The sequence below is a fragment of the Quercus lobata genome, chromosome 4, assembly GCF_001633185.2.
Source record: "Quercus lobata isolate SW786 chromosome 4, ValleyOak3.0 Primary Assembly, whole genome shotgun sequence".
NCBI lineage: Eukaryota > Viridiplantae > Streptophyta > Magnoliopsida > Fagales > Fagaceae > Quercus > Quercus lobata.
In genome coordinates, this window is record NC_044907.1 from 74812514 (window position 1) to 74867493 (window position 54980).

Here is a 54980-nt window from a genome sequence, read left to right on the forward strand (position 1 = left end):
TTCTGGATCATCGGTAACAGCTACCTTCTCCAAATCTTCACACTCTACCCCATTGGCTGGCACGTCTAAACCTGATACTGGGGACTTTAATTGCTATAACTCATTGTCGGCCATAGCCGAGGTTTCTGCTTCTGGCCGATGCTGTATAGCCGCTACTAGGCACTGCCGAGCAGCCGCCTGACTCCCTACTATTTCCAGCACTTGGTCTCCGGATGGGTACTTCACATTCTAATGTAGAGTGGACGAAACCACTTTAAGGGTGTGAAGCCAAGGTCTGCCCACAATAGCCATGTATGGAGAAAAGACATCTACGACAATAAAGTCCACCTCCACCACATCCGTACCTGACTGCACGGGCAATTTGATTAGCCCCATGGGGGTGACCAACCTTCCCTCAAAACTTACTAGAGGGGAATTATAGGTTGTTAAGTCCTCTGGTTTCAAACCTAGCCCCTTGTACAAATCTGGATACATCACATCCACAGCACTTCCCTGATCAACCATCACTCTTTGGACATCGTACCCGCTAATCCTTAATGTTACCACCAAAGCATCCTCATGGGGCTGTATGGTCCTAACCAGATCCTCATCTGAAAAACCCAAAATCAAGGGGACACGCCTCTTGGCTCTCTTCAATGCTTGAGAATGATCCTCGGCCAGGGATCGGGACACCGACAACACTCTGGAGGGGCAAGATCCAGTCATTCCCGGGGCCGCAAAGAAACGTTAATCATACCCAGGGGGAGCCTTGATGAAGCGTCCCCACGCACCTCGGAACCTGCTTGGCTCGCCCTTCCGCTGGAGTGATGCAAGAGTTGTTTTAATTTCCCTTCACGGACCAACTGTTCCAAGTGGTCCCATAAATTCCTGCAGTTGTCTGTCGTGTGCCTATGATCCTGATGGTAATGGCAATACAAACTCGGGTTGCGTTTTCTAGGCTCTCCCGCCATCTTGTTCGGCCATTTGAAGAATGGCTCGTTCTTTATCTTCTCCAAAAAATGCTGAACAGGCTCCCGAAATACTGCATTAACAACCTGGGCGTCCGCCGAGCCTGACTGCCCAACAAAGTCCCTTCTTGGTCGGCTGTTATTATAACGATCCGACCTGAAATCCCTCCTCTCCTGAAGGATCATCTTGGCCTTTCCTTTCCCCTGAAATTGATCTTCCTTTACCCTTTTGTACTTATCTATTCTGTCCATCAGCTGGCGCACACTAGTGACAAGTTTACCCGTCAAGGACTTCCTCAAATCGTGATCAGCTGGGAGACCAGCTTTGAAAGTGGTTATAGCCACGGGATCATTCTTTCCCTCTATTTCGTTAAACATTTCCCAGTACCTATCCAAGTAACTCTTGAGAGTCTCGCCCTTTCGCATAGACAAAGTCAATAAGGATCCCAAAGGCCGAGGAGTCCGGCTGCATGTAATAAAGCGAGCACCAAAAGCCCGAGTCAGTGTTTTGAAAGATCCAACAGAATTGGCCCTTAAGCCATGGAACCACCTCACCCCGCAGCGGGACCACATCAGGATGATGTCAACCTGCATCAGGCGGAGTCGAGGGGCTCTCAGCATGGTGGTCCTCGAAGGAGTCCCGAACGGAGAGAAGTCCGAGAGGGGAGTGTACATACAACTCATACCACCAGGAGCCACTCACGGGGGAAGAGTCATGTCTCCCACGCGAAGCATGATGGGAATCTGCAACGCGAGATTGCAGACTTGAAGAGGGAGTTGCGCCATGCATGGCGGGAACGTTCCCCACCTTGCTCTAAACCATCATCTGGGGAGTCGGATGGAACTAGTTACAGGCGGAGGTCGAGAACTCCGCAAAGCGAGACTTTCTCCTATGAAGAGGAGCATCGCCATCGGCGTAGGCGTAGAAGTCCAACTAGCAGGGGCTTGGGAAACGATGCCATGAACAAAGCCTTGAGTCAAATTTCCAAGTCACCCTTTACGAGAAGCATAGACGATGCTACCCATCCTTGGCGGTTCCATCAACCTACGTTCTCTCTGTATGATGGCCATTCAGATCCGGTGGAACATGTAAGCTATTACAGCCAGAAGATGGCTATTCACTCCAAGGATGATGCTTTGATTTGTAAGGACGCGATTCGTAACGACCCGTAACAGTGTTGGGTTCGTATGTAAAAAGGCCCAAACAATATGATTTGTAAAGCGTGGGTGTAAAGAACTGGGTTAACTTTTGTATATAATAAAAAGAAAATACAATCTCTCGTATATTGAAAGCTTAAGGTTGGCACAACGATCGTTTTTCCTAGGTCATCGGTGTCGTTATGTTTACTCTCTTTTTTGCTCTTTTTCTTTGTCTTTGTTTTTCTTTTTCTTCTTTTTTTTTTGTTCGATCCTTTTTGCATATTCTTCTTTCGGTTTATATACCACCCTTTGCCTTTCATCCTCACCACACACGTGTAGGTTGGGTTAGGAGGATTTCTTTCTGTCCCATCCAGCACCTCCTGGAACTTCCTATGGGCAGCTGTAAGGCTGCCTCCTTACTGTTCAGGTATCACCTCCACATTAATGCGGCCAGAGAGTTGGTTAAGAAGTCATTAATGCGGAGGTAGCTGTGGTTACAGATATTTGTTTATCTTTTCCCTTTTACCCTTGGTCTGTGATCCTATCTGTATTGGTGACATAATTCCGAAGCCCGGCTGCCACAAGACCGCACCCTGCTCGTCCTCGGACGCACAGTGCCGAGGAGTATGGCGTCCTCGGATGAATACAGCACCTCACCCTCGTGATATTGACTACCACCCCCTTCAGCAATTACCTTATGATCGGACTTGGCCTCCTCGGACGGATATGCATCCTCGGATGGGCCACAGGCCCAACAATCCTGACCTTAATAGACCTATTGATCGAAGGGCCTCCCACACCACTATAGGTCTTTTTTCTCCTCTAGCTCTTATTTTTTTAAAAAAACTAAAATAAAAAGTGCCTGTAGTGGTGTTTGTTAAACACCACTATAGGTCTTTTTTCTCCTCTAACTCTTATTTTTTAAAATAAAACTAAAATAAAAAGTGCCTGTAGTGGCGTTTGTCAAACGCCACTATAGGTCTTTTTTCTCCTCTGGCTCTTAAAAAAAATAAAATAAAATAAAATAAAAAGGAAAAAAAAATTAAAATAAAAAGTGCTTATAGTGGTGTTTGACAAATGCTACTATAGGCCCTTGGAAACACTGCTATAGACCCTTTTTTTTTTTCAAAAGCCACTATAAGATTCCTCGAACATAGCTATAGATATGCCTATAGCAGCGTTTATAGAAAACGCCACTATAGGTCCAGTTTTTTGTAGTGTATCCTTCGGCGTACCTCAAGGTCCTATTGAATGTGACCGATTCAACTATAAGAGACGAAATAAAATGAGCTTTATATATCCTTGCATGTGATGTGACAAACAAAGCATTTATAAATACAAACAAATGCACATTATGTAATTCCAATAATAGCACGAACGCTCAAGGATAGTGTTGAGTTCTTCTCCATTGGGTTGAACGCCAAGTTGCCTAAAGCCAAATCTATAGTTGCCATGGGTTAGGAGAAGCCTCCAGTGGGTTGGGCAAAACTTAATTCTGATGGGTCTGCCCTTGGTAATCCTGGACTTGCAGGGGGGGGGGGGCGGTGTGATCAGGGACCATGATGGACAATGGTTAAAAGGCTATGCTAGGCCCCTTTGTTGCACCAATAGCTGTGCGGCAGAGCTGTGGGCACTCAAAGATGGTCTCCTTTTAGCAAAGGAAATGAGGCTGAACAACCTCATCATTGAATTGGATGCATTAAGTGTTGTCTTGCTCATGAACAATAATTCTACTAATTTGTTAATGGAGCCACTTCTGATTGATTGCAGGAACCTGGTAAGAGAGATTCCCAACAAGCAGATAACCCACATCTATACGGAGGCCAACCAATGTGCTGATGCAATGGCCAAGCTAGGTGCAAGTAGCTTAGCATCTTTTGTTGTCTTTTTGTACCCACCGCCTGTGGTGGAAAGAATTTTTAGCTTTTGACAAAGCTAACTTGCGTGGTAACAGACTGATTAATTCCTAGTTTTATGATATTTCCATGGTTGACCAAAAAAAATAATAATAATAATAGCACGAACACAACTTTGCACTGCACATTACAGACACACACACACACACACATATATATATATATATATATATATTCAACAAATATTTAACATTTTTTTGGTTCGACTCGTGTTACCAAATCGTAGCACTAGTACAAACTAATTTTCTTTTCATTATAATATTTTTTGGCCGAATCATTGTTTAGAACTAAAATCATCAAATATTATTAATAAATATACAAAAATTTTAATTAGAATTTAGGACAGAATCCAATCATCAGTTCACTTAAAAGTTTTTTGGGCATATGTGTGTGAATTAAAGTTTGGAAGGCATGGCCCCTTGCTACTATGGTGGCTCCGCCACTGAAGCTTGCTCAATCCGCCGAGACTAAATCGGGCAGAATATCAATTAAGTCAAGATTTAAGCCAATCCAACTCCGACAAGACCGGTTGATTTCGACTGTTCTAATCTCTCGCATGTTGTGTGTTGTGTAAGGCCGTGTATGGCCAACCTGTGACTCGTCTAAATGTCACTGCGCTGTACATGTGCAAATATGAACCAAAATGCAAAGCTACTGCTCTATTAATCAAATTCCATCTATATATGCAACCCAAATCCCATTCATTCACTCAAAAAATAAAGAACAGAGTTGCACCACACTATGAAAGCTTAGATAAGATGGCCTAACTACTCTGATCAACAGTTTAACACCATCAAAAATCACAATCAAACACAAACGCAAAGTAATACATATAGATATTGGAAACTCAAATCTCATAGGTATTTAAGAGCTACGTCTATATATATATATATATATATATATATATGATCTGAGAAATCGACAAATAAAGTGCTGTGAAAGGCCGTACATGCGTATTTACGCAACCATTAGTCGTAAAGACAATCTGATCCTCGTCATGGTGTCACAAAACAAAAATTTAGAAACAGAAACGAAGTGCAAAGAAAGCAAAATAAAAACTCATAGATCGATTAAAAATTTGTGAGATATCAAGAAACAAAGATGGGCTAACTCTGATAAACACGAATCTTATTTTCCAAATAAAAATAAAGAAAGAAAACAAAGAAGAGAGAGATGGCTCAGTGTTTCTCCTTTTCCAACGACGGATAATCGCTTATAGACAGGGTCGGCCCAACATAATTTAGAGCCTAAGGCGAAAAATTTATACGGGGCCTTTAATATGTAAATATTAATTAAACAAAATTATTTAATACTAATCAAATTAAGGTTAATTTGATACATTAAATACATAAATAATACCAACTACACTAATGTTAATTTCATATAGAGTATTGAATATCATAGTTGAATTATAAATATTAATAAAAAGAAATAAAAATATATTATGATTGAAAAAGATATTTTTTTTGATATAAGACGATGCATAGTTAAATAAAGTTGTAATCTAAATTTTAATTTTATATTTTGATTTTAAGAGAGAGAGAGATAGATATTATTTGGTGTATGGTTTTATAGGATATTAATTTACAAAAATCAAAGTCTCAAACTCTTAGGGGAGATTAATCTATAATTGATGATTTAACACATTTGCAACATCTTTTTGAAATATTTTAGGGTTTCAATTGAGTTAAGGTTCTATTGGTCTCGTACTTTGAGAGTCTTACTAAAAATGAAAAAGAAAAATGTGCTAATTAAAAGCACTATAAAATGTTCAAAATATAATGTGATATTATCTCTCATTGATAAACTTCATCAATTTAACTAATGAATGTTTATATTACGTTTTTTGTGATTAATAACATAGCAATTTGTAAGCCAATAGTAAAATTTGTATATCACTAATTAAAAAAATATACAACATTTAGAAAATATATATGATTATATAAAAATTTGGGTTTTTAACTATAAAAAATGAGGCCTTTTTTTCTTAAGGAATTTTTTTGTTTTTGGTGCGGCCTTAGGCCTAGGCCTAACTTGCCTAGGCCTTGAGCCGGCCCTGCTTATAGGTTCACAGAGAGAGAAGAGAGAGAGAGAGAGAGAGATGAATGATAAATGTGATCATGACGTGAATTTAAAGAACTCTCTCTCTCTCAATAATGAGAACACTGTATATCACCCTTGAGAGAGAGACATGAATGATAAATGTGATCATGACGTGAATTTAAAGAACTCTCTCTCTCTCTCTCTCAATAATGAGAACACTGTATATCACCCTTCTCTGACACTCTCACCCTCACTCATTACGGAAAGCAGCAAAGCTAGCCAAGGACAAGAACTGGGGTAGGTGATGCGTGGCGAGTTGGCTGTGAATCACGCCTCCTCCTTGCCCCTTATCTTTGGTCTTTTTGGTAGTTTTGCATTGGAACCTGTTACGAGGAAGATGGGACAACCAATTTTTTTTTAAGTGAAGGCTTGGACACGTGTTCGTATTTTTTTAAATGAAGACTTGAACACGTGTCTGTATTCTAATGTATCCAGTATCTATCGGTCATTAGACACAAGCCATATCCTAAAGGTTAAACTGTTAAAGTTAGTTTGTTATTTTGCTGACTCTGGAGCAGAGTCCTAGGAGGACAGTATCCCTTATTTTGTGGTTAATGTCGCTTAAATTTCATTTGTATTGTTGGTTTGATTTGTATAAATCCCCCACTATAGAATTAAATAAAGGCACCAGAATTATCTTCTAAAGAGTTATCTTTTAAGGAGGCCTAGATTACCTCTAATTAATCCAAACTTATCTTTTGTTCTCTATTTAATTTCCTCCATTAAGCCACCATAGATGGCGATAAAAAAGAGAATACACCAAAATCAGACATAATTAACAAATACCAAACAACTATGTTCAATGTATGTACATATATTAATAATTAACAAATATCAAACAACAACATAATCTCATGATCCAAAAACGATTTAAACTCTTTTAGGGAAAAAAATTACAATTTACATTAACAAGTTTAATGAATTGTCATTTTTTTTTTCCTTTAAGTTTAAATTTTGTTATTTTAGTTTATTACCTTTGACAACATTGTCCTTTCCGAAAGAAAAAAGAAAAAGAAAAAAAAAACACTCCTTAACAACGGTGTTATATTATTTAGAGTTATATCTGATTTTGCTGTTTTTATAATGCAGAGAGTCTTAGGAATGAGTTTCTTGGCTAAAATAATTTTGTCTTTTAATTTGAAGAAAATTCAATTAGGCTTTACGTGAAGGGTCATGCTAATGAGTGCCCTAAGGCATTCGTTACCAATCTATCTTAAAAAAGTTTTGACATCACTTTTATGAGAAATGAAAAAAACTGTCAAAACATTAATTGTTTTTTTTTTTCTCATAAAAACTTTCTTTAACCGAATTCTTAACTAGTACCCTAAGAGCACTCGTTAGCATTTCCCTTATGTGAATTGCAAAAGCAGTTGAGATTTATTGTTTGATTTTATGGTATTTTGTTATGTATCGTCCCCAAATAAAGCCAAAATGCCGCAAACAAAGTGGAATTATTTTTCGAGAATGAAAAAAAAAGAAGTAGAATTACATTTTGCAAGTTGCATTGATTATACACGGTAAATGCTAACGAGTGTCCTTTAATCATTTTACAATTTAAAAAAAAAATTGACAAAACATTTATGAAAAATAGAAAAAAAAATTAAAACATTAATTTCTTTTTCATTTTTTCCTATTTAAATTTTCTTAAAATGGTTTACTAATAAATACACTTAAGGCATCCTTTAACATATATATATATTATATATATTAATACAAGATAGAAATTCTACCATAATTTAATATGGGTCATGCTAATGAATGCCCGAGTTAAAAATTTATTTTAAGAAAGTTTTGATATCATTTTTATGGGAAATGAAAAAAATTGTAAAAATATTAATTGTTTTTTTTCTTTTCTCATAATTTTTTTTAAGTGAATTATTAATCAATGTCTTAAGGACATTCATTAATATTCTCCTTTATTTTTTAAGTTTTATAAATTGTTGGGAAGATAATTTATCAATTCCTAGAAAGATTATTGTGAACGAATCCTAAGAAGCTCTATTAGTCTTATTGATTACACTAATTTGATCGTAGTTAGCCAAATATTATAATAACTTTCCACATTGGCCAATCATGTCAGTTTCCATTTACAACTTCTATGATGCCATGTTAAAGATTGTTTCAATACCGTTTATTTTACTAAAATTAAAAATTTATTACTGAAAATATTATAAATAAAAGTAAAAATTAGTTGAAATAGTATAGTGTGGCTCATAAATAGTATTAAAAAGTGCAGTAAAGCCTATAAATAGTACCAAAAATAAACTGAATAGTAAAATAATTTTAATTTTTCATCTCAATCATACTAAAAGAAAAGGTTTTTTTTTTTTTTTTTTTTTTTTTTTTTTTTTTATTGACAAAAAAGAAAAAGGTTTTTGAAAGTCTGCAAATAATGAATATCAACGCACACTGCTAACACTAGCTCAAGAATAACGTACATTGGGACCCATTAGTTTTATATAAGAGTTGTGGGCAGGGTGAAGGTCTACTAGCCTTAGGGGTAAGAATAGTTGTTATGAATTAAAAAAAAAAAAAAAGTCAAACAAATTAGTATATATATAATACAAGTTTTTTTGATGAATATATATAATACAAGTTACCCCTACTCATCCACAACCTATTATTTAAATAAGTCAACAAAGAAGAGAATAAAATTATCAAGGAAAAACCAAGTTACCCAGTTACCCACAGTGAATGTTTATTATTAAATATTTAATATACAATTTTCAAAATAAAAAGCAATGGTGAAATAATTAACAGGAAAAGGCAGTGGTGAGAGAGGATGACCGTGATATAATCATTTAATATTATTTAAAAATAATAATTATAAATATCTCATTTTATGATTAGACTAAGATTTAAATTTCTCAAAAACCTTGGTCTGGGGGTAATTAATATTGTCATTTCACAAATTTCAAGGGTAAAAATTGAAAAGAATGTCACTTCATGCAATCACAAGGCTTGAGAACTTCACCCCATGGACAATCAGAATTTCCAAAGATATAAAAACAATCACTTTTCATATAGGAAATCGAAACTCTATACTGAAAATACTGAAGAATAAAATATTATTAATTGAAAAATATCCTTGAAATGGACTAGAATGCAGATGATTAAAGGGTAATTGATTTTAATTGGTCTTTTAAATAAAAAGAAAATAATCAATCACCTAAAATTCTCATTGGTCCAATCAAATAAAGGATGAACATATATGCATGGAATGAGAATTTAGAACATAATTGAGAGTTTAAATTTATAAATTAATCATTCCTTTTCACAAATGAATAATTAATTTGATAATTTGAAAGCCAAGTCTCTTTTAATTGGGATCATCACCCTACTCATATGATGGGTTAATTTAATTAGGATAAAAATAATAAAATTATACCTTAAAAATATTTAATAAATACTAAAATAAAATAGTTAAAAATGAAATGTCAAACTATCAAAATGTCGATTGGCATTTTGACCACAAGTTAAAGTGTTGAATGATTTTTTATTTATTTAATCCCGATTGGCAGAAAATTAGAAAGCCCATTTCAACATTTTGATGACAGGGCATCTCATGTTCTTTTTTGCTTGATTTATCATGTAGTCTCGTCACTTTTTTTTTTTTTTTTTGGTTTAAATAGGCCAAACTTAGGTTTTAGTTATGTTAATTAAAAATAAATGCATAATTGCATTGACTAATAAAATACAAACAATATTATCATTTAATTTTAATGAACCTACATGTTTAATTTTGATTGTAGAACCTAATATTAAGATCCTCTAGAGTTTCATTACAGATTCAGATCCTCTAGAGTACCATAGGAATTCTAGAGGATTTGAATCCATTCGAGATATTGCAGAGCTTACCTTTCTAATTCTTACCTTTCTAATTCTTATCAATAGGCAATCAAATTTTAACAAGGTAGATGGATGGACATTAGTTTTTCTTAAACAATTTCTTTTTTTCCCTAATAGTAAATAATGTAAACCCTTTAATATTAATATACCATTGTAATATATAAAAATCAAGTGTGTTTGTGTTTTAAGGTTTGTCAAGTTTACAAAATACGTTATCGGTATATAGTCTGATATAAATACCAACAAATAAAATGATGTAGAGAATTGTATCGCAAAAAAAAAAAAAAAAAAGATTTAGAGAATCTATAAACACGTAGCTCTATAATATGCATGTGAGGTGTGTGACACTCTTGGATAAGTGGCAGTGTGGCACGTACACGCGTGATCAAGATCAGATAATGATTTCCCATCAAAAAAAAAAAAAAGATGAGATAATGATTTTTATTTTATTAACATAATATGGGATTAATTAGATCATAACCCGTAAAAGATTTTATCTAATACAAAATAATTGATTTTTAAAAGATAATTTTTTTATGGGCCTATATCATACACAATTTTGGTAAGAAATTCTGTTAAAATGAAACTGATGCTGGGAAGGAATCTGAGAGTGTTGGGGTGAGATTTAACTATTTAAGCCATCTGTTCATAAAGGGGCTATTCTGGATGTTCATATGCATATTGAACAAGGCTCAGATGGGATTTGGAAGGTTTTATGGGTCAATACAGGTGAAGATTCTGGTCTTCAGCTCAAGAAAACTTAAAGAAAAAAATTGGTTTGGAAGCCCAATCATTCTAATATTCTTAACCTCAAGCCCATATCATTTTCAAAACCCAACATCACCCAAAACCAAACCCACACACAAAACCCAACTCCTTATCTTACACAAAACTCACATCCTTCAAGCCCAACTCCTCTTAAGTCTCAACCCACACCTTCATTCACTAAAGCTAACTCATCAGCCTTTCCTAACCACCTTCATTCATGGATCACAGTACCTTATGACGCAAAACAACTCAAGTATGAGGAACAACGATCCAACACAACCGCATCGATCAGACTCGACACTTTCCAATGCTTTAAATGAGATCATGGTGGCACATGTTGGGTTAGAACCCACCGAAAATAATGAGGCCATTCGATAGGAACTCCAAAAGATCTTATTCGAGCACAGCGGTGACACGATCAAAAAAATGGGGAAATTCAGAGACGTGGGTTCTTGAACTGCGAGATGGGAGAAGGGTTGTACCACTGACCTTTCTGATGAGAAGTTGCAGTTGTCCTTGGTGCCGGTAACTGATACAGAGTTGATTGAAGGGTAGGAGATATGGGATAGAAGACTGGGCTTCAGATTCTTTTTCTGAAGGGTATGATGTAGCTATCAAGACTACCCAATCAGATGGACCTTTAGAACCTATGCCATTTTCTAAGCCATTGGCGGACACAGTAAGTTCTTTTGACAGGCCAGAAGAGTTAGAAACTAATAGAAATAATGGACATACTTCTGAATGGTCCAAGAGAAGATTTCACAGTTTTGATGTTTTTTACTTTTCTCAAAGGATTAGAAGCACAAGCATAGAAGTTTTTGTCAGCTATTGAAGGTGTGATACAGGAGAGGGCTTTTGAAGCTAATAAACAGAAAAATGGGATGAAGGCAGGAGGCAAAGGGATAAAGGGAGTTGAGGGGTTTATTCAACTCCAATAATTATGGTGAATCATCAACAAAACGGTTAGGGTTTTGACTATTTCCCAATTAATTTGAAGATGTTATCATGGAATGTAAGAGATTTGAATGGGAAAGATAAAAGACTTCAAATTAAAAAGTTGTTGCGCACATAGTGGGGGGATATTGTTTTCTTGCAGGAAACAAAATTGGAGTGGATTACAAGAGGATTGGTATTTAGGGTTGTCCTTATGTAGATTGGTTATATTTGGGCTCTGAAGGTGTCTCAAGTGGAATGTTGATTATGTGGGATCGTAGGTGGTAGAAAAAGTGGAAGAAGTAGTCAATCAGTATTTGGTGTCTTGTAGATTTAGAAATGTAGGTGATTAGCTTAAGTGAGCTTTTACTAGTGTTTATGGTCCAAACTTAGATAGGACGCGACACTTGATGTGGGAGGAATTGACGGGCATTTTTAGTTGGTGGAATCTGCCATGGGTGGTGGGTGGAGATTTTAATGTAGTCCAATTTCCTTTAGAGAGATTGGGAGCTGATAATTTCACCTAGGCTATGCATAATTTCTCTGATTTCATTTCATTTCATGGTTGTTAGGCACATCCTTGGAGGGTGGCCTTTATATGTCTTCTTTGCCTTTGTGCTTCTACAAAAACATGTGGATAGAAAAAGTTATTTAGAATGCATGAGGCTCTAGAAGTTGAGTTTCATCTATTTTTTGTATACCAACTTAACAATTATAATTATCTAAAATCTAGAATAGATTACTGTGTTTAAACAAATGAACCATAATGATGATGCTCAAAATCGTTAGTAAGTCTATCTCCCAAACTTGCTGTCTTCAATGAAAGATGAAGAGTAGTGAACTTGCAAAAATGAAAATACCTTCAAAAAGCACTGGTGTGGTGCCGGCTTAAGACCCTCCAAAGGTTAAGTTAGAAACTCACAATGATCTCTTTGAATTTTAAAGGAGTTTTTGAATAGTATTTTTTGCGTTCCTTAAGATTGGAGTGTCTCAGTGTTGGTATAGGGGCTTGTGGATGATCATCTTAACTGAATTGTAGGGACATGAGATTATCCCTTAACTATTTGGAAGGAGATAAGAGTTATCCCTTAGTTAATTTGTAGGAGATGAGAGTTATCCTTTAGCTGATTTGTAGGAGATGTGAGTTATCCCTTTGCCGGCAGTTGTGTGAATATAGGAGAGTCTTAGGTGATGCAAGCATTGTAATGTAGGCTTAGTGTGCGCCTCTTTTCTCGTCTGTCCCTATGGGTGACGGTTGCATATGAAGGTTAGGCTGGCAAATACTTACTCGTTAGCTTTTGTGCTTGACGTGCATCTTGTTGGAGTAGTTGTGATAACATGCATTAGTTACATCTAATCTTCCATTTGTGATTGGTAGGCATTTTTGGGAAGAGTAATCCATTCGGGAAGAGTAACCCAGTTGGGAAGTGTAGCTCTTTTGGGAAGACTAGCTATGGAGTAGGTTAAAAAGTTTCTCATCAATTGCCTCCCATTTTGTGTTTGTCAATTTTTTTGGGCGAGCCATAGGATTTTTTTTTTTTTTTTTGGTTCTTTGCTTTTTATTTATTTATTTATTATTTATGGTGACATGTGGTGGCCTATGATAGGCCAATAGTCACATCATTTGGTATTCCCAAATTTTTTGCCTATAGATAGGTGAATTTTCCCTTCGAACCTTACTCATTTCCAAGATCTTCGTATGAACCATCTTCAGAGCCCTCTTAGTCGTTTGCTTCATACTCGTCAGCTTTTTTACGCATCCAAATTTTCAAGTTCAAGTACTCATGGTCGTTAGCTTTTCTACTCGTCCAAATTTTCAAGCTCAAATTCTCTTGGTTGTTAACTTTGCTACTCGTCCAAATTTTCAAGCTCAAGTGCTCTTGGTCGTCAGCTTTGCTACTTGTCCGGACTGCATTCGAACTTCATCGGTAAGTCTTTTTAACATTTCTTTATCGTCTTTGTTGGATAGGGTCTGTGAAATCAAACAAGTAGAGTGGACTTAGCTTTATTTTGTCATTGTAGGTGTAAGAATGAGTGAGTTCAAGACCACCGATAGCCCCTCGTTTTCCAAACATAGAAAACTAGACGATAGAGGGTTGCCTCCCAATGTGAGCATGGATTCTTCTAAGTCAAGTTCTGAAGTTGGGTTGTCAGGCACTGCATCAATTAGTGGAGATGGTGACTCTTCTCCATTTGAGGGCCCTGACTGTCCCTTTATCTTGCCTGATGCGTGGGAGGTGAACAATCAGTGTTCCTCCCTTTCTAAGAAAAGGCTACTCAAGATACAGTCCGAGTTTCAGATCCCTTATAATGTGACTACTAGGTTAGCTAAGGCTTAAGAAAAATGTCACTCTCATGATGGCAAAGGCGTTGGGTTTTATGAAGCTTCTTTTGTAAGTGGGTTGAGGCTTCCATTGAATCACCTCACTAGGAGGTTATTAAGGAGATTGGGAATAGCTATTTCTAAACTAGCACCTAACTCTTGGCGTGCCTTCGTGAGGGCTTAAGTGCTATGGAGGATCATAAGTAAGGGTTAAGAGACTTTTTCCTTGAATAAGTCTCTGTATTGTTATAAACCTACACAAATCCCTACGGTTAAGGGTATGTATTACTTTAAGTGTAGGAAGGGAAAGTATAAGTAAATTACTGAGATTCCATATTCCAATAGGGATTGGAAGGAAAAGTTTTTCTTTGGTACTAACTGGGTATGTGTGGCCCTAAGTAAGTTAGTATTGTAAAAGTCAGTGGACTATACTTTGGGAGTATTGCCAAAGTCTAGTGAGTCATCTGGCTAGCTTCTCTCGTTCGCTTTTCTTCTTAAAATGTTATCTAACTTTTTAATTGTTGATTCTCAGCTCAAATTTTACTGAAGTTGTCTGCAGATCAATTAGCTAGAGTGAAAAGGGCTACAAGCTTCTCTACTTCTGAATGCAACTAGAGAGCCTTAGTCAGTCACAGTAGATAATATTCACAAGTACAATTTTGGACGTATCCCTTTTGCTGCTGCTCATCACCATGAAAGAATCTCTTGTATATGTAAGTATTTCTTACTTTGCTCGTCTGTTTCTTTTTTAACTGCCTTAGTTGATGAGTACTTTGCAAAGATGAAGGCTAGTGCTGCTAAAAAGAACAAGAATGTCCAGAAGGTAGCTGCTCTTGCTACATCCGCAATTAGAGAGGGGAAGCTGCAACTTCCCACACCTGGTGAGAAAAGGAAATTCATTGTGGACACTTCTCCTAAAACCTTTGGGACTATTACTCGTCCGAAAGAGACTCCCAACCACCCTTCTTCGACTCCTGCCTGTTCGGCTTCTGTTGATCGTCTAAGGGTTCACGATAAGGGAAAGGGTCCTTTTACCCCTCCCAAGCCTCCTCTACTCGTTCAAGATGCTTCTTATGCTGTGGAGCAAGCCTTGTTTATCATTAAGAATGAGGACATAGACGATTGTGATGAGTATGCTACTAGTTCTATTATTGTGTCTGAGCTGCATGACCTCATCAAGGTATTATCCTTCTCTTATCCATTCACCCGTTTGTCTACTATTTGTCTTTTTTCCTAATCAACTCTTTGCTTTCCTTTCAGGCAATGGTAAGAATGAAAATCCTTGAGTTAAGGTGTAAGGACTATGAGGATCAAGTAGTTGCCCTTCGAAAGCGTTTGGAGAACAACATTGAGGTCATCAAAGGGTTGTCAGAATTTGTGTCCCCACTAATAGAGAAGGTAGCTATCTTGGAGACTAAGGTGAAGGAGTTGGAGGTGCAATGCGCTTCCCATGTAGACCTCTTCATCTTTCCAGAGGACGAGAAAATACACCTCTCGAAGGAGCTGGGAAAGCTTCAGGAAGAGCTGAGTAATGCTAAGATGAGAGTTGTTGTGAAGTACTCCACTTCGTAGGAGTACCATAATGACTTGGGCCTCTATTATGTGTGGGGGTTTGAACATTTTTGTACTCAAGCTTTGGCGGCTTTCAAAGACTTAGATTTCTCTAATTTTGAGATTAATCTTGAGGAGGGCTCTTCTACAACTATGGTGGGTGACGGTGCTGAGCAAGGTGGGGACAACGTTATTGACGAGGAAACCAAGGGAGACAACCAAACTAGGCGTCAGACTCAGTTAATTTTCTTTGTATTTTCATTTACATACATTCATGTTTAATACTTTTATTTCAGACAATAGGTCCTTTGTTTTTGGACATGTATGATCTTTTATTGAATGTATGGATATTTATCATTACTCTTTAACTCGTCTCTTTTTGCACTCGTCGAGTTCCACCTCTCATCAGGTCTTCGGAACTTAGGGCTTTACTTGCTCCTTCATAGTCGTCCAAGTTGAGGTAGAATAGCTTGGCTTGCTCATGTTAAGATCTAGGAGTAGTTTAACCTCTATTCGTCTGCTTTAAGGCACCCTTATGCCATTCATAAGGTTTTATTCATTGAGTTTTGTGGGACTTAAGAGTAGATGAGTTACTACTTATATGCTTTTAGGGTACTCTTTTGTGGGACTTAGGAGTAGTTTGAGTTTTCTACTTATCCACTTTTAGGGTACCTTTGTGCTACTCGTCGAGTTTTACTTGTCGGGTTTCGTGGGACTTAGGAGTAGTTTGAGTTTTCTACTCGTCCACATTTAAGGTGCCTTCATACCACTCGTCGAGTTTTACTCATCAAGTTTTGTGGGACCTAGGAGTACTTTGAGTTTTCTATTTGTCCACTTTTAAGGTACTTTCGTGCTACTCTTTGGGTTTTACTCATCGAGTTTTGTGGGACTTAGGAGTAGTTTAAGTTTTCTAGTCATCCGCTTTTAGGGTACCTTCGTGCTACTCGTTAGGTTTTACTCGTCAAGTTTTGTGGGACTTAAGAGTAGGTTGGTTTCTACTTGTCCGCTTTTAAGGTACCTTTATGCTACTCATCAAGTTTTACTTGCCGAGTTTCGTGGGACTTAAGGGTAGTTTGAGTTTTCTACTCGTCCGCATTTAAGGTACCTTCATACTACTCATTGGGTTTTACTCATCGAGTTTTTTAGGACTTTAGAGTAGTTTGGTTTCTACTCGTACGCATTTAGAGTACCTTCATGCTACTCATCGGGTTTTACTTGTCGAGTTTTGTGGGACTTAGGAGTAGTTGGGTTTCTACTCGTCTGCTCTTAGGGTACTCCTATGCTACTCATCTAGTTGAGTCAAGGTAGATTGTCTTGCACCTTATCACTTGCCCAAATTAGGTCTTAAAGGTAGCTTCTGAATCTTCTTTGGTGCAACTTGTGCTCTGGATGTCTTGATGTGTCGAAATGCCTTAGGAAGGCTTCTATTTATAAGAGTTTGGGGGTAGGTGAGTGACATGTTGTGGAGTCTGATTGGTGATACATGTCACAGCCTGATTGGAGGATCTTTAAGACTTTTCTTCCAAGACACATGGCATTGTTTGGTTGGCCGAAATGTCTTAATTTTCAAGATGACATATGTCAGCACCCAATTGGATTGCTTATGTCATTGCTTACACCCGCCGATATGTGATTGGGGATTTTTTTTGCAAAATAACACAAATTTTTAAACAATTTTGTTAGTTAGTAACGTTTCCAAACTATTTAGGAAACTAACATCTCGAGACTTTTAGGCTTGAGATTACTGTAGCAACTACAATTGTCTCAAGCCTAAAAGACTCGAGTTCAATTAAAATTCATGGAACTCGAGCATATATGACTCAAGTTCCTTTTTCTTTTTTTTATTTTTTTTTATTGTCCCACTTTCCTCTTCCAAGCCTCCCAAAACCCAAGACAGTTCTCCATAAGGATGTTTCCTTCTTTTTTTTTTTTTTTTTTTTTTTTTGGCTTTAATTGCAAGCCTTTTTGCTAGTCGAGATGTACAAGTAAAGCCATGAGTAAATGATATGTCTTATAGAAGAACCTAGAAGTTTGATGTCATTCAGAATGTGGCCAATTCGTAAATTAATGGGGACCATTTGCACATAGGTCCTTTAATCTCACACTCCACCACTAAATCTTGAAGCCCCAGCTTCAATGCATATTGCATTGCACTAGATAATCCTAAAACCTGTACTTTAACTCGATCATTTCCTGGTTCTATTCTTGCACACATAGCCCAAATACAATGACACCCACTATCACGATTTCGACAACGGAGCAAAAACCCATACCCAAAAATCATGATCTCGGCAATGGAGTGGCTTGGGTTTGTTGATCTTAGTACCAAAGGTCTGTTTTCTGTGTTTTTTGGGTTGGTTTGTCTCCAATGTGGTCTATTTTCTGGGTTGGTTTGTCTCCAGCGGAATGTTTTCTGGATTGGTTCGTCTGGGTTCTAGATTTGAGGGAACTTGAGTCTTACAGACTTAAGTTTCACATGTAACTTGATTCTTTAAGACTCGAGTTGCTATGTTGAACTCATGTCTAACAGACTCGAGATGCTAGTTTTCTAAATAGTTTGGAAACGTTGCTAACTAACGAAATTATTGACAAAATGGTGCTATTTTGCAAAAAAAAATCTTGTGATTGGCATTTTGCATGCTTTTTATGTTTTTATTTCATAACACTTGGTTTCTAAATGGTGATGGTAGAAACTAGTAGCAGTACTTGACGTTTTGTAATTGACCATACTTTGTGGACTTGGTAGTATGATGTGTTAGCTTGTGATAGGTCGAAAATTTTCCCTCTCTAAAATGTGGTTTACTCAATGGCAGGAAAAATATATTTTCAAGAATAAAAAACAAAAAGCTCTTAATTCTTAAAAGGAGCAGACTAGAGTAAGGAAAACTTCCTTCAGCAGTTCAGCTTTCCCCTCAAACACCCTAACAACCATCTTTTTATATTTGAATTAAAATAAAATGAAATAAAACAACAAAAACGAAACCAAAAAAATTGACAAACTTCATGTGATACTATTTTGCCCAATACACAACCCAAAATGTCAACTGTATAAACTAAAATATATGTATATGAACATAACTTCATAGCTAGTTATGGCAAGTTACTATGTCCTTTTTTGTTGTAAAAAACACTAAAATAGATAAGCTCATTAAGGGTTTGTTTGGGTCAGTTTATTTTGCTAAAAGTACTATAAATAAAGGTAAATATTAGTTGATATAGTATAGTGGGACCCGTGAATAGTTTCAAAAAGAGTAGTGAGACCCATGAATAGTAGCAAAAATAAGCTGAATAGTAAAATAAGTTAGCAAAAAATAAGCTAGTCAAATAGACACTAAGAAAAACGGGGGAATCAATTATAGACTTTGCATTTAGTGCTGAATTTTTAATGAGCGTTGATGATTACTATCCTTTGTTAAAGGAATGGTGCCAATAAGATCAGGGCTGACCCAAGATAGTTTGAGACCAAAGGTAGAAATTTTAAAGGAGCCTTTTACATCTAAATATCACTTAAATAGTATTTGGTTTTTTTTCATTATATTTTTTTTTATTTCAAATCAATTATTAATTCATACTTACTAATTTGACTAATTCACCCAAAGTGAACTAATGATACTTACTATATAAGTTTTATAAACTAGCATGTCACCAATAAAAAAAAAAGTTATTAAAACATTCATTTATTATATTATTTAAGTGACACCGATTATATTACTGTCACATTAGTTTATAAGTTTCTTGTTAAGATTTGTATTAGTTTTAGCATTTTTCATTCACTTAATAGAGATTAGGTTGCATTTCTATTAATTCATATATATATATATATATTTTTTTTTTTTTTGGTTGAGAAAATGCTAAAGTTGCTATAAATTTTATTACAAAAAGCTTACAAATTGATGTGGCAATGAGGTGACACTTCAATAAAAGAATAAATGAGTGTTGAATTACTTCATTTGATTAGTGACATATCAATTTATAGGACTTACATTCTCAAAAAAAAAAAAAAAAAAAAAATAATAATTATAGGACTTATGTAATAAAACTTGTAATATACTACCACAACCTTAATATTTTAGGCCTTGGGAAAAAATGTACACCTAACTCACATTTTTTTCTTTAGTTAAAAAAAAAAAAAAAAACCTTACAACCCCCATATTTAGGGGCCTTTCCATGTTGGGGGTCTTAGGCCATGGCTTAAATGGCCTAGGCCTAGGGGCGGCCTTGAAGAAGATGAGAAAAGAATGACACAAGATTCCTCACCTTCCCAAAATATGAGCTGAAAGTGTAGACCCAGTGCTCATCCCCTGTTTTTTTCATTCACACGGCCACAATATTATATTTTCAGTCAGGTATGAACTTGCTCTACAGAAGCCAGTTCAAGTTGATTTAGTAATTAGTAGCATTTTTTCTATTGGATAATTAAATTTTTGGAGAGGGCAATAAAAATGACTGACTACTCACCCTGATACACACCTCAAAATGTCAACTAAATAAACTAAAATATATGTATATGAACATAACAACACCCTAAAACATTCTATTTTAGCCTTCATTGATGTAAAATAGAAAGTACAGGCCTTCTTAGAGCAGCAAGGGCACCAGAAGTCACGACACAAGATCAAAGGGGTGCCAATAGAGGCCACCGGGGTGACAATGTTGGAATTGTACGAAATTTGGCAGGTTGAAAGGAAATGGCATTCTGATCCAAACTCGAGTATCAAGCGTCACCTAAATTTAGGCAAATTCTTTCGTTAAGGCCCAAAAAATAGTGTTTTTGCTATTTATAGCAATATTTATTTTTCCTTAATAACTTTTAGTTTAAAAGTCAAAAAAAGTTTCCGTCTGTTTTGGGATGACCCTTAAGGTCAATAGTTTATGATTTTGCATTTAACTTAATTTTACTATTTTTGGTAAAATTCGGTATTTTGCCATCTAATTTCATGATTAGTGCGAATTAGGGTTTCTGGGCATTTTCCTAGCCGCCTTAGGAATTCTTTTACTATTTAAACATATTGTAGCCTCCAAGGTAATTCAGTTTTCAACTTTATAAATATATAGACTTTGTCTATTTTTCTATAGTGGATTCTAGAACCATATCATCTTATAGTAGTAATAACAAAGAAATAAGGTTGGTTTATTGGTAAACTATGTTTTTGATCCCTATCCTATACACCATATTTCAATTTGATCCATAACTTTTCAATTGTGTTAATTTGGTCCCTAACCTTTTAGTACTGTGTCAATTTAATCCTTGTTATTATCTTTTGGATGAAAATTAATGATGCATCTAATGGCCAAAATAAAAATTAGCTTTCATTGATGTGAGAATAAACTAAAATTTTATTTTGGTCGTTTGCTATGTTAGCAATTTTCATCTAAGATATAACAGCAAATACTAAATTGACATAACATTGAAATGTTAGGGACCCAATTGACACACTTGAAAAGTTAGGGATAAAATTAAAATATAGTGCAAATGATAGGGTCCAAATTTACAGTTTATCCTTATTTAATTTATATATTTTTTGAGAAATATTAAAAAACAACTTTTACCACCAAAACATATCATAACATGAATCAAAAGGCTAGGGTTTGAATTTTTTCGAAAAATGTAAATGAACATTACATACAAAATTCCAAACATTTACAAGTCAAATTGTTTGGAAGAGCTTAGGCTGGAAAATTGAATTTACTATTTGGAAGATCTCCTTGACATGGTAGAAAATGGCATACTTGGAGATGTTGTTGAAGAAAAAGAAGTGGGAAGGAATGCTTAAAAAATTGAAAGAAACAAAGACACGAATATCTTTAAAAACACTTGAAGCTACAATTCATTTGCCGAAGCAAGTGACACAAAAGTTCAAAATATAATTGGAAAGGATTTTAAACCACATAGCTATTGGTATTGAACGAAATCCATCTCCTTTCTTTGGTTCATCAATTTTTCCTTTTTCCAATAGAGTTAATCTTGTAAATCTTTGAGTGAAAATTTGAAACTTTCAACATTTTTTGCCCATTGTTCTTTTCCCAGACATCATAAACACGAAATCAAAAATCAAACAAGAAAACATAATCTCAACTTCAATTGCTTATCACATTCAAAACCCCCAAATCTCATCCTCTCACCATTGTCCCTCTCTCTCTCTCTCTCGTCCACCTACAGCCAATGCAACCATCATCAAAACCTACTATCACCACCAGATGCCCCACAATCCACAATCACTGCTAGCCATAGGCCACAATACCACCAAAATTAGATCAACCACCACTAGCGAACCAAAATCATATCAAACCCACAACCCAAAAGCAAAAACCAAAAAAAAAAAAAAAAAAAAAACCCACGAAGTGGCCCGATTGGCTTCCTCAACTATAGGTGTTGTTGGGTTTTCATTTGATCAACCTCCTTATGGCTGGGTTAGCTAGGTTTTCACTATGGTGCCAAATTGGTCTCCCTAATGCCACGGAGAGAGAAGAGATGAGAGAGAGTAAAATCAAAGATCTAAGTTTGAGAGAAAGAGAGACAATGGGATAGGAGTTTGAGAGACAATGAGAGTTTGAGAGAGAGGATGAAGCAAATGAAAATTGATACTCAGCTCTATCTATTTAGTTTCTTTACAAAATCCCCCATTTGATTTTGTTTCTTTGTATATTTTTGTTATTTTTTATGTTTTTGGAGGAGAGAGATATAATAAAACATAAGCAAAAAGACTTATTTACCAATGTTTTTAATAGAGGTGGATAACGAAGACCAAACAGAGCTAAACACAAGTGGGCAAAGTGTTAAATTGTAAACCACAAGTAGGAATGGTAAAAACTGGCCAAACTACAAGTGAGTTTACTGTAATTTGCCCTAATTCTGGTGTTGTAATGTTGTGGTTATCTAGGTCTAGGAAGTAGAAAGAAAAAAGTAGTTATTAATAATTAGACACTCCCCTATTAAATATCACACCTACCCCACCTAACCCCAATAATCTAAACTTCATATTTCTCCTTTTATTCCTAAGTCTCCATAGTTCAAACTGCTTCACTATGCTCCAGTCTTAAGTTTATCTCTCAGTTTCTCTCATTGTAGCAAAACTCATGACAAAAAATTAGTGAGTTGAAGAAGCTGAAGGTTATCCACCTCAAGAAATAATCATGGATTACACACACTCTCTCTCTTTGTAAAACACGTATCATGGTTTTAAATTTCTTTTACCTATATTTCACTTTTTTTTTTCAATACTATAGTGTTTCGGTTTATCAAACATTCTAAAACTAGTTTAATTGCATTGATTTCTGGTATTTTTGATTGAATCGGGGGTTTTAGGTTTTTCATACTTTTTTCTTAATTTCTAGTTTTTAATGATAACTAGATAGGGTTGGTGTCTGGTTCCCGGTTGAACCAACCAGTCTTGTCCTATTTTTAAAACCATGCATCCAACCCTATATTCCTTGTCTCTCCAAACTCAATCAGTGGAACTTGATTATGGGTTACAGATGTGTAAACCTTTGTGACTATTGATAGTAATTGGCAAGAGGAAAACATGAAAGTATAAAAAAAAAAATTTGAGTTTGGCTATTGCAAAATACTGCATCCTTTTGTGTGGGGGAAAGGGATTAAGATATTTCAAATGGTGGAGGACAAAGGGGGTGGGAGGGGGAGATGAAGATGAGGAGTAACAAAGGAATGGCTAGGATTGAGTTTGGAGGAGTAACTAGATCTGTTAACTTTTCTAACGCGAACATAATTTGGATTTTTTGTTGATGTGGTTGGTCTTGGTTGGGCCAAACTTGTCATATTATAGGTCATATAAGCTTCTCAGTTCACATTGTTTGCCACATTGGCGTTTCTCGTTAGTGAGTTAACAGTAGAGACTAAATTGATTGTAGGTTGAAAATAACAGGAACCGAATTGATTGCTATCAAAATATAAGGACCAAAATAATTGTGACCACAAAATATCGGGTTTTCACCTAATGTTTTTAGTAGGAGTTTAAATTGTTTATGTACAACCTATAAAGCAAAATGACATTTGAATAATAATAAAAAAAGGACAAAATTTAGCCACAAATTGGTTGTGAGGCTACAACTTTACTCAATATATTTTTATTGATGTGAATTTTGACAAATTCACCATTGGATTACATCTTTTTCTTATATCCTCCATGCAAGCAAAATTTTTAGAAAATTGAAAATCAATAACTATGTCATCAATAAATTGTTTAGATTGTAAATTTTTATAGTTTAAAATTATGTATAAAATATAAGTTTATAAATTATATAGAAAATAATATTCTATTGACACAAAATTTAACATATGTATTGAGAGCATATAAAATTAAGTAAAATTATAATCTTTAAGTACAACTAATTTTATAACTAATTTTGTAAAAAATTTTTTTTTACAAGGCGTTTCATGTATAGCTGTTCACCACCGTCATGAAATTACTGTCTTTCTATTTGGTGTTAAAAAAAATTTACGCCCATGAAACAGACAAAGGAAACTTGGGTTTGATTGTTGTGTACAGATAGGTTTACATTTTTATCCTTTAAATTTTTTATTTTGAACAGTTACAGAGCGTGGGCCTTTTTGGACTTTTGGCTCTATCTTATGTGATTTTTTTTTTTGGCTAACCAATCTTATGTGATCTTATTCTTATATATTTGTTAACTTTTTGGGTCAGCCATGACATGAGCATGGCATGGGACACGCTGTGTGGGATAGAGACTGTAAGAGAAAATTAAAAAAAAAAAAAAAAAGCAAAAAAAAAAAAGTCAGCCATGAGCCAGCTGAAGATAAAGGTCCGTGATTTTCATTTGGAGAAGAAAAATTCTAGAGAAATTGTTGCGTGATATTAGAGAGAAACGAGAAGAAAAGTAAGCTATCTCTCTCTCTCTCTTTCAATTAGGTTCTCTTTCCTTTGAATGGGTTTGGATTTTGATGCTCTGATTTCTATTCATTTTACTAAAAACCAATTACTTTCTAATAGGAACTGAATCCGGCCTTTTTTCAAGATGAATATCGACGACGGCGACGATGACCGGGTTTTCAAGAGGATTATCCCCCCTGAGTTAGTTCTCATTTCTCACTCTTTAATTTCTTTCCTTTCACTTCCTCCCTGAAATAAAAAGATCTACATATGAAATCGTTTTCTTCTTCCTAATATTTTCTCCAGTTTGAATTTTTTTTTTTTTTTTTTTGAGAAACAAGTTTGAATTGAATTTGAATATATTTTTTAACTTTTTTTTTTGGCTTCACATGTTTTCTAAAAATTGAGTTTTTTTTTTTTTTTTTTTTTTTTTTTTTTTAAAGTATTTTCAATAAAATCATTTTATTTCGTTATACTTGGTAGCAAACAAGAACAATTTCCTAAATTTTCTTATTCAGCTTGTTGTTTGTTTTCCCCAAAAAAAAAAAAAAAAAAAAAAATGAAAAATAAGCCTTTTTTTTTTTACTCTTTTTTTCTGACACTATCAAACAGTTCTTATTTTAGTTTTGAACTCCCCATGAGCGTTACAATTCCAAGTCCAATGAATTCCATGAGCCCTCAAGGATTGTCAACGTCATCTTCTTCAACACCTTGGTGGAAATATGATGTCTTTCTTAGTTTTAGAGGGGATGACACGCGTAGAAGTTTTACGGGCCATCTATATGATGCTTTGAAAAGGAAGGGTGTTTTGACTTTTAGGGACGATGAAAATCTTGAAAGAGGAAAATCAATTTCACAAGAGCTCTTGAATGCCATAGAAGAATCCAGAGTTGCTATTATTATTTTTTCAAAAAACTATGCATCTTCGACATGGTGCTTAAATGAGCTTGAAAAGATCGTTAGATCCATGAAAGAGATGGGATTGACAATTCTGCCGGTTTTTTATGATATGGATGCATCTGATGTACGAAATCAGACAGGACCTTTTCAAAATGCTTTTGATGATCTCGAAGATCAATTTAAGGAAAATTTGGAGAAAGTTGAAACATGGAGAGTTGCTTTGAGAGAAGTGGCCAATCTCGCTAGTTGGCCTTTACAAAATAGGTAATTTTCATAACAAAATTATTTCTTTTGATATATAAAGTTATAAATGACAATAATTCTTTTAAATTCAATGAAGTATATTAATAGCTGTTGGAATGTATCATAAAATGCTTGATTGAAATATTACATATGGTAGTTAAAATCCTGTTGTATTTTGGAAGCCTGTGCTTCAGTTATTTTTCATTCTTCCCTTTCGTTGTTGTTGTTTTTATTATTTTAAATCAAGAGGAACAGAATGCAGTGCAAATTAAAGCATGGAAAATTATGAATGCATATACAAAAACTAAACGTGTATGCGCATACGATGTTTAAATTTTACAATTTCATATGTAAAACCCCCTTTTCTTTCCCCATTAGTTTTCTTCAACCACCAAAGTCATCAAAGAAATCAAAATACAATATCTTATTACATATGACCATAGTTATTAAACCTAGACCTGATGTTGACTCGGTGTATGAGTTGGATCATTGGTTTAACTAGTGGGTCACCAGTCGAACTGCAAGGTCAAATAAATTTTTTTTTCAAAATTATACATTTGCCTAAATTGAACTCACAATTATGATTCAAAATCAATGTTTCACAAGCAATAGCATTAGAAATTCTATAAAATTCATAAGCCAAATAAACGAATGTCATAAGATTGCAACAAAGTCTTTACTAAATAAAATCTTGTTATATATCTTAAACTTTTGTATATTAAAATAAAGGCAAATCTCAAACTCTAATGCGTATTACTTTTGGTCTTTCACTAGTTGGTCCAATGACTCAATTCACATGGATTACGATTTGGGCTTAAACTTGAAGCTCCATCTTAATTGAAAACTCCAACATCAACCTCGTTATTAGATCCTCTTTCTCATTAGGCTCCTCACTCCTAGCTTCATATTGGTTACTAGGATCTCCATCATCATTGTCATCATCTTCAACCAACTCTTCCAAGTTTAAGTTATCTACTTACATTTAAACTCTTGTATAAGGCCACAAATGAAATAAAAGAAAATACATGCACCAGCATAAGTAAATTTAATGTAACAAACTAACCAATATCATTTTGGTTATCTTGGATTGTACAAGCTGCTAATTCATTTTGGAATGTCTCCAATTCCTCCATTGTCCAATTTGTTGGCTCATCCTCTAATACCCAATTGGTATTCTCATGAAAACCTTCAAATTTAATAGGATCATAGTTTCGATGCTTGAAGTAATTTCTACACAAATTTATTATACACATGTTAAAAGTTAGAATTTGAAAGCAATGGAAATTGGAAGGAAGCAATTTAACAATTAGAGAGTTGCATGTAATTAATAATGATTAGTACCTTTGCTGCAGTCTTAGGTTGAAATGGACATAGAGTAGATCATTAAGGCGTTTATGTTCCAATCTATTCCATTTTTTTTTAGTGAATGTGTTAAGAAAATACTCCAATTGCAGCCAGAAGATGTAACAATTGTCCAAAATTATACAACAACAACAACAAATTTAAACTACAAGTAAAATAAAAATAATAGCTAAGAGAATTTACCAAAAAAAAAAAAATCTTCTTAAATACATTTAGTCATTAATTTTTTTTTTTTTTTAAATTTATTTTATAGCCATCATAGGGGGTGGCTCACTAATGTAGTAACTAAGTCACTAACTACAACCCTCTAGCCGTATCATAATTGATCTACACATACAACATCAAAATTCACAATTAGTATCAACAAATTTCTACCAAACACAAGTTACACAATACTTTTTTTTTTTTTTTTTTTGACAAGTAAGAAGAAAATATTATTAATAAAGGAATAGCAAGAAAAATACAAAGAGTTCACGGTAGTGAACAAAGAAAAATAAGGATAAAAAACACACAAGCAGCCACTAAGCTATTCTAATAGACGAAAGAAAATTCATAAGGGTAGAACAATCCGAGAGACCCCAACACCAAGACCAATCAAAGAAAGTCCATTGGCATAAATATAATAATTGAACCATAGTTTTCCCATTATCCTCAAAGGAACGCCGATTCCGTTCAGTCCAAATAGTCCATATTAAACAACCTTGAACCAAATTTCAAATATCAGAACTATGCTTCCCAAGCCAATGATACCAACAAAATAATAAGACCACAACTGAACCTGGCATGACCAAATCGATCCCAAACAACCGAAGCATATACGTCCATAAAGAATGAGCTATTGGACAAAAAAGCAACAGGTGATCCACAAATTCTGCATTACAACAGCACATACAACAACGATTTGCCAAAGGGTGACCACGAAGCATAAGGTTATCCAAAGTTAGAATCTGACCATGAGCTGTTGTCCACATAAAGAATGCCACCCTTTTAGGAACCTTAACTTTCCAAATGCCCTTCCAAGGGAAAGTAGAAGGAATTGCATTTTGAATCTTATGATAAAAAGACCGAATATCAAACTGCCCACTTCCATTAAGACCCCAACAAAGCTTGTCACACCCTCTACCCCTAGGAATCCGGGTTTGTATGAAATGAAGTAAGAAGTAGGAAGCCGCTAACTCCCAATCATTGAATTCCTTATAAAATCTTAAACTCCACACTCTATCATTATCACCCACTAGAGGGCTTAACGCTTTAGAAATGCAATCTTCCTTATTGGTTGAACACATAAATAACTGAGGATAAAGAGTTTTAAGAGGATCATCCCTAGTCCACTTATCATGTCAAAAAAGAATACAGGAACCATCCCCCACCACAAAAGATAAATGCGTAGAAAAACTTTCCCACCTTTCACTAATACTCCGCCATAAACCACAACCATGAGCCCTTCTACAAACTCTAGTGCACCAACCCCTTTTTCCCCTCCCTATATTTCATGACTATGACCCTCCGCCACAGATGAGTGATTTCATGGCCATACCTCCAAAGCCATTTCCCTAATAGGGCTTGATTAATAGATGCCAAATTTTGATCTCCCAAACCACCCAACTCACGTAGTAAGCAAACCTTTTCCTATGCCACCAATGGATATTTGAAACACTTAGTTGAAGAACCCCACAAAAAATTCCTCTGAATACATTCCAATCTAGTTGCCATAGCTTTAGGGATAGTAAAAAGGGAAAGGTAATAAGTCGGACAACTTGAAAGGGTACTTTTCAACAAAGTGAGTACCACCCTTTGACAGATAAAGTAGCTTCCAGCCCGAAAGCTTCTTTTCCATCCTCTCATGGATCGAATTCCAAATAGAGGCTGTTTTATACAAAGTTCCTAATGGCATACCCAAGTAAATCATAGGCAAACTGCCCACCTTGCATTGAAGAATATTAGCCAAAGTCTGAATGTTGCTCATCTCCCCAATACGGACAATTTCACTTTTCCCCACATTCACCTTCAAACCAGTAAAAGCTTGAAAACAAGTTAAAACCAGCCTAATGGAAAGGATCTGCTTTCTAGAGACATCATAGAAAAGAATGGTATCATCAGCAAATAATAAGTGAGAAATACGGATACCAGTAGAATTAATAGGACCCACATGAAAACCTTGAATGAGACCACCTTCCTCAGTTTTCTTTAGGATACGACTTAAAACCTCCATTATCAAAAGAAAGAGAAGGGGAGACAATTGATTACCTTGTCTTAGACCTCTAGAACTACCAAAGAAACCAGCAAGAGATCCATTAACCAAAACTAAGAGGCGAACGGTAGTGACACAAGTCTTTAGCCATCTGCTCCATCTACCCCCAAAGCCCATCCTCTCCAACAGATAGAGCAAAGTGCCCCAATTCACATGAGCATATGCTTTCTCAATGTCTAACTTACACACCACCCCCAGAGTACGACACTTCAGTCTATGGTCTAAACATTAATTAGTAATAAGTATTGAATCCAAAATCTGTCTGCCACCAACAAAAGAATTCTGCATCTCCGAAATGAGTTTATCTAACACCAGCCTCAATCTGTTAGCCAAAATCTTAGACAATAGCTTATACACACTGCCCACAAAGCTGATAGGCCGAAAATCTTTGATATTCAATGCATTATTTTTCTTGGGAATTAAAGATAGAAAAGAAGCATGACCGTTCAAATTTTGAGCTCCTATATGATCAAAAAAGGCCATAACATCTTTTTCCACTACACTCCAGTATTTTTGAAAAATTGCCATAGTGAAACCGTCAGAACCTAGAGCTTTATCACCCTCCATCTCTTGAAGAACCTTTACCACTTCCTCAGAAAAATCCCTCTCTAGATCAAGCCGCTCATCCTCCTCAATTCTTGCAAACTCTAATCCGTCCATAGAAGGACGCCAAGTATCTGACTCAGTGTACAAACTCTAATAAAAATGAACCACCTTAGACCGCACCTCTTCCTCATCCTTATAGAGGACACCATCCACCTCTATACCTCAAATATGGTTAGTTCTTCTATGGGAGTTTGCTACCCGATGAAAAAAGCGAGTATTATTGTCCCCCTCCTTAACAAATAATATCCGGGACTTTTGTCTCCAAGAAATCTCCTCCAAAGAGGCTAGATGTGCAATTTCACCTTTAATCTGAATACGACGAGTTTGTTCCTCCTGCGAAAGACCTGACAAGTCCTCCCTAGCATCCAAACCCAACAATTCAGATTAAAGACATTTCTACCTAAAGGCCAGATCCCCATATTCCTCGTTATTCCACTTTTTCAAGTCTTCTTTAAGAGCTTTCAATTTACGAGTTAGAATAAAGCTCGGAGAACCTGAAAAGCAATACCCATTCCACCATTGCCGAATTGTCTCTACAAATCACTCTTCTTTCAACCACATATTCTCAAAACTTAAAGGCACTTCGACCTTTATTAACACTACCAGCCACCGCCAAAAGTGGGCAATGATTAGAAACTACACAATGGAGTACCCTTTGAGACATGTTTCCAAAATGATCTACCCAATCCACTGATGCCAAGGTTCTATCAAATTCTTGACATACAATTTGTCTCTGAATCTCTAAACCAAGTAAATGAAGTCCCTTCAAGAGGTTAGTCCACAAGGTAATTAGCCCCAATGAAGTCTGAAAAAGCAAACATAGCCATACTAAAAGCCTCACAATCAAATCTCTCACTTGGATATCGAATGGTATTGAAATCCCCAATCACACACCATGCCGTATTCCACCTAGAGTGCATCCTTGTAATCTCCTCCCACAGAGCACCCCGCTGACTATCATCATTAGGACCATACACTCCTGAACATGCCCATACAAAATCATCTACAACCCCCTTTAGTAAAACATTAACAGAAAACTGACTAATAGCATAGTCAAACTTTTTCATAAACTCTCTTGTCCCAAACTAGTAACACCCCCCTTGCAGTGTTGACTGCATCTAGAGCAACCCAGTCTAGGCAAGGACTACCCCATAGGCTTCGAACAACAGAAGAGTTTAAAGAAGATAGCTTAGTTTCTTCGTAGCAAACAATATCACACTTCCACTCATTGAGAAGATTTTTACACACCTCTCACTTTTGAGGATTATTTAATCCCCTAACATTCCAAGATAAAAGCCGTAAACTCATTTAAAACTGGTAATCACCCCTGTACCTTCTGAGGAATCTCTGTTCCTCCCTTTAGATGCTACCCCATCATAATTTATTGAAGAAATCAAACCTTTAAGTTCCCTAAGCCCTTTTTGCCTTGAGTTCACAATTCCTTTAGAAGTCCTAACGTTTACAACATCAATGCAGTCTTGTTCAAGGAGACAAAACAAAGCTAGACATCGATCTTCATGCTTAACAATAGGAAAGCCCACAATTTTACAGAAACTTTTCATTAGGCTACATACCCATTTCGAATTTTTCACCTCTTGAGCCCTGAACCTCTCCCTCATCAACTTCGTGGATCACCTCCAACTCCTTTTGTTCATTGGGATCCCATTTAGATGGAGGTGAGCACTCCAATAAGCCACTCTCTTCCTCCTCGTGAGAAAAACCACTAGGATTAACTTCACTGTGCTTCCACTGAAGTAGAAAGTGCTTAGACCCATCTTGTAACAGCTCATCCCCACCCAAGTAGCTCGACGACACTAGCTTAACATGAGGATTGCTCCATTTCTCTCCCTTCTCACCTGATACCTCCGTGGAGTTATCTCTCTCCCCAAAACAGAAACCTTTCTAGCTAAACAGACCCGACAGAGGATAAAAATGGTTTTGAGTAGCACCCTGATGTCGATGATTAGAAGAAACAACATTCCCAGGCCCTATCAGCCTCGCCGTCATCCCTACACTCAAATCATCAGTCATCGGAGTCTAGTTCTCGTCCCCCATCCCCCGATTGGTCACCGCCTCGTCGATGAACCCAATCTTGGAAACCTCCGTCGCACTTGACACTTCAATGGGGTGATCTCTCCCTCACCTAATAGGCGGTGAGACCACTGAGGCAACTCGGAATCTCCCCTCGTTCTTCCTCTCGAACTCTCACCTATTACCTACGTAGATGGAGCATCAAAGTTTACTTGTAAAGTGTTATGCTTAACCAAATTACCCTCACTTTGTGAAGACATTGGTGCCACGGGTTGGGCTTTATCAAGCCCACCTGTTTGTTTTTTGACTTTTGGCCCACCACTTAAATCCTTGGGCCAACTGAACTCCTTAGCACCTAGACAAGACACAATACATCTCCCACCCTTAGGCTTGCACACTCTTAAAGCCAAAATAGCAGGTGTCAACTTAAAATTAAATGCCCACGTAGGTCTACCATTTATAATTGAAACATTTAATATAGGATCTCAATGAATCACGTTCTGCCCCAATTTAGTTCCAATTTTTTCAAAATTCCTGATCTTTTGTTGATTACCATAAACAGACACAATTTTCCCACTCCGGCCACCACCGGCAGACTGACCACCTCCACCACCATTGTTGGAGGATACTTCAGCCATGGATACCGGTTTTGCATCAGAGAAAAAATTCCTTAGCTCTTTCTGAAACAAAGACCAACCAGCATGACTGGAGCTTGCTGGTATCTTAATACAACCTCTCCTAGTCCCTCCAAAATATACTGCAATAACTACAAAAAGACCAGTTTTGTTTGATCTCCCATAGAACTCTATCATCAACTTCCCATTTTCCCTGAATCTCTTATAGAGTACATCTCGACTAGGCACCTAGTCTCGTTTATCGATGAGACAAGTAAGGATCCACTCCATGCCCCTACGTCCAACCCAAATAGAGCTCTTAACATCCCTACATGTCTCATGAATGGCATACAAATCAGACTGCCTCCATCAAAAGAGAAAGAAAAAAGTTTTGCATCAATACGAAACGACCTCTTACTGCCCCCTTGGTCCAAGGACTGAGATGTAGGAGGGATATTTTGTGAGGTTTTTGTGGTGGGAGTATTTGGTATGGCTAAAGGTGCAAGTACAAGGTTAGGCGGTTTAGGCAAAACATGGTTAGACTCCTGAAGTGGTGGGGATGGGAAAGGCAGTGATGGAGGAGGGGGATAGGGATATTGGAAAAACCCAAACTGTGGAGGAAAGCATAGAGGAGAGGGAGGAGGAATATGTAAGGGTGGCAAAAAAGGAAAGAAAGATGGTGATGGTTGAGGGAGAGGGTGGTGTGTAGAAGGAGGGTGGTTAGGATGAGGGAGAGGTGGGGGAGGGGGGTGGGGAGGAGGAGGAGGCATTACCTTTGTCTTCTCGCACTCTTTTCTCTTTACACAATACATAATAGATTAATTACTTGGTCTAATGTTTATCTCATAAACACTAACTACAAAGGTGCTAAGAGCCTTATAACTAAATTGATATTTCTTTGTGTATCCAGGTTCAAAGAAAGCAAACATAGCATGTAAACTAAGTTAAAACATAGCATAATTTAGAAATTCAGAGAAAGCAAAGTGAGTAAAATAAATGAAATGAATAAGAAAGCAAACATCAATGAAAAAACGTAAAATAAAGGCCCTCAAAATGAAGTACCCAAACAACCAAACAGCAAAATATGAATAAGAGAGCCACGATTGAGGGTTTCGATAGGGCTTAGACTTCAATAGCTGATTGAGAGAATTGTGTTGGTTTTCTAGGAGAAACACCTTTAGGGCTGGCGGGTTTAGGTTAGGCTTAAAATTTTCATTTTATCTTAAAATTAAATTTTGACATAAAATTAAATTTTCACGGTGGACATGTCTCTATTTTTTAATTATTATAACTTTTTAACTTTACCTTCGTCATTGATTTCTAACATTTTTTGGAGAAAAAATTGGAGAGTGGAAAGTTGTATCTGTGAGGGGTATTTTCATTAAGTCAGTCTCATAAAATTACTCTCACGTGTCACATATGTGAAAAACTCTAGGACACAGCCCAAAAGAATTCGTTTTAGTGGAAACTTTAATGATTTTTTTTTTTTGAGAAAAGAAACTTTAATGATTTAGATGTAGTAATAGATACTTTGTGTACTAAATTATGAAAGGACCAAACTATAAGGGTAAATTGTAATTACCCTATATATTATGACTTGCTTTGGTAAGATAAGTTTACACACTAACTTCTCTGGTCAAAGTCTTAACTCTATTTTATTTTATTTTTTTTGAGAAACAGTATGTAGTAATATCTGGTGGAATAGACTCTATCCAGACTAGCAAAGGAAAAGAAGGCCTAACTCAAAAATTATATGATTGGGCAATCACGGACAACCATTCAACGATTCATGTAGACTAGCCCCACGAGAATTTAAGTTAAACAAACACCACTTTTGAAGACATTTATAACACTTTGGTAACTCAATATGATGTTTTAACGATCCAAAATTACCTTTCTTCTCCAAAAAAAAAAAAAAAAAAAAAAAATAATAATAATAACAAAAAAAGGAACGATCCAAAATTACCGTAAGCCAAGTTATAGATTGGATTAAGTTCATGGTGAACATGTCAGCCGTTTTCAGAATGATTTAGCTATGGCTGAATTACTTTTTTGTGTTAAATAAAATCCTTAAAAGCACATTTTAACCATTTTATTCACAAACCAATTGTTTGCATTAGTATTATTCTAATTTATGGTCAATCAATTCTAACCTAAGCAATGCTATTAACTTGCTTTCCCATACTGATATTTTTGCCGCTAATAATATGTCCTGCTTCTCTCCATCTTTTGCTGCCTTTTCAAGTTTCTTTTTGGTTCGATAATTGGGAAGGCCCTTAATTGTTTCTTGGGAAAGAATAACAATTGCCTATAAGTTATCAACAAGGATCTGTTTAAACTGAATATAACAAAAACTATAGCTCCCTACCAGCTGTCCATTTAACATGTATATACAATTATTTTACGGGTGATTCTATCCATGTTGCTTGAGCTAGCAAATTCATATTTATTTGACCACGGAGTATTATTGGCCAACATTTTCCATCACGTAATTATTGTTCTATCTTTCCTGCAGGGATGAAGCACAATTTATCCAACACATTGTGGAAGTGATATTACATAAATTGAGTTCAGGTTTTTTAAGCATTCCCACCAACTTGGTAGGAATAGATTCTTCAGTGGAGGAATTGTTGACTTCATATTTAGGTTTTATGAACAATGTTTACATGATAGGGATTTGTGGTATGGGGGGACTGGGGAAGACAACTCTTGCTAGAGTTGTTTATGATAAGTTTTGTAGTCATTTTGAAGCTTCTTGCTTTATTGCTAATGTTAGGGGAGAGTCAGAAAAACATGGTTTGCTTCCCCTCCAAAAGCAGCTACTTGCGCAAATTTTGGAGGAAAGAAATGTAAATATATGGAATGATTATGAGGGAGCTGACATGATCAAGAAAAGGATACATAATAAGAAAGTTCTGCTTGTCCTCGATGATGTTAATCAATTGAAACAATTAGAAAAGTTGGCCGGAGAGCATTGCTGGTTTGGATTGGGGAGTTGGATCATCATAACAACTAGAGATCAACATTTGTGGGTCCAACATGGGGTGCATAAAATATATAAGCCTAATGGACTAAACCATGATGATGCCTTAAAAACTTTTTTGTTTGAAAGCCTTCAAAAATGAGCAACCCCAAGAAGGTTACATGCAGCTCTCCCAAGATGTTGTATACTATGCTAAAGGCCTTCCGTTAGCTCTTGAAACTTTGGGTTCTTTTTTGGTTGGAAAAACAATAGGTGAATGGAAAAGTGCACTGGACAATTTTAAAAAAATTCCTAAAAGAGAAATATTTGACATACTTAAGGTAAGTTACGATGGACTAGAAATAATGTGGCAAGATATATTTTTGGATATTGCGTGTTACTTTAGAGGGGAGAGAAAAGATCGAGTAATAGAGATATTAGAGAATTGTGGTTTTGATGCACAAATTGGTATTAGTGTACTCATGGATAAATCTCTCCTAAGTGTAGAAAATAAAAAATTGTGGATGCATGATCTTCTACAAGAAATGGGTAGAGAAATTATTCGTCGAGAATCACTTGGAGAACCTGGAAAGCGTAGCAGATTGTGGCTTTGTAAGGATTTGCTTCATGTATTGACAAATGTGACGGTAAGAAAAGTAACAAAACTAGAATTTTATTTCAGTAAACATGATTATAATAACATAAATTCATTCATCAAATTAGTTCTTTAAAAAAAAATGATTCAATAGATAAGCAGTTACCAAAGTACTTAGGTAATGAAATATAGAATACAAATTATCATTTAAGATGCTAATCTATATATATATATATATATAAAACCGAAGCTTTTGAAGCTTCTACAATTTTCCACGTCAGCATAATTTAAAAAAAAAAAAAAAAACGTAATTGAATTTTTTAAAACCCGACTCTGCCTTTCACGCTTTCCCTTTCACGATACTATGCCTTCTCTTCCAGCTCCTCCCAGCTCCTCTTCAATCAAACCCACGGCAAGCCAATCAGACCCACGGCAAGCCAACAGCAAAGCATCATCGCATCGCATCTGAAAACCCACCATACCCACCAACAGACATCTTCTTTCTCAAAATCGTCTCCCCCTCAAAACACCCACTATGAACACTATAAAAGCAATATAAACCTCAATATTTTAACATTTGAATTATTCTTTTGACATTCTCACGCTACAATCTCCTTCCCCCAAAACCCAAAACTCAGATCATTTAAATAATATCCACAAAAAAAAAAAAAAACCCATAGAGAAAAGCGGAAGTCGATACCAGATAGTTGCTGTCACCTCCATCTTCTTCGCCAAGACTCCTTTCTTTCTTTTTTGCTCAAGCTCCTTTCTTTTTGCTTTGTTTCTTTTTCCTTTCGCTCTTTTGTCTTCTCAACCTTATTTTGTTTTGTGTGCCTTTGCCTGACCAAGCCAGCCTGTGAAGCTTTCAAATTCAACTTTATATGCCTCTGCCACACGTCCATCAAGTGTTAACTTTTTGCCCTTGCATTATTTATTTTATCATTTATATTATTTTATATTTAATATTGATTGTTTATTTTATCATTTATATTATTTTATATTAAGTATTGATTGTTTATTTTGTTAATAGTGCTATCTCTTTTAACTGTTCTTTAGATAGTAGTGATTTTATTTGTAAATAGCCGTGTATATGTTTTGTGGTTTACAACGACCACTATTAATGTTTTATAATTTTAATTTACATTTAGCCTTTTGTTTTGTTTCTCTCTTTGTATTAATATGAGACTTTTTGTTTGTTTGTTTGTTTGTGTTTGGATATAATTTAAGCTTATGAGTTGTAGTTTTGTTGTTGGATGGGTTAACATATTTGCTATTGTTGTGGTTCATCATGATTAATTAGAAATATTGAATAATTTGTTTTTTAAATTTGTCTTTCATACATTTATTAAATAATTCAGAATGTTAAACCTTCATACCCAATAACTTTCCCGTGCATCGCACGGGTTAGCGACTAGTTTTAACATATTGTCTTTGACGATTTCTTATATTTAACTCTAAAAACATAATGCGATTGTGTCATTGATTATAGTTATGAATTCAATTTCGTGATTTAATCAACCAAGCTTTCAATCTATAATGAAAGGCATTCTTTTTTTTTATTTTTTATTTTTTTTTTTCAAAACATTGTTTATGGTCTTCATTTCTTTTTGTTTTTTTTCTTATCATTTTAAAAGAAATGTTGTAATTTCCTATTTAGATTTTTTTTTTTTGGCTCTAAAAGGCACCTTTTAGTTTTAATTTATGATTGTAAGAATAATATATAACAATTTTAATATATGAATTTCAAACACCATTCTGATGTAAACTTTTAAATTTGTCTTAATAACTTTTCTGCTCTTTTTTGTCCCCCTTTTAAGGGGGAAAAAAATAGGACTAGTAGTACACTTTTCTATTTTTTATGGTTAGATAAGAAGTCGGTCCCACCATTTGAGGGCTTCTTTTGGTGGAGACTTGGAGAGGGGAAAATTCTTAGGTACTCTCAAAGAAATGGTGCTCGTTCCACTCACATTTGTAGTGGACTCTACTATGAATTTAATGAACACCATAAATGTGAGAGGGGGGAGCACCATTTTCTGATAGTACTTAAGAATTACTCTTGAAGAGGAGGGGATGCAAAAAATTAATTGTTTCTCAAAGGCTCAAATAAACGGCAATTTCCCGAGGGTCCACCAATGGTTAAGAGGAGGTTATACATTTGGAAAATTCAAGGTGTAGCTATTTTCATCTCTTTTGACACAATATGTACATGAGTAATTCTAGCATTCTTATCTTTTGTTGTGCAATTAATTCACTGATCATTTGCTTTTGATTCTCAGACAACAGAAAGAATTCAAGCCATAGTCCTAAACCCTTATGAATGGGAAAGAGGATACTGGAATTTTGAAGACTTTCTTGAAGCTTTTTCAAAGATGTATAATCTTAGATTGCTTAAAATTCATGGCGTGCACATCCCAAATGGCCTCAATCATGTTTCTAATGGCCTAAAATTTCTCCAATGGATTGGGTATTCTTCAAGAAGTTTGCCATCTAGTTTCCAACCAAAAGAGCTTGTTGAACTTAATTTACAGTCTAGCAAAATTAAATATCTTTGGGAAGGAGTCAAGGTAATTTTGTTCATTAGGAGTAGCTTCAATGCACTCCCCGCCTATTTGAGACTTTGAGTTTCCTCCTTTCAATAATAAAATTTCCTTATTATCAGAAATTTATTTATCTTATTAAAATAAATTCTAGGTTTAATGGAAGTTTATTTATTTATTTATTTTATTTTTTAACAGTATTTGGACAGGCTAAAATGCATCAATCTTCGAGATTCCTATAACCTTATTCAGACACCTGACTTCTCTCAATTTTAGTTCCGAGACTTGAGAGACTAAATCTCACATGCTGTAGAAATTTGGTTGAGATCCACCCATCTATTGGACAACTTAGTAAGCTTAATGTTTTAGACCTACAAAGTTGCAAATCTCTTACCAATCTTCCGAGCATGACTTCTAAAATGGAGTCCCTTACAATTCTTAATCTTTCTGGCTGTTCAAAGATCAAGAAGATTCCGGAATTTAAGGGGATTATGAAAAGCCTAACAGAACTTTATTTGGGTTGTACTGCTATCGAGGAACTACCCTCATCAATTGAGTGCTTGACTGCCCTTACTTTACTAAATCTAGAATACTGCAGAAATCTCGAATGTCTTCCAAGAAACATAACTAGTTTGAGGTCACTTGAAATACTCATTCTTTCCAAATGCTCACGCCTTGCCAACCTGCCTGATAACCTTTGGAAAATGAAGTGTTTAAAGGAACTTGATTTGAGTGGAACTGCGGTTAGAGAAATTCCCTCTTCCGTTTTTGTCTTGAAAGATTGTGGATGTGGAGAGCCATTAGAGAGTAATTTTTCTGTGAGGCCTGAGTTTTCCCTAAAACGACTTATACTGAGTAGGATGTCTCAACTTGAAGGAATAGGGCTTAATGGTATTGGCTGCTTCTCCTCATTAAAGTATTTAACACTAAGTGGAAACAGTTTTGTCAACCTACCTGCAAGCATTAGTCAACTTTCGAAACTGGAAGCTCTTGATTTGAGCAACTGCAGTATGCTTCGATCATTGTCAGGCCTTCCATCAACTGTGAGATATATAAATGCTCAACATTGTTATTCCCTAGAACCATCAGTAACTAACCTACCAGTACTGTATGGACAGAGCAGTAGAAGCAGTGTGGCATATACAATATTGAACCGTTACTTAGAGGTAATGTCTTTTCTCTCATGCATCTGATGCATAGTATATACCACCTCCTCTCTCTCAACGTTAAATGGAGTAACATATATATATTTTTTTAATGGTACAGGGAATTCATCTAAAAACTGGAAATGAAACTCCTACCAGAAGGGAAGAGGATAGATCTGGAACTGAATTTCAGATGATTATTCCCAGCAATGAATTTCCACATTTCTTAATGCATCAAAACTCAGGCAAATCAGTAGTCATAAAGCTGTCTCCAAACTGGTGTAATAGTAGGTGGATGGGATTCCTTCTCTGCCTCCAAATTTCATATTCTCCTAATTCTGTTGATGTTTCCAGTGAAACATTTGGTTTTAGAGCTAATGTGATAAGCCTTGGTGATAGGTCTCGCGGTAAGGCCTCTGAAATTTTCTTTAAGGTGTCATTTAGTGTGGACCACATTTGGCTATTGTATTTGTCTCGTGATGATTGGCTTGCTACTGTTCTGAATGGTGATCAATGCAGTCAGATTGAGGTTAAATTTGAGACCTCTAGCCCACACGCTGAGGTGCGGATGTGTGGAGTTGGTTTGGTATACAAAGAAGAAGTGAGATGGTTTAACTTAGGAATTGCAGAAGAAGCAAAATGTACGTGCTTCTGAAGAATCAATAAGATTCTTCAATAATGTCCCAAAAAAATAGAGAAAAAGAAAGGAAAGATTCTCCAATGAAGGGTAATGGCTCTCAAAACATCCTTCCTGTTACAAGTCTTTGATAAAAAAAAAAAAACTATTTTATCTTTTCTCCGTTTGAGCTCTACAGTTGATTTCGTTGCTGGCAAGTACCATCCAATCCTTTTTCTTTTTAACAATCCTAGGACATCCAATTTTACACCCCGAGTGCGAAGACTTTTGCTTACAATTTTTTTGTTTTTTGTCTCAGGTTTTTTTGCTTCAGTGATTTTGCTGTAAGGTAGATGGTTCAGTCCTATTTTGGCATGCAATTTGTAAGTTTAAGAGTATTATACTATTTTAAATATTCTCCTTTGTGCTCGCTAATGTTGGACTTGGAAATTTTCTCCTGATAAATTTTTGAACTGCTAAAAAACTAGAGACTTATTTTCTTCTCTACATGTCATTGGTGTGATGCCTAAGCAGGCAAGAAGCAACTCCAATTACTCACTCAACAGTATGAGCAAATTATTAATTGCTTTCTTTTCGTTTCTTGTTTTTTTTTTTTTGTTAAAGTATCATGTAAACTCAAGTTCTCACACATTTGTAGATGATGATGATGATGAAGATTGGCATTTCTGCAGAAGATGGCGCTCAGGTTCTGTTTATACTTCGACTGGCTGCTAAATAAGGAGGATATTGATAGGATGAATTTCAAATGAGTCTACTGCTATTGGATGTGCACATGCATATATTTCAGTCAGCCAGACCATGTTTTGGATTTTTTTCTCTAAATCATAGTATGTTTTTAAAGAATTTGTATATCATTTCAGTCATAATGGTTTAAATTATTGAAATGACATATCCGTGCATCTTGTTTGATAATAACAGTGGAGTCCGGATATATATGTTTTTTTTCAGGGGATCTATTATCTCATAGATAATGAATTATATGGTTTTAGTAACAATGGTTTTCATTGGATAAATTTCAAGTGAGGCTAGTGCTATTGGATGATTTACAAGTAAGTTTCCCACGTTTATCTATTGTAAGTGGCTTTGAGTTAATGTCTATGAGAGTTGTGAATTTTGGGACAAAACTTTAGAAGTGATCTGTTTTTATGAATCTAGCTATAGTATCAAATAAGCATAAATTTTATTGTTTAGTCTTGAGCATTTTCCTTGCAATTCAAAGTTGAATGTTTCGAAAAAATTTCTTCTTTAGAATATAACCTGTTAACGGTTATGCTTGCCTTGCCATTAAACTCAGTGTTATATTCTACTATGCATCAGGGCTAGTTAGAAGAATAGGCTGGCATCATGTAGGACCCCACGTCAATGTTGGGGCATGGTATCTAGGTGGGGGAGTCTAGACTGTCTAGTATGTGCCTCGTGGCCTTTCTTGACCCCAACCTCTCTCTTTCTGTGCAATTTATTATCTTATAGCATACAAATTTGGAACCTTAGAGCATTTACATGAGCCAGTCTAAAATTTTCCTTTTATTTTAGCATGAAAATCTACTTTTTATTTTATTTTATATAGATACTTTTACAGAACACCCACATCAAGAAAAATTGGTTAAGGGAAACATTCTACATTCTAGGCTTGTTAGACCAAACCAGTTTTGAATGCATAGTTCGATTTATGGTATTTCAGCCTTTCAAACATAAAAAACAAGAGAGAATATTTGAGTGAACTGAGTAGGATGGGAAAATAATTTATTTGTAAGTTGTTACCTATGACTAATTTTGCATGAAACTAATTTTTGTTCCATACTTCAATTCATTACAATTGTATTTGTATTGAGAGTTAAAAAGGGGCCAAATACTCATTCATCACTCTTCATTTTGATAATAACAAGATATTAAAGTTTTCTTTGTCTACTTGCAAAGAGAGAGAGAAATGAGAACTTATAGAAGAAGTTACACTGGGAAGGTGTGGCCTTTGTACAGGAGAGAGAGAGAGAGGGGTTTTATTACATGCTTGCCACTTACACAAAAATATCAATTCAAATTGGCTTCAATGATAATTTTGTTTTATTATCTTAAAAAGACATGGGAAAACACTAGAAAGCATCAGAGGTACTAGTTAACAAGGATTGACATTGAGAAAATGAAGAAATTATTTGCCTTAATGCCTGTCGTACTTCCTTGAGAATTTGCTGGAAGTTTGATTTGAGATTTGTGTGATTTTAAATTTTTGTTTTTGTTTTTTTTATAAATACATTTGATAGTTAGAAGCTGAGAATTTAAACTTTAAATGTCTTCAATAAAAATACCTAGAAGATACCAAAATTTGTATGATTTATTGTTAAATGGAAGGAAAATTATGTTTTTTCTTTTTTTATAATTTTTTTTTTTTACATTTACAAATGATAATGTACAATTTATGTTGTCGATTAATTAAACATGTACACCATTGTACACATTTGCATGAATAATATACAAGACTGCATATTGTGCATTGTTCATGCACATGTATACACTGGAACCATAAATGTAAACATATAAAGGTTAATAAACCGGAAGTTTTTAATTTTAAAATTAATTATTATTATTATTTTTTTATAAGAAACTTTTAAAAATATTTTCGAACCAGGTAACTTTTCCATTGTCCGGGATTAAATGGAATTATTAAGATTTTAAAAGAAGTGCAATCAGCTAATAACATATGTCAAGATTGGGAGAAAGAGCTTGGCTTCAGTGAATGGGACAGAGAGGAAAAGTGAAGTTATTATTAAAAAGCATAATAAGCCGTAATCATAAATGCCCAAATTTTGAAATGTGCCTCATTAGTCAGTTTTATCAAGACACAACATAGATATTTTCAATTTCAATCATAGATGAAAAGAGATCTGATTAGTTAGCCTAACTAAATTACTTTTGTGGGTAAAAAAACAAATCAACCTTTTGGAAATATTCAACTAATAAAACGAGCTTGATCATCGTTAGTTCTTAGTATAAATCAAAACAAAGCACTGAGAGAAATAGTACAAATTATCAAGAAAAAAGCACATTACCCACGGACCCCGGTGAATATTTATTACTTAAAGAGTAAGTCAACGTCACGACTATTTTCACAACTTTGCCACGACTTGTTCATGTGATAACTTGTGAGTGATGAAATTATGAACCTACATAGACCTATTATTTTCTCCCACTACTTATAACTTGTAACATAAGCGAGTTGTGACCAAATCTGTAAAAATGGTTGTGATAGTAGACTTACTCTTATTTAAGGAGTATTAATAATTAATAAATACTCTTTTTAAATATTTAATATACAATTTTCAAAATAAAAAGCAATGGTGAAATAATTACCAGGAAAAGGCAATGACTGTGATATAATTGTAGGGTCACGTTTTTCAGGCCAAGCCCAAGATGCATGGGACCTTAGACCAATGAGTTGATACAATTAATTTGTAGAGAATAGGCCAAAGAGTTGGGTTTTAGTGTATGGGCAACGACCATCACGACATTCCCCATGGGCTGAGTTTACCAAAGAAAATTGGTCTTCGGCATGATCCGAGGAGCTTTTCTTGACATCCCTGATCTGTTGGGAGGGAAGGATCCCCCTTCTATTTCTCTTTTTCCCCTTTTATAGTCATTTTCTTTCTCCTGAATGGGGTCCCTAGGGTATATACTTGTCCCATCAGCCTCTCCCTTCAATTGTTGGGAGTGGTTGTAAGGACAAAGAAGTATGGCTCTGTCAGGCATAAGGCATTGAATGCAATGGTGGCAACCTTTCCCTTAGACGTTTTCGTTTTCTCTGTTATCTTTTTTTTGCTTTAGTACTTTTCCTGCCTTGTGAAACAATATGGAGTCTCGCTACTGGTGGTCTGTTGCCTCTTTTACCCTAAGTTATATCTCAGCCGAGGAGGATTCTCCCATGGCCGAGGAGGGGTTTTCCTTGGGCCGGGCCCCTGGCCCAATGTAGATATCTACATGGGCCTATTAGTCTTTTACCCCCCTCCCCCACAATAGCCCCTCAAAATCCTGCTGTTCGACTCCTCGGACGGAGAGGAGGATTTTGGTGACATCGGGCCTTTGTCACAATTTGCCAAATCTTGCCCTCTATTAGTGCTAGCGTCTCTTCATTTGCCCGAGGCGCGTTTCTGACTGTGAGACATTCTTCTAATCTATCCAAGCCACGTCCTGTCGTTTTGGTACACGAGGCACGCTTTAATTAGGGCCCTTTCATGAGGTGACATAAATCCAACGGCTGAAGACTACTTTGGAACTCGAGCGAGAATGATCTCATTTGTAATTCCTTCTTGGGGTTTTGGGGCGAATTGATTGCCTCCAGATTCGTCCCCTATATAAGATGCGCAGTGGGAGATAGTCCCCCTTTACTTGCAGACCCTTGAGTTTTTTAGGTTTCTAACTCCCTAAGTGTTCCCAAAGTCCCTATTATGAGAGTGACTGAGATTTAGAGAGTGAAATGGTCATGGTTAGGGTGAGGGTGAAGGAATCAAACCCTCTTCAGAAGTCTTAGGTGTCTCCGAGATTCAGAATGGCCCGGTCAGGATAAGGGAGATAAAGGCTCAAGACCTTTTTTCATCTCGACAAGGCAAGAAAGGAGCCTTTTCTTCCTTCAGCCAAAATCCAAAGGGGGAGGAGGTCGCATCAGATTTTTGGTGCGACAGCATTGGGACCTCCATTCGGTGCCGTATGTCATGCACGTGAGGGTCGGGATTTCCCATCACTGGTACCATCCGTGCTTGCTCGATTGCTGCTAGAATGATGCTTGCTCGGTTGCTGCTAGAGTAGGTATAGGGGTTGGGCATCCCCGCTTCTTTCTCTCTTCCATCATTGGTGCCACCTAGGTGCCTTCGCTTCTTCTTCTCTTCCATCACTGGTGCACCTAGGTGCCTCTACTTCTTCTTCTCTTCCATCACTGGTGCCATCTAAACTTGCCTAGTCGTTGTTAGAGCAAAATTGAAGGATCTATCGTCCCAGTGTATTCCTTTTTTTTTTTTAGTTAGCTTATGATTACAGGCTTGTTTAAGCCCTTTTATGTATATTGTACTATCTCTTTATCTAATAAAAGATGATTTTATTGCATTTTACGTATCCTTTCTCTTCTGCAATAATTATCTTGTAAATAGATGTGCTGGTGTCTTTTCTTTCGAACCATACTTAGAACTGATGCCTTCGTCGGTAGAGTTATTACTTTGAACTTATCGAAATCAATGAGCACAATAGTGCTGACTTTAAACAAGTTAACTATAAAAGACTAACCGGGATAACAGCTGCACCTTCTGTATTGCGAACGGGGTGACCGCCCAAGGATGTGTAATTCGAAATAAACCATCCGAGGGGGTCGTTGGGTATTAGGGTTCTTTTCCACGTTTCCGATGATATTCGTAGCTTTAATTTGTTTTAGATGTACGGTCCGAGGATCGAGGCATGACTGTACTTGGTCTAAACACAGAAAGGCACCATTGTGTGTTAGTTTCCATAAGGCCGAAGGTCCGAGGACTATGCAATACCTCCATTCTGCCTAAGACTTAAGACCTTCTTGAAGTTGCTAGTTTCCCATAGGTTTGAATCCGAGGACCATACAATACCTTGGTTCTGTCCAGCACTTGGGCTCTTAGTGTCTAGTTTCACCATGGGCTTGAGTCCGAGGACCATGCAAGACCTTGGTTCTATCTAGCACTTAGGCTTAAGCTTTTATAGTGTCTATTTTCCTAATAGGCTTGAGTCCGAGGACCATGCAATACCTTGGTTTTGTCTAGCACTTAGGCTCTTAGAGTGTCTAGTTTCCCTATAGGCTTGAGTCCGAGGACCATGCAAGATCTTGGTTCTGTCTAACACTTAGGCTTAGGCTCTTACAGTGTCTAGTTTTTCCATAGGCTTGAGTCCGAAGACCATTCTATACCTTGGTTTTGTCTAGCACTTAAGCTCTTAGAGTGTCTAGTTTCCCTATAGGCTTGAGTTTGAGGACCATGCAAAACCTTGGTTCTGTCTAGCACTTACGCTTAGGCTCTTATAGTGTCTAGTTTCCCCATAGGCTTGAATCTGAGGACCATGCAATACCTTGGTTTTATCTAGCACTTAGGCTCTTAGAGTGTCTAGTTTCCCCATAGGCTTGAGTTCGAGGACCATGCAAGACCTTGGTTCTGTTTAGCACTTAGGCTTAGGCTCTTACAGTGTCTAGTTTTCCCATAAGCTTGAGTCTGAGGACCATGCAATACCTTGGTTCTATCTAGCACTTAGGCTCTTAGAGTGTCTAGTTTCCTCAAAGGCTTGAGTCCAAGGACCATGCAAGACCTTGGTTCTGTCTAACACTTAGGCTTAGGCTCTCATAGTGTCTAATTTTCCCATAGGCTTGAGTCCAAGGACCATGCAAGGCCTTGGTTCTTTCTAGCACTTAGGCTTAGGCTTTGAAGAGTGTCTAGTTTCCCCATAGGCTTGAGTCCGAGGACCATGCAAGACCTTGGTTCTGTCTAGCACTTAGGCTTAGGCTCTTAAGAGTGTCTAGTTTCCCCATAGGCTTGAGTCTGAGGACCATGCAATACCTTGGTTTTGTCTAGCACAGGCTTAGGCTCTTAGAGTGTCTAGTTTCCCTATAGGCTTAGGTCCGAAGACCATGCAAGGCCTTGGTTCTGTCTGGCACTTACTCTAGCCATCAACTTCTCTCTCTGTAGGGGATTCAGCGGATTGGACAACTAGGACCGCGAGAGTTAGCCCCATGTCAGGTGCTCGGGGCACATGTCTGACGTCAAAAGCCCTTAGGAGTGAAGGGTAAGCAACGACAATGACGATGTGTTTTAGGAAATAGGGGGAGGCTTTCGTGAAGCGTGTACCATCGCCACAACGGTCTTCCTGATGGACTCCTACTGGCAGGAGCTTGACCCTACCGTGATTGACCGTTGCACTTGCTAATGCACAAGCTCTTCCCACAGACGACGCCAATTGTAGGGTCATGTTTTTTAGGCCAAGCCCAAGATGTATGGGACCTTAGACCAGTGAGTCCGATACAATGAATTTGTAGAGAGTGGGCCAAAGAGCTAGGTTTTAGTGTATGGACAACGACCATCACAGCATTCCCCATGGGCCGAGTTTACCAAAGAAAATTGGTCATTGGCATGATCCGAGGAGCTTTTCTTGGCATCCTTGATCTATTGGGGGGGGAAGGATCCCCCTTCTGTTTCTCTTTTTCCCCTTTTATAATCATTTTCTTTCTCCTGAATGGGGTCCCTAGGGTAAGTATTTGTCCCATCAGCCTCTCCCTTCAGTTGTTGGGAGTGGTTGTAAGGACAAAGAAGTATGGCTCTGTCAGGCACAAGGCACTGAATGCAATGGTGGCAGCCTTTCCCTTAAACGTTTTCGTTTTCTCTGTTGTCTTTTTCTGTTTTAGTACTTTTCCTACCTTGTGAAACGATATGGAGTCTCACTACTGGTGGTCTGTTGCCTTTTTTACTCTAGGTTATATCTTAGCCGAGGAGGATTCTCCCATGGTCGAGGAGGGGTTTTCCTTAGGTCGGGCCCCTGGCCCAATGTAGACATCTACATGGGCCTATTAATCTTTTACCCCCCCCCCCCAACAATAATCATCTAATGTTATTTTAAAAAATCATTATAAATACCTCATTTTATAATTAGACTAATATTTAAATTTCTCAAAAACCTTGGTCTACGGGGTAATATTGTAATTTCACAAATTTCAAGGGTAAAAATTGAAAAAAATGTCATTCATGCAATCACAAGGCTTGAGAATTTTACCCAATGGACAGTTAGAATTTCCAAAGATATTAAAACAATCACTTTTCATATAGGAAATCGAAACTCTAGATTGAAAATACTAAAGAATAAAATATCATTAATTGAAAAATATCTTTGAAATGGACTAGAATGTAGACGATTGTAATTTTTTGGAGAAAAAAAAGGGTAATTGATTTTAATTGGTCTTTTAAATAGAAACTAGAATCAATCAACTAAAATTCTCATTGGTCCAATCAAAATAAAGGATGAGCATATATGCATGGAAAGAAAATTTAGAACATAATTGAGAATTTAAATTTATAAATTAATTATTCCTTTTCACAAATGAATAATTAATTTGATAATTTGAAAACCTTGTCTCATTTAATTAGAAAGCCCATTTCAACATTTTGATGACAGGGCATCACATCTTAAAAACATTGTCTTATCAAATTAAAAAAAAAAAATCTTAAAAACATTAAGTAATGTCTTCTCAATAAAGCAAAACAAACAAACAAATTAAAAATTGATCAATTTTTTGTTTGTTTGTTTTGCTTTGTTGAGTAAACATTACTCAATGTTTTTAAGATTTTTTTTCATAAGAAGATGTTTTTAAGATTAAATACATGGTTTTTTTTTTTAAGAAAAAAAAAGCCCAAACTTAGGTTTTAGTAATCTTAATTAAAAATAAACGTATAGTTGCATTGACTAATAAAATACAAGTAATGTTATCATTTAATTTTAATGTACCTACATGTTTAAATTTGATTGTAGAACCTAATATTACCACAACTGTTAAGGATGAGAATATCTTCAAATGATACAAATAATATTGATACATGGTAGAGCCTACCTTTCTAATTCTTATCAATAGGCAATCAACTTTTAACAAGGTAGACGCATGGACATTACTCTCTTCTTGAACAATTTCTTTTTTCCCTTTTGCTAGTAATAAGTCTTTTGGTCCTTTAAGATTCTAAATCAAAAGCTAAAGAACCTAAATTCTACCACTTAAGAAGTATACTCCGGTTTCTAGATGACTTTTTCTAGTGAGTATGAAAGCTCAAACCCCATAAATAATTAATTACATATTCAAATAACACAATTATTTGTTGCCATATATGCAAGAAATGTTTTTGACAGCTGAAAAACATGATAAGAAATTATAGCAATACATTTATCAATCAGCCGGAATTTCTTTTTGACTTATTGGATCCTTGTTTATAAAGCTTTTCAACTTTTTTTCTTCCAAGGGGTCGGCTGTTAACTTATTATATGTATTAAGGACAGAAAGTTATGGCATAGTCTGCCCCACCAGTGCAAGTAAAGGTGCTAGATTTATCATCATAAGCATAGCTATATGCTTGTGGACATTGGTCCTTGAAAATCCTTGAATAGTTAGATGGCGAGCATGTATCTGGCGAACCAAAATCACCTGTACAACAGTATTGTGGCTGTTTGAATGCCAAACATGCACTCTTGCAAGCAATTACACTACCATCTGATGCTTTCACAGCCAACTCGAGAGGACAAACTGTGTTCACATTAGCTCTGCAGCTTGTGGTATGACACCCTTCTTTTCCACCATGGGGGGTTACTGAGATTGGCAAATTAAAGCCATCCACAAGACTAACATCATAGAAATCTCGTCCACCATTTGTTGCAACTGTGAATTCCACTAGGGATGCTGGTGGAATTGCACCAGCACCATTGCATGCTATTTGACCTGATCCACAGTCTCCACTGCTGCAACTAAACTTTCCAAAGTGGTCCTTAGAACATTGATATCGTGCCCAAAACCGACCAGACCATGGGGGATGGACATTAAGAGAGGATGAAGCACCGGATGCTAACTCCAAACCAGTTAATAGAGATAACTGAGGACCGCCGGAGCCAGTTAAGGTTCCTGGCCAGACTTTGAATGGGCAGTTGTTTGTGATTGCAAATGTAGCTGAGTGAGCCCCTATGTACAAAACATATAAACAGAAATTTTTGTAAAATTCAAAGAGGGGAGAGGGGGAGGGGGTGAGTTCACGTATTGCATGCATTAATTAAAATAATTGTATCTTATAGTCAACAGAATATCATAGTTGGTTAATTTATGTGAAAATGTACTTAAATTGATGTAAAGTATGATGAAAAAAAAAGAGATAAATATTGAAATAGCTTGCTTGCCTGAAAAATAGAGCGAGGCCAAAGTGAGGAGAAAGACTACTCGAATCCCCATTGATGAATGTTTTGATTTATCTAAAGGTTTATAAGAGCTAGTATAGATAGAGGATAGAAAGAGGTGGTGGTATATATAGAGGGATCTGATCACAGATCTAACAGTAAATAATGTAAACCCTTTAATATTAATATACTATTGTAATATAGATATAATCGAGTGTGTTTTAAGGCTTACGGTGTACTATTGTAATGTGTTGTCGGCATACGGTGTAATACAAATACCAATAAATAAAATGATTTAGAGAATCTATAGATTCATACTCTAAAATATATATGCATATATATGCTTGCAAGACATGTGACACTCTTGGATACACGTATGATCAGGATCATATAGTAATTTCCTATTTTATTAACATAAGATGGGATGCATTAGATCATAATCTGTAAATTTTTTATCTAGTACAAAATAATTGATTTTTAAAAGATAATTGTTTTATAGGCCTATATCATTCACAATTTAGTAAGAAATTCTGTTAAAATGAAATTTTATATTTGTTATTTTGCAGTGAATAGATTTGTTGTATTCTAGAGGTAAATTACTCTTAATTAACTAGACAACAAGCTCTTTCAAGTGTGAACACTTATCCCCTAAAAAAAAGAGTGTGTTCCACACGTCTCAAAGTCATATTATTTTTGATTCATTATCAATTTCCTCAATGATATGTCTAATACACAGCCTAATGTTCCAAGAATTTTCCATGATGTTACATCATTATGTATAAACTTTTTGGTCTGATTTGTTAGCATATATAACATCCTCCAATGCTTTTATTCAATGAACTAAAGGGACATGTACGTTGTCACGTGTAAGTAGAAATATGCATATATTTTTAAATGACCATAAGATAAATTATGTATATTTTGTAGACTCCAAATAATGTTCAGCGAGATGTTTGGTACAACAACAATGTAATAGACAAACTATGATTTCGGTCCTTATTAAACTTCCAATAACATGTTCAAATAGTTCCTATTTTTTAAAAGAGAAATGATATGTCTCCAATATTTTTACAACATTTTACAATAAATCATAAGTGGCAGGTTGTTATTGTTGGAGCAAAAAAGTAATCTTAATGTTAGATTCAAATTTGAACTAATAACAACTAACCACCTATGATTTGTTGTGAAAATATTGTAAAATTATTGTGAACATAGTATCTCTCCTTTTAAAATTACAACGACGTTGTGTCTTATCTTCGCAAATTGTTTATGTTAGAGATATAGATCTTTTTTTTTTTTTTTGTTAGAGATATAGATCAAATGGTCTTCAAAACCCAAGAATTGTTTCCTAGTCAAGAGGTAGAATTGAGACCCCAATCCTTTGTATTATCGTAGACTAAATTGTGTTAGGAATTCTTCTTGAGAAAAAGGTTGTAACTCTCGTTAAGACAAATTCGCCAAATCGGCTAAGATTACATCATTAAGATGTGTGGAATATCCTCTATTCACACCGATAAATCTCAAAAATATCTTGCATGTCTAGCTAGCTAAGTTGTGAACTACATAATTACCTTGTCTTTTAACATGGAAAAAACTAATGACAGCAAAGGTTTCTACAAGGAATCCTAATTTTGATTTTACAAGTAGTCTGGGATTAACAATGGCGTTAGTCTGGGATTAACAATGAAGTTAAGTTAGTCTGAATTAACATAGGATTATTGTCCAAAATTGTTCCACCATCAGATGATCCTTCTTGATCCACCTCTCTTGAGATGCTTAAGTGCTTTGTGGCACTAAATGTAGAAACAGAATCAATAACATAATACATTTCTTCATTGTCAATAATTACGTATCAGTATCTTTTTTCTTTTCCTTCTTACAGTGAAATTAAAGAGTAAAATCACCCATATAAGCAAGCTATAGGATCAAGAAGTCATGAGGCAATGAAGATTTTTGGATGACATGTGTTACCAGAAGTCAGACCCAACATGCTCATCCATTTTAGGACATTATATACTACAAATACAAATGGAGGGACAAGTACCAAAATTATCAATATGATGGTAACAGTACATTAAACTGCAATGATATGAAACTGAGATGTGATATAATGGATCTTAATCTAAAAGAAAATGAGTTTGAAAATCACAAAAATCAGTCTCAAAATACCTAACTAGCCCATTTAGGAGAGAATGACCACAAGGATTTAAAAAAAAAAAAAATGCTTTGCAAAACTACATTGAAGTTGAAGTTAAGGACACTAGTGCTGTTATAAGCAATATTAGGCCAAGGGTGTTCTACAAAGTGTCATTTGACTCCCAAGCTTCCAGGTGAAGCATCAAATAAAGTTGCATAAGAATAAGAGTACTGTGAAATTAGCTGAGCAAACCTAAGATAATAAATGAGAACTATATTACTGCTGAAAATCAGAGAGCATTAAAGGGTTCAGGAATGAATTTTCAATCAAACCTGAAGAAAGCCAAGATCTTTCATCCCAACTTCATAGGAAGAGGCCCGCTGGGGACCTCAATAAGAGCAAGTTAAATGTGCTTTTCTGGAAAAAAAGTCTTCCCAACAAGAAGACATGCCAAAACTCATAAGTAGAGTAATGCTATTTTTGGTTCAGTTAGCATCTTAAAGCATTAAAGCGATATGAGTGATTCTGTGATTGTACTACCAATCTCCAGAACGTGCAATCACAAAATAAGAGACAGCAAAAATGATGGAAGTACCAAAAATTGTCCAAGAGAGTAGCATTGGAAAGTAGCCCACCATCATCTGGCATTCTGCCCAAAACTTCAAAGTAAGGTCCACAGAAGTAATGCTAGAGCTCATTAAGCACATGACCAACCCTACTAATTTGGTAAAATTTTCAAAATGAATTATGAACCTACCACCACTGTGGACATTAGACCTATTACGCAAACCTACTAATTACAACTAAATTGTAGATATTATCTTATGTTACAAAATACATAGTTTAACTTGTCAAAGGCATATAAAATAAGGTTTGTCCAATGTAGAAACTAGGGATCCAGTGGATAACAAAGCTCATCAAAAGGGTTGAGATAAGCTATATCTTGAACAATGCGAGACCCACCTTGTTAATCTGAGATTGAGTAGCTTTGTAAAAAGGTTAGGGTGCTAGTTATTAACATAGATGAAGTCATAAAGTAGTTTTTTCACCTAATCCTAGATTGATACTACCTATGGTTTTCCATAGCCTTTGGAAGGAAAAGAAGATTCTTCTATACCTTCTTTTCTTAGCTCAAACAGAAGATCATTCAGTAGTGAATAGATTGCACTGCAGATTGTGGGTGACAGCCATTCGTGGCAACAGAAATATGGGCGGTATTGTTGCTATTGATTCAGTAATACCCTGTAACTTCTAGACCCTTCATCAAACTTTGCATCCTAAGTGCCTCTACTGCTGTCCAGGATCATGATTTTATATGAAAGCAACACTTGGTAGCCAACAAAACCTTAGGCTTTTGTCTAATCCCCACATATGAAGGCCCAAAAAAAAAAAAAAAAAACCTCAGAAACCAAACAATTATTTACTAAAATTTTTGGCAGAAAGTAACCAAGTTTAATACATTAACTCAAACAAAAGCCAAACCCAGTTCAGCATTGAACCTATGGAACTAGAAATGGGTGAAATAGGATAGGAGTACACTACAAATATAGATGAAAGTTAATTACTTGCTGTGTACTTAAAGCATTATTTTTACAAGGTACAACGCCACTTTCAAATTATATAATGAGATGAATCCTCTGCTGATACAAGAAAATTGTTAACAGCAGCATTGACAAAGAAGGTCTATGAGATGCTCCTCAAATATAGTATATATGCTACCAATAATCTAAATTTAAAAAACAAATAATAGTGTACAAACTACAAATAGGGAACTATTTTACAAGATTCTGAATTAAGAATGAGAACATTTCCTCCTAACTCTCTAGGTCACTGGTTTCTTCCCTTGCTTCTTTTTTATTTTAATATGCGGGAGCTCCTAATTTACCAATTTAGCAACTCACAACAGAGATCTTACCTGAAAATCCTTAAAAAACAGTGCTAGCAAAGTGCATTTGTTGGGTTGACGCTTTTCTAAATTAGGTAGAACTAGCTAAGTTAGTAAACCTTTTCAAATATCAGGGAGTAAAAAAAAAAAAATCAAGTTTTTGGCAGCAAGTAATCGACATTAAATACAAACAACACCCGAGCCCAGTTCAGCATTTAACTGATGTTACTAGAAATAGTTGAGATATGATAGGATTAGGAGTAGAAAACAAAAAATAGATGAAAAGTAAGACAGCAATCCGTTAAAAAGCAAGTACTCATATGGAAATTTTCTTCATACAAGAAAATTGCCATACGAGTTGCTATTGGAGTACTTGCTGCCATACTACAGAAAGCCATACAAGAAAATTGCCGTACGAATCCTCTGCTCATAGGAGTACACTACAAATAATAGATGAAAAATTAATGCAAATAGATATCATACCTGGAACACAAATCTACTTGATCCAAATTGCCAAATTCTAAAGCGAGAGAGAGAGAGAGAGAGAGAGAGAGAGAGAGAAAGAGAGAAACCATTATTCTTACAAATTACAACACACCTTTCAATTGTGAGACAAATACCCTACTGATATAAGGAAATTACAAGTCATGCAATGTGGAGTGGTTGGAATTGTTGCTTTCCAAAAAAGAGGTTTAACTAGCAAAGTACATCAAATATCTCAAGATTCTCAACTGTTGGGCGCCAAAAAACAACACAAAATGAAAGAGAAACAAGACATAAATTGTATTAA

The 54980-nt window shown here is 35.8% G+C and overlaps 4 protein-coding genes across 9 annotated transcripts; 3 read left to right on the top strand and 1 right to left on the bottom strand.

Annotated features, from left to right (window-relative positions):
- Positions 1-13365: 13365 nt before the first annotated feature.
- Positions 13366-15822, top strand: LOC115987987. Of its 5 annotated transcripts, none has more exons than XM_031111604.1 (5): positions 13366-13584; positions 13679-14434; positions 14512-14692; positions 14761-15159; positions 15240-15822. In XM_031111604.1, the coding sequence occupies exons 3-5, from the start codon at positions 14672-14674 to the stop codon at positions 15549-15551; spliced, it is 732 nt and encodes a 243-aa protein (XP_030967464.1). In that variant the 5' UTR covers positions 13366-13584; positions 13679-14434; positions 14512-14671; the 3' UTR covers positions 15552-15822. The 5 variants fall into 5 exon arrangements, with proteins under 5 accessions (XP_030967464.1, XP_030967465.1, XP_030967466.1 ...); XM_031111605.1 differs by having other exon boundaries at positions 14529-14692; XM_031111606.1 differs by having other exon boundaries at positions 13679-14257; positions 14539-14692.
- Positions 15823-24261: 8439 nt separating this feature from the next.
- On the top strand, positions 24262-25703 carry LOC115987803 (TMV resistance protein N-like). 2 transcript variants are annotated; one of them, XM_031111412.1, is made up of 3 exons: positions 24262-24386; positions 24500-24580; positions 24992-25703. In XM_031111412.1, the coding sequence occupies exons 2-3, from the start codon at positions 24525-24527 to the stop codon at positions 25545-25547; spliced, it is 612 nt and encodes a 203-aa protein (XP_030967272.1). In that variant the 5' UTR covers positions 24262-24386; positions 24500-24524; the 3' UTR covers positions 25548-25703. The 2 variants fall into 2 exon arrangements, with proteins under 2 accessions (XP_030967272.1, XP_030967273.1); XM_031111413.1 differs by having other exon boundaries at positions 25004-25703.
- Positions 25704-38899: 13196 nt separating this feature from the next.
- Positions 38900-40280, top strand: LOC115985798 (disease resistance protein RPP2B-like). The gene is made up of 2 exons (XM_031108696.1): positions 38900-39646; positions 39747-40280. The coding sequence occupies exons 1-2, from the start codon at positions 38900-38902 to the stop codon at positions 40278-40280; spliced, it is 1281 nt and encodes a 426-aa protein (XP_030964556.1).
- An 8785-nt stretch (positions 40281-49065) lies between these two features.
- LOC115987720 (thaumatin-like protein 1) lies at positions 49066-50265 on the bottom strand. Its single transcript, XM_031111316.1, has 2 exons — positions 50172-50265; positions 49066-49959 (listed from the first exon to the last, which is right to left on the bottom strand). Exons 1-2 carry the CDS (start codon positions 50221-50223, stop codon positions 49277-49279), a joined length of 735 nt encoding a protein of 244 aa, XP_030967176.1. The 5' UTR covers positions 50224-50265; the 3' UTR covers positions 49066-49276.
- Between the last annotated feature and the right edge of the window lie 4715 nt (positions 50266-54980).

Excerpts from the sequence above, each read along its gene's own strand:
- LOC115987987 (XM_031111604.1), top strand. The coding sequence starts at position 14,672 with ATGAAAGAATCTCTTGTATAT. Across the intron at positions 14,693-14,760 it reads TGAAAGAATCTCTTGTATAT|ATGAAGGCTAGTGCTGCTAA; the intron begins GTAAGTATTTCT and ends TACTTTGCAAAG. Across the intron at positions 15,160-15,239 it reads AGCTGCATGACCTCATCAAG|GCAATGGTAAGAATGAAAAT; the intron begins GTATTATCCTTC and ends CTTTCCTTTCAG.
- LOC115987803 (XM_031111412.1), top strand. The coding sequence starts at position 24,525 with ATGAATATCGACGACGGCGACGATGACCGGGTTTTCAAGAGGATTATC. Across the intron at positions 24,581-24,991 it reads AAGAGGATTATCCCCCCTGA|TTCTTATTTTAGTTTTGAAC; the intron begins GTTAGTTCTCAT and ends ACTATCAAACAG.
- LOC115985798 (XM_031108696.1), top strand. The coding sequence starts at position 38,900 with ATGGAGTCCCTTACAATTCTTAATCTTTCTGGCTGTTCAAAGATCAAG. Across the intron at positions 39,647-39,746 it reads TATTGAACCGTTACTTAGAG|GGAATTCATCTAAAAACTGG; the intron begins GTAATGTCTTTT and ends TTAATGGTACAG.
- LOC115987720 (XM_031111316.1), bottom strand. The coding sequence starts at position 50,223 with ATGGGGATTCGAGTAGTCTTTCTCCTCACTTTGGCCTCGCTCTATTTT. Across the intron at positions 49,960-50,171 it reads GGCCTCGCTCTATTTTTCAG|GGGCTCACTCAGCTACATTT; the intron begins GCAAGCAAGCTA and ends TTTTGTACATAG.